Below are 72,089 nucleotides of genomic sequence, written 5' to 3' on the forward strand. Positions count from 1 at the left end.
TGCCGGAGGTGGAATTGCCCTGCCCTTGCTGGTCCGGGCTAAGTAATCTGCTCGGATTTGCTCTCGGGAGCTTTTGTTCCCTGCAAGCTTTCCGTACAGCTTTGGAGAATGAGAGTGAAAATGACGGCCTCCCAATCTCTGCCCCGGCGGAGCCGAGAACTCGGGGCCCCGCTCCTCAGTGTGCCCCCCGAGAAAAGCAGTCAGTCACTCCCGTCTCCCCAGTCTCCGGCCGCACTCTGTGCTCACCTGGCCTGTGACCGAGCATTTCTACCTCTGGCTCCCGACTTGGTATGGAGTCTCCAAACCCAGCAGATCCCTGCGGTGCGCTCCCATGCTGCTCCTCCTGGGGGAGGAAGGGGAGTCTCCCCGGATCTGCCCCTTGTTGGGTCCCTGCTGGAGGAGCAGTGGCCCGACTGTGCTGCGGATCACAGTTTATGGCAACCCCGAGCTGAGAGCCTGCTCCTCAGCTCCGTCTCTGCAGCTGGCTTCCCTGCTCTGATACCTGGGAGCTCTGCCGCACTCAGGCACCCCCGGTCTTTCTGTGACCCCCAGGGTCCTGAGACCACACTGCCCCAGAGAGGGTTCCACCCCCCGCTTAGCCACTGGAGCAACGTCCCTCAGCGGAGCCGACTTCTAAAATTTCCAATTTTGTGCTCAATGGCTCTATCACTTGCTGGTAGTGGCCTACGGAGGCCCCCTCCCCCACCATCTATCTTCCCGAATATCGCCTTGGATTCACTTTTCTGCCATCCTACCTTCCAGAAAGTGGTCGCTTTTCTGTTCAGAGAGTTGCTGCTATTCTTTTCTTCTATCTCCTGTTGAGTTCGTAGGTGTTCAGAATGGTTTGGTCCCTATCCAGCTGAATTCCTGGGACCAGAGGAAATTTAGGTCTCCTACTCCTCCACCATCTTGCTCCTCCTCTTGTGCAGTTTTTTTTTTTTTTAAATGACAAGCAAAGGTGAAGATATGATTACAAAAAATAGGAGATAACCCATGTGAAGTTTTCAATTTTTGTACTACAATTATCTAAGCTCTTCGATGTTGTTAGTACCCTAAATTTTACTTGGACTGATATGTAATGTGAACACAGGGTTTACAAGAGAAATTTATTATAACCTAAATGTACTAGTTTTTAGCAAAATGTTAGACAATTGCAGAAAAGGCTTAGGGAAATATACAGCAAAAATTACAGGAATCCATAGAAATGATCTCACATGAACTTTTGTGGTAAAGCTCATCTTTACAGCTATATCAATGAAATGTCTTAATATAAGAGTAAAACTTTGTGTTCATAAAGGACTCTAGTTACCAGAATTTTAACTAATACTACAATTATTGGAAGTATAAGTTTCAAACTTAGTTTTTTTCTAAGCCTTATGTACAATTTACAAATTTTATTCTATTTATAGATCTATGGGATGGGAGCAGTCACCCATTTGTTATGTTCATTAACTCATAAATTTAATAGATTAAATTGTATGAATAATACCATCTATAATATAATATTTCAAAAAGTTAATTATCTGATTTTCTCAACACTATAAAGATCAGACTTACATATCTAACAAGCGGAATATTATTAGATATTTCAATATAATTTCAAATAAATTTTGCCTAAATTTATAAATAAATCAGATTATATTTAATATTAAAACTACTATCTACAAATTAATTGCCTTTTATGCCTTTCAAAGTAAAATCACATCTATAATATCAATTTTAAAAATTTAGGTAAAACTACATGTCTAATAAATCAATAGAGGGTCCACATAGCATAGTGGATAATAGTATGAACTCTGGAACTTTACTATCTTAGGCTCAAACCCCAGATTTGCCACTTACTACCTATATAACCTTGAGTGAATTACTTCTCTGCTTCTATTTTCTCATTTATATAATGCATTATTTTAGGGTTGTTATGAGTAGTAAATAGTGTAATATTTCTAAAAATTCTAAAGAGTACCTGTTACATATAATTATATATGGTTTATTAAAATAAATACATAAAATTTCTCTAAAATATCATATTATTTTAATCATTTAAAAACTTAATAATTGATGATTGCAGAACTTATTTCTAAACTTAACCCCAAATTGATAATAAAATAGATTTTATTTACCAATTTCTACCCTTATTTTCACATCTTCTTGTGGTTTCAAACTCACTTGTCTACATAGGAGAGACATGCACTGTCTCATACAAATGTAAGTTACTTATTGGATATTGGTGACTATGATGCAAACATGTATTTGAGTTATTAGCCAAGATTTGAGGAACAGGAACTAGGATCTGTCCTGCCTTTGTACCTTCCAAAAGAATTTTTTTTTTTTTCTAAAATGTGGTATCAATAAGCTGGTCTCGTTCTTATAGCTAGGGCTCTGCTTGCTTTATCAATAGAGAGTGGAATGCATGCCTATAATTACAGCTGAGATTCATTTTATCAATCTGGTGAATTTGGCTCTAACCCAATTTTCAACTTTGATCTCTTTTTTGATCTTGACTCCAAATTTTAATTCCCTGAATGGAAAGGATTGGATTTTTTATCCCCTACACACACTTTAATTTATTCACTATTTGGATTAAATGAATCTCATTATTGCCTGATGTAATGTTTCATGCTTTTTCATTTTTTCTTTTGGTACTGTGTAAAGTTCTATCATTTTCTTGACAGCTTTCTTAATTCTTCTCCCTCTTTATTTATTCTTGACTAAGGCATGAAGGAAACAAATTATACTTTTTAACCTCTGCCCATTGGCAACCTTGCATTATTGGACCTCTCTTAAAGCCTTCTAACTGTCCCGCTTGCTTCCTTCAGCTGGAATACCTTGGGCCATGTGCTTCCCTCTCTTGCAACACTTTATCAAAATCTGAAAGAAGTAGCTAACCTCTTCCATCATCCTGACATCTCCTATCCAGCCCCCTGAAATTCCTATCTTTAGTCATATTATGTGATTCTCAAAACACAACAGATGGTTGCTTAATAATACAGCTTTTCTATTTAGAGTAGCAAGACTTGAAATTTTCCTAGCCCCCAGTGTAAGAAATCCTCACTGTTTCTCATTTGGTCTCCACTCCTTTTCAGAATTTAGCATATGACACTTGTGATGCTCGCTTCCAAGGACCAATTTCATCATTAGTTAGGACTCTTGGTTGCAAGCAACAGAGGATTACTCTGGTTAACATAAGTTTAAAAGAGGAGACTGGGGTTATTGGAGAAGAGCTGTGATAACCAAGACTCAAAGGAAGAGTGGAACACTTTCATTGTGGGGAAGAGTAGAAACAGCTGGACTTTGTAGCTCTCTGTAGTGTTCTGACATTTTGATGACACAGCTTGAAAAAATTTTCATTAATTATCTAAACCCAAATCTACTTGCAAAGTACTCTTTAGAACTCTAACAATCTTTTTCAAAACTCAGTGATTGTCCCTGGTCTGAAAAACTCTTTCATTTTACAGATAAGAAAACTGATCCAGAGGGTTTAAATAATTTGATTATAGTAAATATAATAAAGTTCCTTTGGCACTTAGGACTATTCATAGGGATTTATTTACTTAAGAGTCAATTAACTTCCTAAAGCATTCCTAAGAGTAAATATGATTAAAGTGACATTTTACTAGGGTGCATTGTTAGTTCCTTTGTTGTATCATTGAATATGACACCGTGGTCTTTATATTTAGTCATTCTTTATACTTTTCTCAGCTCTTCTCCTTTATCTACAACAATACCAAGATTATGTATGGATTAGTTGCCTAAAACCAAATCAGTAACACCGAGAACATATTTGAGAATGACTGCCTGGATGTGACAATGTAAAAAATATGATTTTTTTTTCCAAAGGTATTCTAATTCATTTTGTCTAGTGGCTTGTTAAAATGAGATCCCTCTGAAAAGATTAGCTCTTTGTAATTGTATTTATCCCACAAAGATTTACTGACCACATACCTTGTGTAAGGCACATAACAACTTGGGGTGCATTAATAAACAAAACATAAAAGCAAAGATAAAACATCTGTGGCTTTATGGAATTTACATTGTAGCTGGATAATAGATGATAAACACACAATGTAATAAATTATATAGTATAATAGCTGATACTAAGCATAGGAAATGAAGTGGGATAAGGGAATCAGAAATTGGAAAGAAGGGTTCAAGTAGAGTAGTTAGGAAAGTCCTCATTGAAAAGATGACATTTGAACAAAGACTCAGAGGAGGTGAGGGACTCTTTTATGTGGCTATTTAGTGAAAGAACATTAGACTGTATTGGGATTTATTTTGGATTTTTAAATTGAACTTTATTGAGGTATAACTTACATATAATAAAATGCACCCATTGTAATTTTAGAGTTTGATGAGTTTTGATAAATGTGTATTTCATGTTACCACTTTCAAAAACAAAATATAGAACATTTCTGTCACCTCCAAAAGTTTCTTTATGCTCCATTCCAGTCAACCCCCACCTGTCACCACTAGTCCCAGACAATCACTGATCTTTTTTTACCTGTAATTTAGATTTATCTTCCTAGAGTTTTATAAAAATGAAATTAAACAATAATATATGTTGGCCTCCATTTGCTCAGCATACATTTTTTGTGGTTCAGCTTTGTTGCTGTATATCTTAGCAGTTCATTTTTTTTCATCCCCATGTAACGTCCCACTGCATGAATAGTTTGCAGTTTGTATTTCTGTTTACTTGTTGGTGGACATTTGGGTTGTTTCTGTTTTTCCACTATTGCATATAAGGCTGCTATGGATGTTCAAGACAAGACTTTGTGTGGACATAGATTTTCATTTCTCTTAGATATACAAGTGTGTGTTTATTAAAAAAAAAAAAAAGTCAAGTTGTTTCCAAAGTGTTGGCCCCATTTTCTACTCCTGCCATTAATGTATAAGATTTCCAAAAGCTCCATATCCTTGTTAACATTAGGCAATGTCCATCTTTAAAAATTTTAGTCACTTGAATGTGTGTGTAGTGGTATCTCATTGTAGTTTTCATTTGTATTTTCTTGATGACTAATGATGTTAGTCACTTGTGAACATTTCCTGTGATGTGTTTGTTCAAATATTTTTTCTATTTTTAAAATCAATAGTCTGTCTCGATATTACTGAGTTGTAGGAAGTTTTCCTATATTCTGGATATAAATCCTTTGGTATTTGTGTGTACTGTCACTATTTTCTCCCAGGCTGTGGCTTGCCTTTCATTTTTTTTTTTTAATAGATAGTATACTGTAGATGATGAGGGCTCCCAGATTTCAAGGGGACATGAAATAATTTGGATAAAGCAGGAAATGTTTAAGGTAGATATGAAATGAGTGAATTTTGTATGCCAATCATAATTTTGTATAGTCCAAGGCTATTTCTTAAAGTAAATCCCTTTCTTTTGTTTATTATCTAGCACTTGGTTATATTTTTTCACATAATTTTGCCTTGGCTTTCCATATGTGTACATCTTTTCTTAGCCAGATGTTTCTTTCTTTAGCTAGATTATAAGTCATCTTTTTTTTAGTATAAGTTTCTTGTTTTTCTTCTGTGTCTACCATAGCAACTTTGGGCTCACTAGATTTTTAAGAATATATTTATTCATTTGATTAGAAAAGTCTAAGTTTTATAAGTATTTGGTGGATTTGTGATTATTTTGGTGGTTTTCCTCATGTGTATTAGGGTTCTCCGGAGAAACAGAACCAACAGGATGCATATATATAGAGAAAGAGATTTATTATAAGAAATTGGCTCACAAGGTTATGGAAGCTGAGAAGTCCCAAGATCTGCAATTGGCAAACTAGAGACCCAGGAGAGCCAGTGGTATAGCTCCAGTCTGGGTGTGAAGGCCTGAGAACCAGGATAGCTAATAGTATAAGTTTCAGCTGGAAAGCCCACAAACTCAAGGCCCAGAAGAGTTGATGTTTCAGTTTGAGTTAGAAGGCAGGAGAAACCAGATGTCCTTGTTTAACGCATTCAGGTGGGAGGAGTTCCCTCTTACAATAGGAAGTATCAACCTTCAACTGATTGTATGAGGCCCACCCACACTGAGGAGAGCAATTTGCTTTACTGAGTCTACCAATTCAAATGTTAGTCTCACCCCAAAACATCTTCACAGACAGAGAATGTTTGACCAAATATCGAGGCACCCTGTGGCCCAGCCAAATTGACACATAAAACTAACCAGCAACCATGGTAGAGGGAAACTAAAATGGAAAAGAAAATTCTTCTCAATTTACAATAGGGTATGGAAAAACTAGGCAAATTTCAATCATGTGAAGGGAAGATGAGCTATCTAAACATTTATACTTGGTACCTACTTAAATAAGTATATACTGAATTACTAGATATTTGAAATGAATAAATGCCCACTTGTACTATCAACAACTGTTCGCCGATGCTTTTACAACTTTTTATAAAATGTGTTTTAGAACTATATTGTTGAATAAGTTTTCTAGAAAGCTTGAAATATACAGATGCTGGTTCATAACCACCCAAATCTAGGGAAAGTATATTCCTCATGCAGTCACTGGTTTCCTAATATTTCCTAAGTTTCATAGGACATAAAAGAGTACATATTAGAGAAAGAAGGAAGTCAGGTATTTCTAGTTTCCATGAGGTACCATGCTGCTGTCAGACTAAATCATTGGCAAAAACATTGGCTGAGGATACATAAAAATCCCATCTCCTTCTTAAACAACCAGAGCCTAGGCATGACTCCAGTTGTATCAAAACACTCCTTGATTTGGCATTTCAGGGACTCAGAATGATGGGCTAGGGCAAGCTCTGGGGTGGGAAGATTGCCCAAGTAAGACATGCCCCCCTAAACCTACCATACTCATCAGAGACATTGGTTCATGCTAACAGAGGGAAGCAGGATAGCCTAATGGAATGGAAACACGGGGAAGGAACAAAAGCTAGTAAATTTGTAGGTAGCATTTGTAAATAACATTGCCTACATTCTTGTTGATAGAATTGTATGTCTTTTGGAATAGCTTCAGATGGCCAAACAATGAGAACTGGAAGTCCAGGCAGGATATGGTTTCACTCTGTAACATTTCCAGTTCTTTGGCACTGACTTCACTGCTGTGGGGAGGAGTCCACACAGTCCTTCACGTCACAGCTTTCTTTTAGCTTGACAGAGCTTCTATTGTACCAGGCACGTAAAACCCCAGAGGGATTCATTTGGATTTAGGCTTTGGGTGGGAACTGGGTTAAATTGTGTTCCCAGCTCATGTTTTACAAATCATGTTTTTTTTTTTTAAAGATTTTATTTATTTATTTGAGAGAGAGAGAATGAGATAGAGAGAGCATGAGAGGGAGGAGGGTCAGAGGGAGAAGCAGACTTCCTGCTGAGCAGGGAGCCCGATGCGGGACTCGATCCCGGGACTCCAGGATCATGACCTGAGCCGAAGGCAGTCGCTTAACCAACTGAGCCACCCAGGCGCCCACAAATAATGTTTTTAAGCCAAATGAAAAATACCCATCCCTTGAAGGCTGACATACAACTGGGTTTTACTTTACCTGGTGAGATTGGATTTTCAAGCAAGGAGCCTACTGGCCAGTTATGGCTAAACTTAACACTCACTTCAAGTTGTAGGAGAAATCTCAACAGCATAAGAACATTCAGTGAGACCATCAGCACTCTTACCAGAATGCAGTTCCTGTTTGACTTTTTTGAAGGATGGGTACTTGTTTCTTAAGATTTCTCCTTGGAGAGGGTAAAATTGAATGGTTTTCTTCCCTTAATAAAATACTTTTGGGGCACCTGGGTGGCTCAGTTGGTTAAGGATCCTGGGATCAAGGCCCACGTTGGGCTCCCTGTTCAGCAGGGAGTCTGCTTCTCCCTCTCCCTCTGCTGATCCCCCTTTCTCTCTTTCTGTCAAATAAATTAATTAATTAATTAAAAAAATACTTTCAATAAGAGGATTTTTATTCCTTAAGCCAGGGGGATTCCAGTGATATTTACCTACCCCTCATTGGCATCACATGTTTACATTAATTCAATTTACTTACAGCTCTAGCCATTTGCTAAAAGAAAGGAATTTCTTTTGAGATTTTCACATAGAATCTTCCCAGTTAAGCATATAACTTTTTATATCATTCTAAATTTGGATATAAAAATTGATATCCTTATTTTTTATTCATATTTATCACTTCATTATAATTAGTATTTTTGTGGACAAATTTAGGATGAACTCTCTTTTTTGAAGAATTTCAGATCACTGAGTTCCACATCACTAAAGTAGAAATTCATTTTTTGGCCTCATTCAGTATAATATTCAAAACAATGCTGTGTGTTCATTTGATAATATCTTATGTAATGCTTTTAACAAGATAATATCATGTAATAATATCTTATAATGTAACATCCATTATGCTGCCATTCTCCTATTCATACATTTTTACTGTCCAGAAAGTATGGAAACTGTAGTAGACATTTTTTCATTTAAAATGCACATCTAGGACTGACTACTGGTGGTACTTCAGGCATTTTCATAGCGTGTTTTCTTCCTGGGAATTATGAAGTTAGCTTCGGGATCTGGACAAGTTACCAAGAATTCTGAGAATCTGGATTCTAAAAGTAGTTGTTTCCGTTCAGAGGTCAGGTGGCCTGGCCAGTGAAAGGGCAGTGTTGGGGCAAGTGATCATTCATCATGTTGTCTGTCCGAGAACGGCTGCTTCCTTCTATAATCTGCAGGGTGGAGAATACTTCTTCCCAACCGCCTCACCCCATTCTGCCTCCTCAGTAAACATCTGCTGTCGGGGCCTATCGCCCCTGTTGGGGGCAAAAACTTCTTGAAGATAGGTAAGATTGGTTGCTACTCTTCTCTTGGCTGCTGGCAAGACTAGCTATGTTTGGAAATTGACTGTGATTAACTTTTTTTCTGAGAGATGATGGTGCTTCATCAAAGGCTAGTCTTGTTCTCAGGCATTCTTGAGTCGTGTTTATGGTAATCATATTATTCAAACTGGGCCACTTTTGAGAGCAAAAGTGGTGCTCTTAATAATTATCCTGGTGCCTGTGAAAAATAGGACTGTCCCAGGCCAAGGAGGATGAACGTCCACTCTAGCTGTAACAGTATAGAGGTGATTTCACAGGGGCACTTATAGTGAGAAGGACTGACAAGGAGGGAGATGAGCTCTGTCATAAGGTGAACTGGGTGATGGATTAATGCTGTGCACATGCAACAACCTTATTAATCACAGGCCACCAGCAGCAATGCAGGAGGGAGACACAAGATCGCTGCTTGCCACTCACCCCAGCTTGGTTTAAGTAAGCCAGGATTTGTTCAGTTTTGTGTCACAGATCTTTTTTGAAATCTGATGAAAGCTAACAAAATGCTCTCCAGAAGAATACATATACAGGTCAAATTTTGCATGCAGTTCCAGGGAAGCCTCACTTTCCAGGAAGCCACCTATGAAAATATGGACCCTAGGTTTATCAGCCTTATAAGGAAAGTATAAACTGCACAATAGACCTTTATTACTTTTTTCAACGGTGTTATAATTTAGGAGCATATAACTTGTGGAATCTATTGTAATAGACATGATCAAAAACCACTGTGAAACCTTAAGTTCAGTTTTCTGAATATGCATCACTGACTGATTTTGAACCAACTGGGGGACCGTAAAGAAATTCATATGATCAGAATTTAGCATGCTCTGATCCCAAGAAAATTATTTCTCCAGAAGTGTTAATTTTTGACAGTGATGATATCTTGGTGATATTTTATAGTTGATGTGGGATTTTATAAGGAATGTTAGAGCATCTAGGGTCTTTCCATAGTTTGGCTATTGTGGACATTACTGCTATAGAGCCTAGATGTCCATCAACAGATGAATGGATAAAGAAGATATGGTGTGTATATATATATACAATAGAATATTATGCAGCCATCAAAAAAAATGAAATCTTGCCATTTGCAATGATGTGGATGGAACTAGAGGGTATTATGCTAAGCGAAATAAGTCAGAGAAAGACAAGTATCATATGATCTCACTGATATGAGGAATTTGAGAAAACAAGACAGAGGATCATAGGGGAAGGGAGGGAAAAATGAAATAAGACAAAACCAGAGAGGGAGACAAACCATGAGAGACTCTTAATCTCAGGAAACAAACTGAGGGTTTCTGGAGTGGAGGGGGGTGGGAGGGATGGGATGGCTGGGTGATGGACACTGGGGAGGGTATGTGCTATGGTGAGTGCTGTGAATTGTGTAAGACTGATGAATCACAGACCTGTACCCCTGAAACAAATAATACATTATATGTTAATTAAAAAAAAGAATTTAAAAGAAATGTTAGAGCAATAGTAAAAAAAAAAAAAATATTAGTATTGGCTGAGTATTTTGTACCAGCTATGCATCCAAAGACTTTACATGCATATGTCAATTGTCCTACATATAACCCTTGAAGAAGTGTATTTTAAATTATATTTCCATTTTACAGATGAGGAAATCAAAACTTGGAGAGACAAAATAACTTCCTCACACAGTATCTCATTAGCCCAGGCTGTCTGACTCTAAAACTTAGGCTCTCATCTTTTATAAAATGTAGGCCATGATTCATAAGTGTCCTGCTTTCTTCTGCCAATGTTATAGGATTATAATCCTCTATACAAGCAGAAGAAAACATAGCAACATAGGCTAAGGAAAAATGATCTATGGCAGGACACAATTTACCTCACACTTCATGTTGGAAGTGCCTCAGGAGAAAAGTGGCGAGGATTTTTGAGAGTCCAAGGGTAGCTGTGATAAAGAGAAAATGAAATTGAAGATGTGACAGAGATACATATGTAAAAACTGGTCTTCTGGCTGGCCTTCAGGAAACATGGATTCCAGTTAGCTTTCATCTTGATTCCTTATATTTCTTTTTTCACTCTTGATTTCCTCTTTCCTTCCAAAGTGCCATATTCAATGGCTTTCCATCCCATTCAGAACTTATATCCCTTTCCCTGTATATTTAAAGAAATTACAAATTGTTTGGGGCATCTCAAAGCCTCCAACCGTTGCCTTCAGAAAAATGGAATCACCCTCAATACAAGGAATCAACAGGAAAATGGATAAACTATAGCATACACATACAATTGAAATCTATACATTAGAAAAGATAAATGAATTAGAATTAGTTATTAATGTGAATGCCACTTATAAAGAGTTGAGCAAATATAGCAAGAATATATGGAGTGTGATGTAATTTAGTATTGTGTATCATTAGGGATACATACATATGTAGTAAAAAGGTAAAGAAATGCATAACAATGCAAAACACCTAATCCAAATTAGTGGTTATTTTTGGAGCAAGGAATAGAGAGAAGTGTCCATGAAGTGGTATATAGGGGGCTTTAATTCTCATGTCTTCAGCCAAAGGATGTGAGGGAAAGTCCAGGATGGAGGAGTCATCCGAGAACTATCAGTTGTCAATGCTTTTAGCAGCTGGGAGAATGGGTGTTTCTATCCTATAGCTGAGATCTGGGTGGGCACCACAGCATCCACTAAATCATTGCTTCTTAAACTTGCCGGCACATTAGAATCATTTGGGGAGATTTGGAAACTCCCAGAACTCAGTCTGCATTCCAGACCAGTTAAATCATATTTTCTGAAAGTGGAGTCCAGGTGTTAGCACTCTAAAAAACTCATGTAATTCCAATGTATAGCCACAGCCTAATTGAAGAAACACTGCATTTTAGTACATCCCTCCACTTACCCAGGTATTTTTAAATTCTTGCAGGAAGGTCTTATACTATTATCTATACAGCTCTTTTCTTAAATTTATTCTCTCATCTTCTTTTGATTATTTGAAATGTTACTTTTAAATTTTCATTTTCTAGTGTTGCTAGTGGATAGAAATAAGATTAATCTTTTTTAAAATTTACCTTAGGTTCATCAACCTTGATATATTTTTTAAATTCTCACACATTGCCTATGTTCTCTTTTGCAGGTGTCTATGTAAATAATTATGTAGTATGTGGATAATAATTGTTCAGTTTCTTTCTTTTCAACCTTTATCCCTTTAAACCATTTTCTGTCTTACTGTGATTGCTTAGAAACCAAAGGCCATGTGGATTAAAAGTGATGATGGCAGGAGATTATTCATTCTTGGATTTAAAGGGAAGGTTTTTAAAGGTTCATTATTAAGTATGATATTTATTGTAGGTTTTATGTATATCCTCTTCATTGGGTAATGAAGTTCTCATTTATTCTTGATTTTTATAAAAGTTTTATAATTGGTATAGAATTGACTGAGTTCTCTTCCTACCCATGTGATTATCTAAATGTTCTTTAATCTGTTAATGTGATGAATAACATTTTCTATTGTTAAATTTTTCTTGTATTCATGGAACAAATCCAACATGTATTACCCCTTTCTGTTTCAATTCTTTTCATAAGTGAATTTAGTGTAAAGCTTCCTTTTCATATTATGATATTGGCATTAAGGCTATACTATCCTCAAAATAAATGTTACTGGCATGTTTCTTCTTTCTCTGGTAGAGTTTGTGAAATCTGTAACAATCTTTTCCTTTATTATTTAGTAGAATTCATCTGTAATACAGTCTGAGATGCTTTGGACTACCTGGGTAGATTTTTGACTACTAACACAATTTCTTTAATGAGTTAAGGACTATTTATGTTTTCTACTTCTTCTTGAGGCAGTTATACTAAGTATATTTGCAGGAAATTATCCATTTTATTTCAATCATTAAGCTACTGACATAATATTAATAATGATTATTATATCCCATTCTGAATTTAGGGCTCCGTAGTTACCCTTAATATAATTTATTTGTCCCTTTTCTGTTTTTTTCTTGATCTTTTCTAGGGAAAATGTATTAATTGGCTTCTTCTCATGTTAAGGACTATACATATATTTGTATTCAAATACTTGATCCAAAGAAAACATTTAGATTTGACTAGTGCTCCTCTGTAAACAAGTAAGGTCAATTCTAATAGGGGACATAGTAGGCATATTTTGAAAAAGAGGTACATTAAACTCAAGACTTGTTAGAAGTTGTCCATTCTGCTTGTAAATAGGACTGCTTTGTGGTCATATACTGCCTAAGGTTTTTTGTTCTTGTTAACAATTTAAAATTTTAAAAACATGGAAAACGCATAAATTGAAAGTATACAAACAAACTGATTAGTTCATTCATTTATGCAACAAGTATTTATTAGACACATACTGTGTATCAGGCATGATCTTAGGCATACCACATTACTAAGCATGGCAATTCTCCTGGCCTAGAATGCATAGTGCCCTTGTATTTTAAGATGTGCTATTTCTAGAGATCTTACCAAAAAAAGAAAAAAAAAAGTGTTCATAAGGGCCAAAATCAGCAATAGGATGAAAACACTGTATCAAATAGTTGATGGAAACTAAAACATTGGGCTTCCTCTCTGCCTCTCTTCAACCAAAGTCCTTGTGACAGGAGTATATTTAGGTATGTTACTCTCCTGGTGCTATTGTTTATGTCGGATTGATGTCACCCAGTGAGGGGATCATTTGCTTCATACCATTTAAATTGCTGGTGGAATTTGAGTAGCATACATATTTCTTTAACTGAGTTTTTTTTTTATTTCATCACTGTCATTTCTAATATTTTCTGAGACAGATTTGGTTGCATAATTCTGTCCACTCACATAAGGCAAAACATTTTGGTTTTCAGAATACATAGTCCACAGTGGTATTGCCAAGATCTAAGAGTCAATGACCAGTTAGATGAGAACCATTTTACAATTTTCAGTTTTAACCCGTTGTAAATTTCTTTCCTAGGGGACAAAATTTGGCTCTTTTACTGTACTTTGATGGAATATAGATATTAATTATCATTCTCCATTATCAATTTAAATAAATTTTCTGAACGTGCTTTGAAGACCATTCCTATTTCAGTACCCACTTAAATTTGCCTTTAATACTATTTATGGGCTCTCATAAGGGGACTTCAGGCATATTAGAATTGAGTGGTTTCAATCTAATGTTCATCCCAATACAACTGAGTAATTCAAATACTTTCATTAGTAAATGAGATGCCTCATCAGTGATTCATTTGAAAGAGGGGACAATTTAAAATTTATAAAAATTCCCAAGGAAATTTATTCAGGGTGACTATTATAAATATTGTGTTAAACACAATCCTAGCTACTTAAGATACAGCATTGAACAGTATAGTTTTTGCCCTCTTGGGATTATATCATATTGGTAGACTTTTTTTTAAAATTTTATTTTATTATGTTAATCACCATACATTACATCATTAGTTTTTGATGTAGTGTTCCATGATTCATTGTTTGTATATAATACCCAGTGCTCCATTCAATACCTGCCCTCTTTAATACCCATCACCAGGCTAACCCATACCCCAACCCCTCCCCTCTAGAACCCTCAGTTTGTTTCTCAGAATCCATTTATCAGGAAATTTCACTGCAAAGGGGTAAGATTTATGATAGGTTTAATACAGATGCTCAAAGAGCATGGAAGAGATACACAAAACGCAGACATAGAGACTAAGAGAAAGCTTCCTGAAATAAATTACCTCTATGCTGAAACATGACTAACGACACTCAGTAAAGATCTGTCAAGGTTGTAGGCCAGGGTTTGGGAGGTCTAAGCAGCAGCAACAATAAACAAAATGTGGAATGGGATGGGGTTATATGAAGCAGGGCAAGTTAAAGGATTCTGCTTTAGCTCATTCGTTAGCTGGATTATAGTGTGTACTATATACATTGAAGCAGTTTTTGGACATGATCGGTCTCTCTTTGTCTTGTATCATTTTCTTATATATTGTAATGCTTTCAGTACGTGCATAGAATTTGATTACCGCCCTTTACAGCTCTATCCTATTTAGGACCAAATATTACATGCATAAAAATGGCAAAAGGAGGTATTTGGAGAACTGTGATGGCTATTAGTGGTCTGTCTAGTAAAAACAGGCACCAAATTTAGTATAAGAAAACCCCATTTAAGCCTCTTTCAGTTCCAAGTTATAGAAATCCTACAAACTAGCTTCAGTTAAAACAGAATATATTATAAAAGTACTGGTGTACTCCATAAAAACCAAGGACAAAAGTATGAAGAACTTTTGAACAGGGACTCTCTCACCCTCTTTCCTCTTCACTTTTATTTTTGTATTCTTTTTTTTGGCTCAGAATAACATTCCCCATTCTGTTTAAGTCATAGATGCCTAAGCTCTGGAGCTAAACATATTGAAGCCTTGTCATTAGAGAGTAACTTTCTTGGCTTAGGTCCAAAGAATGCTGAGAGAGAACCCTTTGGTTCTAGGACCAGTCACTTATGGTCACTGACAATGTGGGCTGTTATTAATGGCTCCACTTAAATCTTGTTCCCACTATTGGACCAATCAACTGTAGCCAAGAGCATGGATTTATGTAAGTCTTGGAAATTCTCGAGGAACCATGTGCATGAAGTGGAGGGAAGGACATTTTTTTTTATAATTTATTATTTGTGAGAGAGAGTGTGAACACATGCAAGAGAGAGCACATATATGAGTGGGGCGAGGGGCAGAGGGAGAGAATCTCCAGCGGACTCTGCACTGAGCTCAAAGCCCAACATGGTGCTGAATCTTAGGACCCTGAGATCATTACCTGAGCAGACGGAAATCAAGAGTAGGGCACTTAACCCATTGAGCCACCCAGGCACCCCTGGAGGGCAGGACATTTTTCAAGACAAAAATCCTAGTCAACCAAAGTACATCTACTACTTTCATAATTATTAAAAATCACTTAATTTCTCTGAATCTCAAATTTCTCCTCTCTAAAAGGGCATGGATTAAACTATTGCTATGGATTCATATTGAAAGAAATATTTATAAAGTGTTTTTAAATGATAAAGTTCTATGCAATTATAAAATGTTGCTCAGGTTATTACAACGATTTTGCTAAGGTGGGTACTAGAATATAGCTCTTAAGAGCTTCAATTTGTGAAAAGTAGAATAATTTCCCCCTATTTCTTATGGTTATGGACCAATAAAACAAAACTTCTTTATTATGCAACAAGAACTAAGGTAGGAGCTTTACACCTATTGATCTTCACCAGTCATGTAAAGTACTTTTTTTTTTTTTAAAGATTTTATTTATTTCTTTGAAAGGGAGCACACAGGCAGAGGGGGAGGGGAGACGGAGAGGGAGAAGCAGACTCCCCGTTGAGTAGGGAGCCCAACACGGGACTCCATCCCGGGACCCCGTTATTATGACCTAAGCCAAAGACAGATGCTTAACTGACTGAGCCACCCAGGTGCCCCTAAAGTATATATTCTTAACAAGTGCACTGTAAATTGAAGTAGCTTAAGTTTCTATAACAAATAAGTATCAGATTTAAACTGAGATCTGAGTGATTCCAAAGATAAGGAATGGATGGTAGGGATTTTATGGAGTCCTCTAACTCATTGTGTGAATATATTTTAATAATTTATTGTTCATCTTTACAGTTATGGCAGTTGGGTTATTTCTTAATTAGTTATTCTTAAAAAACCTTAAATATTATTTTTTTGTTTCTGTTTGGTGATTGTATTAAAAATCCTATCTTTTATGAAGACATAGAGATTTCATACTGTAGACTTGCTAAGAGCTGCTCTACTGCTTGTTTGAGAAATTAACATTTTAATTGTGAATCAAAAACTAGATGTTTACAAGGAACTGCAAGAAGAGAGGGATAAATAATCATAATTTTCCAGAAACAGTATGATAGTCTTAAGGATGGTTTCTGGAAAATTCTCAACAGCAGGTAAACATTTCTGGATTTAATAATGGAAAGTACAAGTAATGAAAAATTATAAGAACTTTTGTATTCTGACCCCGCTGAAGAGAATACATCTTCTTTTCTTTTAAAATTTGTATCAAAAAAGAGGTACCTGGCCCATCTGAGCACGTGTGATTGATTTGGTGGAATTGTGTTCTAAACATGAATATTAGAGTCTTCTAATCTTTACAAGGCAAAGCTTTTTTTTTTTTTTTTTTAAGATTTTATTTATTTGACAGAGAGAGACACAGCGAGAGAGGGAACACAAGCAGGGGGAGTGAGAGAGGGAGAAGCAGGCTTCCCACGGAGCAGGGAGCCCGATGCAGGGCTTGATCCCAGGACCCTGGGATCATGACCGGAGCGGAAGGCAGACGCTTAACGACTGAGCCACCCAGGTGCCCCAAGGCAAAGCTTTTCAATCAGATAGTAAATACCTAAAAAATATGGTCTTCTACTTTTATGCTCTTAATACAATGAAGTGTTATAAATCCCAAATTCCGTGCAGAGAGATCAATCAGCCAGCTGTATTTTGATAGTTGTCATCACTGGGATATTTTATGACCCTTTCAGCTATTTTTGAAAACACATGGAAGACAGAGTCTTTTCTTCATGTAGGTGTGGCATCCTCTTCAGGGTCTCAGTATGGTTACTGTTCACCTCTTGACTTCCTGGATGTTTCTGCACAATGCTTTCCTCTTTGGGCTTGGCTATAGGTCTCTCCTCTGTTAGGCTTAGGCATATACCTAATGGTTCCCTTTCAAGGAGTATATTTCCTTAAGGTTTAAGCTCCTTGGGCAATTAATCCAAACTTGTGGCTTTACATAGAAGTCTAGGAATCATTAAATTATTTATGTATCTGGGAGAACAACTCTATAACACATTATCACATCATTTACTCAGAAAATATTTAGATTTCTTTGGACATCTTTATTTAGTGAAGTATAATTGGCATACAACATCCTATTAGTTTCAGGTGTTTATCATAGCGATTTGATGTTTTTATACATTACAAAGTGATGCTCCTGATATGTCTAGTTACCACCTGTCACCATGAAGAGTTATTACAGTATTATTGACTACATTCCCTATGCTGTACATTACATCCCCATGAGTTACTTATTTTATAACTGGAATTTTATACCTCTTACTCCCCTTCATCTATTTTGCCCGTCCCCACCCCTCCGCCCCTGGTAACCAACAGTTTATTTCCTGTATCTATAATGGATATAACTTCTTGAGAGTGAGCTATCCCTTTCATGTACCAAAAAGGTCTCAGATGTATGTAATTTTCTTATTTGTAAATACTTGCAAAGAAGGTATCTTGTGAAGTTGAAAAGAGATGTTTAATTATTTCTATTTTGCAGAGGTTAGAACTAAAGTTTTAAGGACTGAAACGGTCTAGTATACGATGTCACGTGGCCAATTGGGAAGTAACACTCAGGTCTCTTGCCTCCTAGTCCAGTGCTTTCGTGATCCCTTTACACATCACTCTTATCTCTACAATATCATTTGGTTCTTAAAATAATAAGGCATGTAGGCAGAAACAGATTTGGTCTTCCACTAGTTGACAGATGAGAATATTGAGCCTTAAAAGATTTTTGCCCAAGGCTACACAATGAGAAACTGTTTGCTTTCAAGTTAATTTCCACTGCAATTTGCTGACTTGCCAATTTTAATAAATCCTAAATGGCCTATTAACAATTCTACAACCTTTTGGTTTTTAGAAAAATTTCCCTTTATTTCATAATTAAAAAGCATATTAAACTAATAAATCAATACTTTATATAGAATTCAGCCTGAATTCTCTAGGGAATCCAACCTGCTGTTCATGAAGTACTAAAAACTGTAGCAAATAGCCTTTTTTTTTTTTTGCAAACAGCCTTTTTAATTGAGACCTATATCTGTTCTGTTGCCAATAAAATAAACATTTCTTAAGTGATACATATGATATAAAACTTTTTAAAAAGTGGAAATTCTTTTCATTCCTCTAAGCCAAAACTAAAAAGCTCTTATGATTCCTTTCCTTAAAAACTAAATTGATATTAATATAATACCACCATTATCTGTATCTTTCAAAACATCTGTTTGCTAAATGTCCATTACTAAGTAGTTCAATATTTATTACCAGGAAGATGATTATATATTCTGATTCCACCAAGAGTAAATAAATAGAAAATGGAATAAAAAATGTTATGTTATTTCTAAAAGTTGCAGGACTTTGAGAAAGTCACTTCTCTATTCACTGAGGTCCTACAATAGTTTTCTATTACTGCTCTTACACATTACCACAAATGTAGTGTTTGGAACACACAGATTCATTATGTTGTATCTCTGTAGGTCATAAGTCTGACCCACGTCTTGTGCTAAAATCATTGTGTCAACAAGGCCATGTTCCTTTATGCAGGCTCTAGGCAAGAATCTTTCCTTGCTCATTCAGCTTGTTGGCAGAATTCGTTTCTTTCTGGTTGCAGGACTAAGATCCATTTTTTGTTTCTTTTGTTTGTTTTTTTGTTTTGTTTTGTTTGCTGGCTGTTAGCTGGTTCTCAGCTTGGAAAGGCCACCTGCATTCTTTGATTTGTAGGCCCTTTTGTCTTCAAAGCCAGAATGGTCATGACTGTCCTTTCTTTCTTGCCTTTTATCTGTCATCACATCTCTCTGACCATAGTTGGAAAGGAACTCCACTATTAAGAGTTACATCATTCGATTAGGCATAATCCAACAAAATCTCCCCATCTCAAAATCCGTACTTTTAATCATGTCTGAAAAGCCCCTTTTGCTATCTATAAAGTAACATTCACAGGTTCTGGGAATTAGAGCATAGACATTTTGCGGGTCTACTACACTGCCTACTACAGGTCCCTTATGAGATTCTGTGACTCTTTGATTCACATTTATAGCTGCAGAATAACTGTTTTTGACTTCAGAGAAGTAAGAAATATTGGAAACATTGTGGCTCCTGTTTTCCTGGAACTCAAGGTCTTTCAGTTTAATTGCATTAAAAATAACATTTTGGAGGGGCGCCTGTGGCTCACTTGGTTAAGCATCTGACTCTTGATTTTGGCCCAGGTCATGCTCTCAGGGTCGTGAGGATTCTTTCTCTCTTTCTCCCTCTGTTCCTCCCCCAACTTGTTCACTCTCTCTCTCTGTCTCTCTCTCTGAAATAAATAAATAAAATCTTAAAAAAAAAAAAACTTTCTGGAAAAACAGACTCTGTTCCAATTTATGCTAAATATACAAAATAAAAGGTTGACTTTTGTTAATTCAGTCACTCAATGCAATGAAAACAATTATAGTCTTGGTTGTTTAGTGTCAAAATGATTGAAGGTCCCACCTTGAAGATGTGAAGCAATGTTATGCAAATGTAATCATAATAAATGTAAATGGCTATTGTTCATTAAAGGACAATATTCAATTTAAAAGAAATGTAATATAATAAAAAATAAATATTTGGTCTTTGCCTCTGGTTCCTGGCAAACAATTCCTAAAACCCTTGAACTTCCAGAGTGATTAAGAATGTCTTTTGTATGCTAATGAGATGTCTGTTGGCTGGGAGCCTCTATATTGAGCCAGGATGGGGGCTAGTAGCCAGAAGACCAATGTACAATTAGAGTTTGAACTTTTAGCCCCACACCCTGACTCTTGTTTCCTTTAACCTATTATGTTTTGTCAAATCTATTGACATTCAATGAGCTTTTAAATTTCAACATATATAATTTCAATTATAATTTTTTATTTCTGTACATTATAACCTTTTTGTTTCTATCTGCTTATTTCTCATAGTTTTACTATAGACTTTATAATCCCATTTTTCTTTTACAAATTTTACACATAGCTATTTTCTATTATGTCAAACAGTTTCAATATCTGCAATTCTTTCTGTTTAGATTTTTGTTTTTATGGGCTGACTCTCCTACATAGTGGCTTGTTTTCCTGTGTGTGGTGATTTTTATTTTGAGGTCATTCTTTTTTTTTTTTTTTTTTTTTTAAGATTTTATTTATTTATTTGAGAGAGAGAATGAGAGAGAGCATGAGAGGGGAGAGGTCAGAGGGAGAAGCAGACTCCCCGCTAAGCAGGGAGCCCGATGTGGGACTCGATCCCGGGACTCCAGGATCACGACCTGAGCCGAAGGCAGTTGCTTAACCAACTGAGCCACCCAGGTGCCCCTATTTTGAGGTCATTCTTGCTTTCAATCTGTAGGAGACTCGTGGACCTATACCTTAGGGAAGCTTTCAACTAAGGACAGTTTGCCTCCACTGTTGGGTGGGTGGTTGAACTATCCCAGACACTGCAGATCCTTTCATCTCAGTTACAGCTCAAAGGAGGAATCTCAGACTCAGCTTTGTCTCCTGGTGCTAGTCCTACATCATTGTTGCTTTGGGATTCTTGCCTCTCAATGGTGTCTGTTGATTTAGTCTATTTCCCTGCCCCCCACCCCCGCCCGGCTGCCCACAACTCTAATTCTCTATGAATTTAGCCTCGACTCCTTTCTTTTGTGGGCCTGGCTCATTTTTATCAAATTCTTTCTTTTACACATTTTTATTAAATTCTTCAGAGATTCCTGCTTTGTCTTGTGCCTGACCCAGTCCCTGTCCCCTGGAAGCTCTGGGGTGAGCTCTACTTTGTTGGTTTGTCTATTTTCTTTTCTTGGAGGGAATGTGACTCTAGGAACTGTCTCCCACCTTTTGTGACACCAGTATCTCCAAGAACGTACAGTGTATGGTTCTAGTTGTGAATAATATGGTTGCTCATACCACTAAGGTACTAGTGCTCCTGGAAATAAAACAAGCAACTGGTTTCTTGGCACAAGGATGTACAAGCAAGAACCCCAGAAGACAGCTCCATGTTTGTGTACTGAGGGGGTGAAGGAGCTATATTTAGGGAGTTAGATTTTAAGAAGCAAATGTGGCAAGGACTATCTCGCTTGTATTTGTGACTAACTACTAAGAAGAAGCCAGAAATTGGACATGATGGCAAAGGTAAAAAATAGTCAAATCTGTGTTTGCTTTGTGGAAAGAAAGGCATGACAGTTCCCACACTGTTAGGAATATTCTAATTTTTAAGTTATGAAATAGCTTTAAATAGGAGCTTGTCATGAGTACACTACAAATAAAAGAACTTATCATGAGCACCCTATGCAGGCACACACACCGCTGGTGTCTTTATTCAGTATTTCATGTCCGCTTCAATCATAAAGCAAGGTTAACATGATTGTAGAGTAGGCTCAAGATTCAAACTCAGTGACATTTCAGTATGTATTTAAATTGGCTTCATACATGTCACACAGAGCAAAGCATAATACAGTCACACAACAAACAAGATACCGAAAGGGGTAAGAAGTGAAGGAACTGAACACAAAGTCAGTTCATGAGCGTGCAGTTGAGGTTAGGCCGCGGTCTAGCCCAGTTCAGCTCTCAGGGCCTACTGCTTATTCAAGCCATGGGGAAGCTCTATCATGTTCAGAGATCAAACAGGCAGAGGCTCTCATGGCAGTTGCCTTTCTGAGGTGGAAGAATCTGGAGAATCTGACAGGTTGCTGCAAAAGTCTTCCCTTTGTAAAGGAGTTTAATCGGTCTTGGGCCTCCTCTGGTTCTGGTGACTATCAGCTCTTGGCTCTTCCAGGCTCTCTTGGTTTTGCTGGTTATCAGTTCTAGGTGACGTCCACCTGTACTGGTTTTCATGATATCCGGTCTTAGGTGCGATGCCTTTGCCCGCTTATGTTCACTGCTTGACATGAGGGACTCCATCTTGCCCTCTACAGAACTATTTTGTTTTCTCTTGAAAGCATACAAATCTGGGTAATACATGAATGATCCAGATGAGGAGAATTCATCTTCTGTCCAATTCTGTATGTAGATGTATAACTGTGGAGGAGTTAATGTCACATTGTCAAACATCTATAGATAACATGTGAAAAGCTCCTGAGAATTATGGAGTTTTATAATTATAAAGGAGAATCTCCATTTAGCCCTTGCAGGAAACTAAGTTCATAAAGGGGACAAGCTTTGTTGAAAGAACCAGTGAATGATACCATCAGTTTAGGACAAGTTTTTGATTTCCAGACCCGTTCTCTTTTCACTGTAACCTGCTGTCAGGCTAGGGATATATGAGCAGAGTCTTCAGGGACAAGCTGGATGGAGGACAAGGGTCTTTAAATTAAAAAAAAATCTAAAACTGTAGTTGGCTTTATTCGGGCCTTTAACAAAAAGTACTAATTTGTGAAGAGTCCTTAGCAATAACAAATCTTTCTTGAATTATCACTGATTAAAATGTCATGTTGTCTATTGATTAAAACAGTGTGTGTGAGGAAAGGAAAACTTGTAGCCTCATTTCTTCCTAATGAAGTAGAATTTGGCATTCATCTGAAAAATTAAAAATGTGTTTTAAGGGGCGCCTGGGTGGCTCAGTTGGTTAAGGCACTGCCTTCGGCTCAGGTCATGATCCTGGAGTCCCTGGATCGAGTCCCACATCGGGCTCCCTGCTCAGCGGGGAGCCTGCTTCTCCCTCTGACCCTCCCCCCTCTCATGCTCTCTCTCTCTATCTCATTCTCTCTCTCAAATAAATAAATAAAATCTTTAAAAAAATAAAAAATAAAAAATAAAAATAAAAATAAAAATGTGTTTTAATTTTCATGGGGCCCATGTCTATCATTTCAGGCTATTGAATAGTGGATAAGGAAAAAATATAGAGAGTGATAAGAATAAAACTTTTGTATCAGGCACTTTGTAATGCTCACACTGTTGCCAAGCATGACTCTAAGTGGTTTATGAATTTTAACACACATATTCCTCACAACAACCCTACGAAGTAGGCCTATCTATATTTTAAAGATGGGGAAACAGAGGCACAAGAAGATTAACCAACTTACTCTGGGTCAAACAAACAAGAATATTGAATTCCCACAGTGAAATAATTTCTGAGTCCTTATATATTTAGGGGCACCTGGGTGGCTCAGTCAGTTAAGCGTCTGCCTTCAGCTCAGGTCATGATCTCTGGGTGTTGGGATTGAGCCCCACATGGGGCTTCCTGCTCAGCAGGCACTCTGCTTCTCCTTCTCCCCCTGCCTCTTCCCCCTGCTCCCTCTCTCTCTCAAATAAATAAATATAAACTATTTTTAAAAACCTGATATATTTAGAAGTGAATAACAGAACGACATGACCTTACAAAACTAAATGAAGATTTTTTTCATATCTGTCCATTCTATGGCTTCTGAAGACATTTGCCCAAGTTTGAGTCCAAGATTTCAGAGACATACTGAAATCCATTCATTATTTCACTGATCTTCTCCACCCCCCATCTTCTGGACTGCTTTTGTTGATGTTCTTCAACAAGGCACTGTTTTACCATGAGAATCATTGACATTCATGTAGTAAGACAAGCAAGGCCAGAAAAACTCTATAGACAGCAAGGCGCTCTGAAGACAAGTGCCAACAGCAATAATATTGTATAGTTTTTATGTGAACACCTAAGACATCTGTAATGAGTTATACTCATTGGATAGTTTTGTGTGATTGCCACCTTAAGTGAGGTGCCTAGCCAGTGAAGTCAGTAATAGAAAGAAGAATGGCTTGAATTGAAATTGAAATGAAAAATAACTATTAATTGGAGATGACAATAGAAAAAAATGTTGATGGCAAGGGATGTAGAGATTGTTGGATTGAATAGAAGAGTATGATCTTGAGTTGAATTAAATAAAAGAATTTGATCTTGCTTATTCAAAATTCTTTTGCAAATAAACCAGAATGTTTTTCCAACATCTAGGCCTAAATAAATTGTAGCACACACACTACAGAGTATCTACAACCATGATCAGTGTTTCAATACTTATTTTTGTATTTAGTTCAGAAATGCCACATGGCACATTATACGTAAGGATGACTTAAACATGACTTAGACAGCTTTGTAAGCTTACTGCGAATAAATTACCTGAACGGATATATCATCTTGGATATTTTCTCAAGTCATAGGATGGAAATAAAGTCTTAATAGAATGCAGAGTAGGAAATCTGTATTTTGCTGTTGTGTTTGTAGGGCTATTGATAAGGACACTGCTAAGGATGCTATCTCACATTTTCTGTGTTGGCCCACAGAGGAGAAGCTGGACAGATTCCCATGACGTAAGAAGTTGTGCTTCTCTTGAGTGATTGCTTATTACAATTATTGAGACATTACGTATCTGGTAAGTGATTGTTTCTCTCTTTGCTTTGGGCACTAGGAATCTCAAAGTGGAATTAACAGAGCATTTTCTAACTATGTAAGCTCCTGCTGCATTCAAGTTTTATGTATTGAATCCCTCTAACAGGCCTGCCTTTATTCTCCTTTGCACCCATTTCTCAATTTGTCCTTGGCCCTGTGGTGGTATCTATAAGCAACTCCAAATCACTTTGAAAGCATTTTAGGGTATAATTACCTGAACAGATGTTTTTCCTTGTCAAAACTTATAAGTATGATAAACAGGGATAAGAAATGAATTATTAAATATGGTCAAAGGACCTACCAGAAAATCACATACCATTATTTTCTGAGTATGATACTTCAACGTCTGAAGAAGATCAGAAATAGAGAAATAATAATGTTCTATAATTCCAGTAATGGAAAGAAAAAAGCAGATACACAACTCAAATACAGAATAAACACTAGATAAGTGTTATTGAAAGGAATTATGGCACCGAAGTCACTTAGAACTTGAAATTTACAACATGGTTATGTATTGGAAACACTTCTACAAAAGCCTTTGAGATGTATGAGCTTTGTAACCTATTTTGGTTCATGTAAACCAATTGTAAATTATCCATCCTACTTGTTTGTCCATTTAGCCAGTGGGAGTATGCAAGGGACAAAATTTGATTTGTTATACATTTGCTCAGCTTATTTAAGGGTCAGATTTTTGGAACTAAATTTCAATAACATAAATAACAGTGCTGGAATTGTGATTTGAGGCCAGGCAGTTTGTTGACTTCATCCTCTAATCACTGTGTTGGATTGTTTGTATCTGTAGGGATAGACAAAGTTAATGTGTGGTAACAAATGACCTACCAAACTTAGGGGCTTTACACCATAAAAAGTTGATTTTTCTCATTCTCATTTATATGTTCACCATGGGCTGTCTGGGGTTTTGCCATCTGTTGTCTTCAATCTTGGACCTAGGCTGATGGAGAAGTTCCTGTCAGGGCACTGCTGGGCTCATAATAAAGGGAACATGGAAACACAGCGATTCATGTGCTGGATCTGAACGCCTCTGAAAAGTGACATGTTTCACCTTCTGTTCACATTTCATTGTCCAAAGCAAGTCTGGTGGCTAAACCTGTTGTCAACAGAAAGGGGAGATAAAAAACAATTCTCCCACAGAGGAGCAGTGAATATTTTGAATAATGATACAGTATATAACACTGTTGCAAAAAGTCTTACCCCCTGGTGTTTTTTGTTATGTTAGATTGAACCTGGTACAGTGTTTAGTTCCTGAACTTTGACTCTCTAGTATGTAGACTGTCACCATCAGGTTCTGATCCTGGCACAAATAAATGGCACTTCCCTCTGCCTATCATGTCAGGGATGCCAATTCTTTGAAACAATAAAGCCTGAAACAAAAGCCTCCCAGCATGGCCTACTTTCATACATTCTTTTCTAAACTGCTTTATAAAGGATAAGTAGAAAGGATGTGTGTGACTTTGGAAAAGGTGTGAGGTCGGATATATGTTCACTTCATGCAGTTGTTTTGAGGATTAAATGAGATGTTTGGGGGGGTCATCAGCAGGGTGTTTGGCATGTGATAAGTGCTCAATACATTTTTTTTTTTAAGATTTTATTTATTTATTTGACAGAGAGAGACACAGCAAGAGAGGGAACACAAGCAGGGGCAGAGGGAGAGGGAGAAGCAGGCTTCCCATGGAGTAGGGAGCCCGATGTGGGGCTCAATCCCAGGATCCCGGGATCATGACCTGAGCCGAAGGCAGACGCTTAACGACTGAGCCACCCAGTAGTAGTATTCTAGCACAAGGTCTTCTGCTGACTTCATGGCTCACCTAATACTTGAATAGTTATCTAAGGAAATGACTTACTTTTTAAAAAACTTGAAAAAACTCCCTATTCAAGAAATTGTGTTTTATTAATACAGTGGTGTGTATGCACACACATGCATGGACATGCACATAACTAGAAAAGATAGATGTGAGAAACTGTATTTCATCTACTAAAAAAGGCAAGTAGGTGTGCCAAATGATTTGGACGCTTTATAAAAAATAAATCTGCACCCTCCGGGCTGTTCCGCTCCTCCAGAGTTTCACAGCTGACTTGTTGGTGTCTACAGACCACTGCGCCCACTCCTTCACTAGTGCCCTCATTCCAACACTGGCCTCTCATTGACTGCCAGTCCTCTCACTCAACATTATTCTGTAGGTTTGGCAGACCTTTTTGGTCAACATCAAGAAGCTTACCTAAATCTTAATGATTTCAAATGAAATCAAACTCTCTTGAATTTAAATTTTCATTAAAGGACACATGGTTTTAAAATTGAAGGGCCAAAATATTCCATAAAATATGTTTTGAATTTAATGAACCCAAGACTGTTAGCAATAATTTGAATCCCGATGAAATCAGCATGTGTGGCAAAGATTTGTCTACTCTGGTAACCAGCAGTGCATTTGTGCCCCAATTTTGACTTGACATTTTATAGAACTGTAGCAAAGGGGAATGCGGTTGCTTACTTCAGCTCAACTCTTTAAGGCATTTTCTGAATAAAATGGAGAAAACATTTCAGAAAAGCAAACAAATGACCCCATTCACTAACATACATACAATTGAGTTTTCTTTTCTCTAAAGCAATTATATATTATCATGTTAGTACTGTGCTTTGCATTTTCTTTGTCTCTTCCTCTCAAGAAATATTTTTCTTACAGTGGAAATTCAATGATTTCTTTCCTTATAATTGACATTTTTTGTTTGCATGAGGATGAGCATGAAACAGAGCAAATATAAGTGGATGAGGCTGAGGAAGAAATATTTGGTGGGGAGCGGGGAGAAGAGTTGTAGGAGAACTCTTTCCTTGGATGTAGGGGGCACAACACAGATGCATGTATTGGGGTAGCTTTATATCACTGGAAACAAGCCTTATCACTGAAGCACTGGGTGAATTAATGTTTTAGAAAACAGGGTAATTTCTTTCCATTGATTTATAACTATAAAGATACTTGTTTTTTATTTCTGACTGATTTAACTATGTGACCTCACTTCCAATTTTGAAATTATAATCTAGATGTAGATAAGAATTCAAGGTAAAAGGATACTATATACTTTAGAGAATTTTGAGATGAGTGCTTTTATAAAGTAAAATATATTATTTTAATGGTAGTAATAACCCTCTGTTGATCTCTTTTCTATGTTGGTTTTTTTAGTATTTTGTCACATGCTTTGTTTCTTGAAAGTGAACATACAACGAATAATCTCTTTGCATTGTGAATGATTACCCTGTAATTTCTCCTTTGGAAGTAAGAACCAATTATGTGTTAGGTTTCAGGGGATGCAGGATGGGCCAACACAGCTCCTGGATTGGGAATGAGAAGATTCTGAGGAATTTTGCCAAAATGACATGGCCCCTGATGGTGTTGCATAAGGTTCCACAAAGCCCCACCTGTCTTATGGAAGGGAGGGCTTTCACCTTCTCATGCCCTGGTTCCCATAGTAATTTGGTATATTATTTGTCTTTGGCATTAATAGTGGCATGGTGGCAAATCATGTTAAATTAGAGCCTGGGCCTTGGCCTCAAATGCTTTTGCTTCCTGATTTATGAAAGACAGAATGATTGAGAGAAAAGAATTTGTAAGTAGCAATTAGAGGAGCGAGGTAAAGAATTGCACTGAGATTTATTTTTTCAGTGAAGTGCAGTTAATGGAGCATATAAATGGAAAGGACTTTCCATTCTTTGGCTGGCTGGTACATTCCCTGATTTAATCAAATAAGACTGAAGTGTGCCTTTTACTTTCTACACAGTCTGACAGAGGTAATTTAGAAAGGAGCTTTTTTTTATTTTATTTTTTTTTAAAGATTTTATTTATTTATATGACAGAGAGAGACAGAGAGAGGGAACACAAGCAGGGGGAGTGGGAGAGGGAGAAACAGGCTTCCCGTGGAGCAGGGAGCCCGATGTGGGGCTCGATCCCAGGATCCTGGGATCATGACCGGAGCCGAAGGCAGACGCTTAATGACTGAGCCACCCAGGCGCCCCTAGAAAGGAGCTTTTAGATGAGTGTCGTCGGCAGCTGTCCGACTTATGTCTTTATGAAGGAAATACAATTGCAAATGTCTTCTCAAGCTGATTGATAGGCAATAAGAAAGTGAAACAAGAGCTCAATCTCTAAGAAACGAGAAAAAGTTGTGTTTGTTAAATGGGGCAGAAAGATATCTGCCATCCTCCTGAGATTTTTGTCTCTAATTTAGTGCCTATGCAAATCTGTACTGTAGCACGTGAAACCAGAGCCACATTACTAATGTAACATGCCTCATTTCGGTCCCAGCGTTTTCATTGAACTGCATATCCCTTATTGCTCCAGAGCCAGCCTAACAAATTTGGCTGATTAGAATGATCTGCATTTGTAAATTATTGTTGTTGGATCCAGAGAGAAAAGAGAATTTGCTGAGTTTGGGGCTCTAGTACATAACTGTAATTAATAGAAGGATTTAGATGCAGATCCTTATTTTCATCCTCAGATTATTCCCTTTTGTTCATATAAAATCTGTCCACTGAAAATTGAAGACAATGCTCTAAGATCACAATACTGCATTATTACGGCAGCATATTCCTCCTCCTTCCCTTCTTCCGTTCTTTGGAACATACTGCATCTTTGCATACCTAACAAGGACATGGCCATTTGCTATGGAGGTGGACATAAAACTAATTATGATGTAGTGTGTCTGGACAACAGTAGATAATCTCAATACTAGAGGATTAAGTCTGTGTAAGGTGTTGGGAAAGAGAGTCAGTAACTCTGCCAGACTAACATCTGTCTGGGGTGAATCAGGGAACACTTCATGCAGGAGCCCAAGGAGAAAAGAAAATTCCAGCCAGGAGAGCATCGATACGAAGATACAAAAGAGTAAAGTATGTTCGATTACTTAGCTCTGGTCAAAACTTCAAGGAAAGCTTAAGAACAAAAGGTAAGGACGTTAATCTTTCCATACTACTGAGCTGGCTTACCACGTTGACTTGATAGTTGTAAGAGCAGATAGAGCTTTGGGACGAAAGAGGTAGTCAGGAGCAAAGGTTAAACAAATTTCTCCTTGATGAAGGGCACCTGGGTAGCTCAGTTGGTTAAGCGTCTGCCTTTGACTCAGGTCATGATCCCAGGGTCCTGGGATTGAGTCCCCAAGTTGGCGTTGGGCTCCCTGCTCAGTGGGTAACCTGCTTCTCCCTCTGCCTCTCCCCGTGCTTGTGCTCGCTCTTTCACTCTCTCTCTCTCTCTCAAATAAATAAATAAATAAATCTTTAAAAAAAATTTCTCCTCCATGAAACTCTCAGGTGCCTAAATGACTATAATATGCAGCTACGCAAGGGGCACCTTAATAAAGGAGATCCAAATATTTGGTGCAGATAGCAAATGCCTCCTCAATTTTGGAGAGAATATTAAGCAAAAGAGATGATGACCAAAGGTTTTTGTGAGGATTCTATCTTGGATTGCTGGTCATGTCTATGCAGATATTGGATGAGTTATATTTGAAGTACTGACAAGCCAAGATAGCTGGAAATACAAAGTTAGATTCCAAGAAAGAAGCTGAGATTGCAATACAGATTTGAGAGTGCCCATCATACTGTTGGTAGTTAAAATCATGAAATAGCAGATTAAAATACCCAGAATTGCTGTACGTTGAAATTGTAGGCAGCCACAAAATTTAATTCATGGTCTAGGAGGAAACTGATTAGCATTTGTGCATGATCAACCCAGCAATAATTCCCCTACCTCCTCCTTCCAAACAGTACCCAGATTTTTGGGGGGCATCCACACATCTTTCCATTATGTCACTGACGTGTTTCCTAAGAAGCTGACTTAAACCCAGCTCTAGGGATGAGTCCTGGTTTATATAGCCATTCAGAGTAATCCTATACCATTGCCATAATGATGGGGTCAAAGAACCCAAATCTGAGACAATCAGAACACAGCATTTCCAGGGTGAGAGGGATTCATTGAGGAAGGGGTAAAGACCCAATTAAATTTAATTGGACATGATAGGAAATTTGCTAGAGATTTTTTTGGGGGGAAAAACTCCTGAGAGACCATCTTATTCTGAGAGGTGTGGCCTGTTAATGTGAAACATGAAACTGTTACAGCACAGGATGAAACTTACACCAGAGAAGCAGAATAGTAGGAAAGAAACCAGGTTCTTGATGAACTGCCTAATCAAATTGGCTCTGAAACCTATCTTAACTGAAAATTTCAGTTATATTTGTTTACAGATTGTTACTGTTTAAAGCCAGTTTGGTTGAGTTTTCCTTTATTTGCAGTGGAAGTCATCTTCACTGATACAGTTGCATTATCACAATCAAGAAGACGTTGAACAAAGTGACAAATGCCCCAGATTGCTGAAGTAGGCGTGGGTTTAGCAATTACAGTTTGTTCCCTATCTTTGCTAGAGCAATTCTGGCCTAGTGGACGGGTGGAAGTAGATTTCAGTGGGTAGAAGATGGGAGATGAAAAAATAGCAAGTTCAATAAGGGCAAGCATTTTGGTCTTTAAAAAAGATATTATTGTACCCCCAGCACTTAGAAGAGTTCCTGACACACAATGTGCACTCAACACATTCTGGAGAGTGAGCAAATGTGCAAACATTCGTTGCATATTTCTCATTTACAAAGCATGAGGAGAAGAGAATAGAGCATGGTAACATGCTTAAAGAGGGTGGGTTAAGTAACAATAATTTAAAATTGGAAAATTTTTAGCTTGGCAACTTTTTAACTGAGGAATCAGAAGAAATTCAGGAAAATGTAAAAGATGATAGAAAAGGCTGGAAAATGTGAAGGATAGGCCTAGAAAATTTTTGAGAAGGTAGAGGATGGAAAGAGAAAATCTTGCAAGATTTCAGGCTGAAGAGAAAAATAGACTACTTACAAAGGAAGAAAAATGATACTGGAACTCTGGGAGCCAGAAGATGTTGAACTCACTGCCGTAGACCACCGGGGGGGAATCGGGTGCAAGCCGAGAATGTTGATGTAACTCATCTGCTAAGGGAAGAGAAAGATTTGTGGATTTGCAAAGATTCAGGGAGAATGTCAAGCACACACCCCAAATGGAAAAGGTACTTGAAAATCTTACAGCAGAAGAAACCTCAGTTTAAATGGAGATAAAAAGAAGAAAGAATGGCAAGCAATAAACTTTAAAATGTACATAAGTAGGTATAAAAATACACAAATGTATATTAAATGCATGTAAATGGATAGTGATAATGGAACAAGGAATGCATCATTTAAGTGCTAAATTCACAGTGTTAGAACAGAGGGGATGTAGAAGAAGGGAAGGGTGTAGTTACTAAATGTTTGCCCTAGAAACGTAGAATTTAGGTGTGGGTAAAGTGGGCTGGAGTAAAGAGCTCATTCTACAGTACTCATCATCGAGAGCGAGAGTGGATAAAGTCAAGTCTTTTAGTGTGGACTTGCTGGGGAGGGTGGGGGGAAGAACACATAGTGGAGACATAGCTTATCTAAGTTGGGAGAAAGAGTTATTTTGGTTTCATATAAAAAGAGATAAATAAGTGTTTGCTTATGAGCGTTGGAATGGTAGAATGGGAAAATACAGAATTTCAAGTTAAATGCAGAGGAAAGAGGGAATAACTGGCAAAACAGCCAAAGCAAGAGAAAAGAATGAGGAAACCATAAGAAAATGAAAATAAGTAAACCAAGTAAGAGGCAAAGAATAAAATAAAGTATATAAATTGTTGCATATGACTTAGTCAAATACTCTTATTGAAAGATAGAAACTGAGAGGTTGGGTTTTAAAATAAAAGAAAGCAGATAACATTCTTAAAAGTGATAAAATTTGAAAACGGGAGGATGGACAAGAGAGACCAAAGGCAAACAAAAAGAGGAGAGTGGCAATATTATTAGATGAGATAGAATGTAAGATTAAAGTTTCAAATCGTGTGTAATCAAAGAAGGCATTAGATCTGCCAGCTTTCTTGGTGAGATTTCCATGTGTAAGTGTGAAATGGTACCTGTAGAGACTATTAATATGAAAATCATTTGTATATAAAAATAATCCCCCAAATCAAGTTACGTGTGTGTATGTGTGTAATTCTATGATCATGGGGAAAGGCGTGGAAGGACACACACTAGTGTTTAATAATGGCTACCTAGAAAGGGTTGAGCAAGTTGTACAGGATCAAGTCAAGGTGACAGTTTATTGGACACTATAATCTTACATTCGTCCTCATCTAATAATAATGCCACTCTCTTTTTGTTTGCCTTTGGTCTCTCCTGTCCATCTTTCTGTTTTCAAACTTTATCACTCTAAGTGTAGTTTCATGAAACTGAATGTGTCTGCTTTCTTTTATTTTAAACCCAATCTCAAGTTGGAGGATGACAAAGAAGGATTTGATAACATCTGACTTTGAGCAAAAGCATTGGTAAAAACACCACCACCAAATCCCTTCTAAGAACTGAGCAGTACAGGGTTTGGATGGAGAACGGGACTTTGGAGGATAGGACCAACAAGCACAGAGGGGTTCTAGAGAAAAGGTTCTAGAACTGACCTGTAACTACTTGCTTAGGCATACTCCTTAGGAAGAGAATCAATTCTCTTTTTATTTGCTTGTACATAAGTATACAAAGAAACCTACATAATTTGCATTAAAAAATAAAAGCATAAAAATAGATGCTTAAGTCTAATAAAATGTGTTTGCATTGTCTGTTGGGGCTAAACGCCCTAGGCAAATACACCATTAATGTTTTCCTACAGTATTGTCCTAGATGCATACATATTAAGGAGTGTTACTAAGTCAATTTTCCAGAGTCTTGGTATCACAGGGCTAATGTCTGCCACAAAGTTTAGGCATAAAGAGAACAGAGTATATCCTGAATACTGTGGATCTGTGCTTTATCCTTTAGCTGACATTTCTTACAGACAGATTAGTTTCAAAGAGACAGACGTACACATCAATATTTTATTGTTATTCCCCTGACCCCAGGTAATTGCTTTACATATCCTACAAAGGTCTGGAGTCACCTTTATTTGGGTGATTTTAAATAAAAGACCATTTAGTGTAAAAAAATCTTAATAATTCGGAATTTTTCTGTATGTTTCAAAGTTTAAGAAGTCTAACCATAATTTATATAAGTATAAAAAACAGGCAAGTTCTCCAGAGCATAAAGAATTATCTTGCATGAAAAAGCAAAGTAACTTTGTGATATGTTCAGATAAATTTGTCAGAGGTGAAACTAATTTTTCTTTCTATAGCTATAGGACACTAGCCGGAATGCTCTCTGCTTAAAAGAAAACACACATGATGAATTCATGTACACAAAAAGGATGAATTCATTTACAGAGGGCTGGATTGATTATAAGGTTGATGTTGGTGAGCGCATTTATAACTTCAGTGTGTAAATTTAACTTCAGATAACATTTTTTTAATTTAAGTGAGTATGGTTTCCTACAGCAAATGTCTTACCATGTTTGTGGTCATCAAAAGCTTTACTGTGAAGAGTTACATTCCTTTGTGATTAAACCAAAAGGTTAGTTAAGCAGTTGAATATTAAAGAGAGGCACTTTAATCATGCTAATAAGAAACAGAGCTTGCATAGATTTAAGCCCAAGTAAGGCAATTGCTCCTTCATGCTATTCTCTGCATCACAGGCTACCCTTGCTCTGTCTCCCAGACAGGTTCTACTAGGGAAAGGCCGAGGCAGGGTATTGGACTTTGGGAGGAGAATGGGTTGGGGTATTTATTTCCCTTGCTCCCTCCCTGTCCTCTTGCTATAGGTTGGCTGCATGTGTCTCTGGATGTCAAGGCTGTCCTTTATGCACAGTTCTCTCTGGGTTCCAGTACCTGCCCTCTCTCCCTGCCTCTTCTGGCCTGGGTGTCCTCCTGGCCTCCACTATTTCCCCAGGTTACTGTACTCCACTCAGAGCAGTGTAGAGGACCCATTACCGAACACTCCTCAATACCTAGTATGATTGTGCCACATGTTTGCTCTGAGGCCCTATCCCAGTATCGTGTACTCTGCCCCTCTCTTCTGCCTCTTATTCAGAAGTGCAGTTTCAACACAGGATGTTTTTACTTATGGCAACAAGATCTCAAAATAATTTTAATCAAATACAAGCTTACCTTATATTGGCACAATTAAGACCAGCCAAAAAAAATTGTTTACTAATCCTGATTTTCATACTTACATCCTGTTTAGTAAGTTGCTAATCAGGGGCCATCCAGTTACGATGTGGCTATTATGATCTTTGCATTTCATTACTGTATATGTTTGCAGGTTTATGTGTATATCTCTTTAGACTGTGGAATTAACATGTTGATATTTTCTGGCAGTGCTCTGTCTTTAAGAGAATCCTGAGCAGGTCTCAGTGACCATGATGTCTCCTTTTGTGTTCATTGTTGAGACTGACTGGCTCAGCATGGCCCCTCAGGGTGCGTAAGAGGATGTGTGTACATCTAAATCTCTGTAGAAGAGGTGTCTGTTCATCATTCATTCATCCAGTTAAGAATTCATGTGGAAATTGGAATCCCTAGATAGTAAACTAGAGACTTTCTCCTGCTCCAGACCCTTTAACCTAGCTGAAGACAGTGAGGTGTTTCTCAAACTGAGAAAATTCTAAAGAGCTTGATGGAAGGTGACCAACTACTAAAGGTGAGCACCCTGACAGCCCAACATGCAAATTGCTGAAGAGGTTTGGTGAGTCTTGATCCTCAAGCTTGGCTTGCATTTAGGAAAAATGGCCCATTCAATACACTGACTGAACCATGATTGGGATGCAGCCTCTTGCTGACACAAAACAGATGTTGGAGGGTTTCTGGCTAGGACTTTTGGCCACCTGATTAATGCTGTACTGCTCAGAGTCAGCACCTTTTTCCAGGGGGCCCTGACCAGAGATCCAAGAGGTAAGGAAGGGGTCAGAGGTATCCCAGCTCCAGGCCTGGCTCCATTCAGATGATGGTAAAGATGATGATACAATGAACAGGAGAAATTTGGAGCCCTAAGGCAAATTTCCTCTGGATAAAAGGAAGAGATGAGGGCCTCTTTGGAAGACAGTTTGGTGGTTTCTTATAAAACTGAACAGACTCTTACATATGATCCAACAGTGTACTCCTTAGTATTTACCCAAATGAGTTGAAAATGGATGTCCACACAAAAACCTGCCCACAGATGTTCCCAGCAGCTTCATTCATAATTTCCAAAACTTAGAAGTAACCGAGAGTCCCTTAGTTATTGAATGGATAAATAAACTGTGGTATATCTGGACAATGGAATATTACTCAGCACTAAAGAAATGAGCTGTCAAGGTTAAATGCCTATTGCTGAGAGAAGCCTATTTGGAAACTTCCATATAGCATGATTCTAACTATATACCATTCTTAAAAAGGCAAAACGATGCATATAGTAACAAGATTAGTGGTTGCCAGGGTTCAGGGTGGGGGACGAGGAGGGATGAATAGATGGAACACAAGAGGTTCTTTGGGCAGTGAAACTATTCTGTGAAGTTATAGTGGTAGATACATGTCATTATACTTCTGTCAAAACCCATAGACTGTACAACACCCAGACTGAACCATGGTGAATCCACGGTCTCTAAGTGATAATGATGTGTCAATGTAAGCTTATTAATTGTGACACATCCACCACTCTGGGCACAATGTTGATAGTGAGGAGGCTGTGCATGTGGGGGGCATGTATATAGCAAATCTCTGTACTTTCTGTTCAATTTTTCTGTGAACCTAAAAATACCTTTAAAAATCTGTTTAAGAAAAGAAATGAGGCCCAGATGTAAACGTGACTTGAGGAAGTAAAGCAGGGTGGCTCATGGAGTCTCTGGCTCCCTGGTCACAAGTAAAGAGTATTTATACAGCCTCTATTTGAGCCCTAGGATCCTTCCACACTGCTGGTCACGCTAAGAGAGCAGAGTGTCAGAACTGTAAAGGAGGAAAGGTCATTCAGTAGTCATGGGGCATAACCCTGTCTGCAACTTACTCTCCTGAAGTATTCTATGCCCATGGGAATCTACCTTTACCAGTAGTGGGAAGTTTAATAAATACCCTTAATCTATTCAGGTTTCTTTGCTGTTGGTGACATAGACCTTTTTGATTTTGAAAAACACTTCCTAAGTTACTGCTTGTGTTGTAGAAGCTCAGAGGTGTCCTATCTCTAAAGACAGATGATCCACCCTGCACAAAGTTTTCTAAGAGTAAAAGAAGAGGAGATGGGATGACTGTTCACACCAAAGGCCAAGTGCAATATTTTGTGCTATGATTGCATGTTGTTGGAACCCTGAAGTTTTGAGGCAGTGTTTTCTGAAGCCCTTCATCTTCCAGTAGCTGCCAGTTGGCCAAGAGAGAAACAGCAGGGGGCACATTTCTGTATGTTACTATCCATAACTGTTTTGGATATTTCCCCCAGAGAAATTGATGATCCTTTGGCAGACAGTAGATAATTAATCCATTATCCCTTCCTTGCAGAGGAGAAAGTATTCTGATTTCACAGATGGGGGAAATGTGATCACCAGTGGAGGAGAGACTGGCCAATGTCTGGGTCTGGGGAGAAAGTGTCAGAGACCTTGTTTCACGATCAAATTGAACAGCTTGGACTACTGGATACCCATGATACTGTGGGGTGCTGCTGAAGTTGCCAAGAAAGATTGGTTTGCTCGTGTTGACCTAGTCATTTCAGAAGTCAGTGGATATCCGGGGCCGCTTAAATTTGGGGCAGAAGTGTCCTGACATTTCTCATGCTGTGTGTTCTTTAGTCATTCTCTTGGAAATTCAGCACATGCATTTATCCCATTAGAGCTAGGAGAAAAATACTGATTATCTTCCAACACATATGATATATGTCAGTGGGTTAGAGCTGTGGTGGTAACGCATTCTTCTCTGCTTAGGCTGTACGTGTATTTAAGCATTCTTGAAATCTGAAAGTGGCAGCACTAAAAGCAGCTGAGCCCCTTTTCCTAGCTACTCAGATACGGATTTCTAATTTAAACAACTATCCCAATCCAAGCTGTGGAACTCTGAAGAAGGAGATTATGACAGATTCTATTTCCAGTTTCATTTCTTTGTGGTAGTTTGCCTTGATTTTACAACTTTTTTTTAAAGATTTTATTTATTTATTTGACACACAGAGAGAGAGAACTGGCTAGAAGAAGCGGCAGGCAGAGGGAGAGGGAGAAGCAGACTCCCCACTGAGCAGGGAGCCCGACGCGGGGCTCGATCCCAGGACCCTGGGATCATGACCTGAGCCGAAGGCAGCCGCTTAACCGACTGAGCCACCCAGGCGCCCCATGATTTTACAAATTTAAGTTGATGCTAAAAAAGGAAAGACTTGGAGCGCCTGGGTAGCTCAGTCAGCTTAGTGTCCGACTCTTGATTTCAGTTCAAGTTATAATCTCAGGTTGGCGAGATTGAGCCCTGCTTTGGGCTCCATGCTCACCAGGGAGTCTGCTCGAGATTCTCTCTCTCCCTCTGCCCCTACCCCCATTGCTCCTCTCTCTCTAAATAAATAAATAAAATATTTAAAAATAAATAAAAATAAAGGAAAGACACATCTTTATAACACATACACACACAGGCATAATAATATCGACAAACCTGGCTAGCTTGAGCTTCAGAATCTTCTGTTCCAGTGTTGTATGTGACTGCTATTAGGATAGTATGAGAAATGTGGAGAAATGTCAGCATCCTACTGGGAGGGGAGCACTGGAGTAATTTTTCATGTAGGGTCTGTTTCCTTACTGCAGAATGACATCAGGAAAGAGTTGGATTGGTTCTCATCTTAATGGCATTTGTCTCCTGTGTTAGGTCTAGGACAGCTATATTTGGAGAAATGGCTGAGCTGAGCTCTCTACTGAATTGTTTGACTCTAATGATGCTACAATGGTCTGAACTTTTGTCTTCTCCCCCACTCCCTGCCAAATTCATATTTTGAAATCTAATCCCCAATATGATAGCATTTAGAGGTTGAGCCTTTGGGAGGTGATTAGGTCAGGAGGGTGGAGACTTCTGATGGGATTAGTGCTCTCATAAGAGACCTCAGGGAGCTTCCCCATCCTTCCCTCTTCGGAGGACACAGTGAGAAGACAGCTATTTATGAACCAGAATGTGTGTCCTCACCAGACACAGAATCTGCCCACACCTTGACCTTAGATTTCCTAGCCTCTACAACTGTGGGAAATAGATCAGTGTTTGTTTATAAGCCCCCCAGTCTATGGTATTCTTTCAGAGCAGACAAGTCCTAAAGAGTAAGTTGTATTTATGGCAACAGTAGCAAGAGGCAGGGGCATTGAAAAGCCATATAGGGTAGGGATTGTGAATGGGTTTGGGGTTTGGGGGCCCACAACTTGAATCCCAGCTTTGACTGTTAGTTTTTGCATGGCCTTGGGCAAGGTGTAATTTTCTCATCTATAAAATGGTTTCAAGGAAAAAAAATACATGCTGATAACACTTTTAGCATGGTTGCTGGTCTAGAATGAACATTCAGTGTATTGCATAACAACACTGGAAATAGATCAACTTTGTATTTGAATCAAAATCCTGCATTCATTTCCAGCAACAGAGTTAGAGAATCTGAATAATCTGAGATTAGGGCCTAGACATGGGCTTTTCACAGATCTCCATAGAGGATAATGTAGGGACTAGGTGGAAAAATCACCCTTCTGGGGTTGGGACATTCTCTGACCTCACTCAGCTTGGTCTCTGAATATCTAACTCCAGTAAATGTAGACCCTTCTTTGTACAGGTAAACTCCTAGTCCTGACTCAGCCTTTCTCTATTTCTATATGATCCCCACCTCACTGACACAACCATTTCTCTGCCCCACCCCAGAACCTCACACTTCAATGAGCACAGAGAGGGCTCCTTGAAAGATGGTATTTGAAAGAGAACCATAGTTGGACTGAGCTAGGACAGGTCCTTTGTATAGAAGATGCAACTGGTGAAAAGATGCTAAATTTAGGAGTGGGAAGAACCATATAGTGTGTGAGGAAGTTACGTAGACAAAAATGAAAAACACATTTTTCTGATTCATCAATATTATTACTGAAATAATTTTACCCTAACTCCCTACATTCCTTGTGTCAGTTATGCAAGAGGGTAATAAAATTCTCAGCCTGGAATTTCTGTTTACTCTGTTAGTTGTTGAGGGAATGGTAGACATTCAAATATCCTGTTCACCTGTGGGTTTAGGGAACAATGGACATTTTTGTTCACCTGTGGGCAGTACCAGGGTCATAGAGGAAGCAGGATTGGGAATGATCACAGGTGAGTAAAGCATCTGTTCATAGAGCATTCAAGAAGGGAACCAAACCAAGTCTTTAGTCAGTGAACTTAGGATAGTCTCTGAGACTGGGAAGTCTGGCCACACAGTTGGAGTCCTAAGTGAGACTTCTAGAAGTACAATTTAAAATCAGAAGTCCGTTCATATGAACCTGGATAGATTTGTCTGATGTAGTGTTAGGAGCACAGGTGAAAGTGCCCCCAAATTAACCAGGTATCAAAGAATAGTGAACAGATTGTAAATTAGGAGAGATCAGCTTGAGGTTGCCACTTTTTCAAATTAGGGAATAACTTAATGTTATAAGCCACTCAGGACCAGGCTAAGTACTTCCAGTTGTTGGAAATCTTCAGTCAAGATCAGTAGGTTTAACTGTGAGGAAAGTGGGGTGGGGGGGTGGGGGGGGAAGAAGTCAAAGGCAGTGAGGAGAGGGCTAATACCATCAGAGCATTCCCAACTTTGAACTTTCCTAGATGCAATTTGCAAAGTATTATTGCAAGTGAATGTCACTACCACCTACCATTTATTAAGTACTTACTATGTGCTAAGAACTGTGCTAAGTATTTTACATGTGTCATCTATTAATTCTTCCCAGCAACCCAATAGGTAGATTTATTTAATCACTGAGAAAACTAAGTTTCACTTAGTTTTCAGAGAAGTAATATGCTAGTTTGACAGAGCTGTTAGTGGAAGAGCTAGAACCCAGATGTGTTAACTACTCTATATTTTCTGATTTTAGCTGTGATGTGTTTGTCTGTGCTAAGAGCACAGTAGTCCTTTCCAAAGTAGTTCTCTTTATTCCTTTCCACATGTAACTCCAGCTTTCCCAGAAGGAAAATGAGGACACGTGAAAAAAATGTAAGAATATACATATCTCCCTCTTTCTCCCTCCCTCTCTCTCAACCATCTCTATCATCTATTATCTATCTAATGTATATTTACATAATGCTAAGCAGCATCAATTGATAAGTCATACAAATACTGAGCTCCTATTCTGTCTTAAACATTTAGGAATATAGTGTGAGAAATTCAAGCATGTAGGAAACATTCTTCCTGAGCTCAAGGAAATCCAGTTGGGGCCGTAAGATAAATGCTGTAATAATGTAAGGAAGGTCGTATGTATACATGCTATGCAAACAAATGCCATAGGAGTCCAAAAGAGGGAAAGGCCTCTTTGATAACTGGGGATGACTTTATGGATATGGGGGCGGTTTGGTTAGGACTTCATAGTCTTCTGTAAAAATCAGCTGACTCAAGTTTGGGGCTTCATGTCTGCATCAGGAATATCTAGCCCAGTGCATAAGACATAGTAGGAGTCAATGTTTTCAATTAAAAGAACGAGGCAATGAATGATATCTGTTGACCATTTAGCTCCTCTACTTTTTGCAACAGATTCATAGCTGCACACAAATTATTCCCTTTGTACAACTGTTGTGCATTATTTAAAGGCTAATTACATTTACCATCAAGTCTTTGAATCCAATCATCTTCTAATATCTGTGGTTATTGTAAGGGGCTCAAAAGGAAAAAACAAAACAAAACCTGGAAATGGAAAAAAAATCACTTTGACCTGGGAAAGAAACTCAAAGTGTTTTCAATTAGACTCATTAAATTGTGCATATCTGTATTTTTCCATAAGTAGAAGCTTGCAAAATCTTGTAGACATGCAGTTCTTGTCCCGTTGAAAAATACTCAAATATTTATTTTGTCTTTAGGCAACCAATAGCAATGTTTTATTATCTACCAATTACAAATAGCTTAAACTTCTAGCTTTTCTCTCCAAGGAAGTTGCATTAGCTTTCTATTTCTGTATAACAAATTACCCTAAAACTTATCAGCTTAAAACAGCAAACCCTGGGTATCTCGGTTTCTGCAGGTCAGGAATTTGACAGCAGCTCAGCTGGGTGGTTCTAGGTCCACGTTTCTCGTGACACTGCTGTCAGGGTGCCAGTCTGGGCCTCGGTCGTCTGAAAGCTTGTCTGTAGCTGAGGATTTACTTCCAACCTGTATCATGTGAATAGGAAGCCTCAGTTTATCACTAGCTATTGGGAACAGACCTCAGTTCCTTGCCACATCAGCCTCTGCATGGAGCAGCTCCCAACATGCCGGCTGGCTTCCTTCAGAGTAAGTAATCCAAGGAAAAGAGAGAGAACAAGAGAAAAGCCCGTCCTTTTATGACCTAGTGTCTGAAATCTCATACCTTCATTTTCACTGTATTCTGCTTATTAGAAATGAATATTAAGTCCTGCTCCTTTCAAGAAGAAGGGGATCAAAGAAGGGGTGGAGAAGTAAAGAATTAGTGGAGATTTGTTTGAAACCACCTTGTTCACTTATTATGTTTGTCTCTATACATAGTCTTTCTGCCTTAGAATAAGAGGATTTTTTCTTTTGAAAGGAATGATGGGCATTTTTATATATATCACTTTCTATATTACAAATACATTGGCAAAATGGCACTGGATTATTTTGAAAAGTATTTAAGAAACAGACCTTTGTGAAACTCCTCATTCTGTTGACTGTATGAATGTTTAGCCTGCTAAATAAAGAATAGTTTTGCTCCATCTGAACAAAACGTTTTTACTTTTTTGGCCCTAAGAACCTCTTTAAATGATCAGCTTTCCTCCTATTGCTATCGGCAAGATTTGAAGTAAAATTTCTGGCCCAACTTCAGTGAAATTAAAAATCTTTTGTATATATTTTGAGAACTAATTTCATACCTGACTTCCTCTTATTTTCTTATTATAACTGGCCCTTATCCCAATTTTTTAACTTTCTCTTTTTTGTTTTTGTAAATTTTTGAAAATTTTTTCAAAATGTATTTTGAAAATGTCCTCTCATCATTTTTGGAAAAAAGAGGCTATAAATAAGTGTGGGGCTTATATGTATGAGTGTGTGTGGGGGGGGTATATATTTTATCATTCTAAAATAATGACTATCATTTATTGAATGTTATATATAAATCACTTTACAGATATTATTTAATTTAATGTTCACAAAGATCCTTTGATATAAAGAACATTATCCCCATTTATAGATGATGCAACAAGGTTAAAAATTGCTTGTAATTGGCAGAACCAGAATGCAAACCCAAGTCTGTTTAACTCCAAAGCCTCTCCCACAACTCAGAGCATAAGTAAATGGCTGAGATGCCTGCACCCTCAGCCTCAGACTCTCCCAGTGCAGCTCTCTTGACCATCACTACTGATGAGTCCTGCTTGCTCAGGAGAAGACATTACATTGCTGCCTCTGGATCACATGCTTGAACAGAAACATTGTTTGTGGTACAAGGGGTTTACTTCCCAACTATTTTCTGTCCCATACATTCCTCTCCTCCACCCACCCCAAACAATATAAAACAAAACATAAGGCAGCAGTAGTGGAATATGAACTAAGATTTATATTTTGGGAAGGCACAAACAGCTTTGTGGACTTAGCATACTTGAAAAGTATCTCTAAGGGCTCAATTTGACTCCATAAAATTTCCCTTCACATTTATGTGTTTGGACTTTGGGATTGAGATAAATACTTCACTTGATATCAGCCCTACTGCCAAAATTAAACTATAGCCATCTTCCTGTTTTGAAAACAAATCTGCACAAATAACTGAACCATGCAGCGTTTCTACCTGCGTTAATAAACTGATGACCTAAAATCAGGGAGAAGGGAGGCATGGTGTATACTTCATTTGATCTGTTGGCTGATGAAGGCAGAGAATCAACTTTATGAGATTCAAATTCACATTTTGCTTTCAATCATCTTTAAGTCTAGAGAAATACTCTTTTCACTGTCAAATTTTCCACATGAGTAGATTTTGGAGTAGTGTATTCAATCCATTCTATGACAGTTTGGCAGGGATGGAAGCCCTTGATTTGATAGGCACAAGCCCTATGAGCTGCATGTGGTCTGTAATGTTCATCTGTTGACTTGGCCGAGGGGGAACTCAATTTATTCAGCATCAGGGTATGAGTATTGGTTGACTGTAGCTCTTGCTTCATTTGCTTCATATAAATGGCATTCTACTTTAGACTCAGGAAATAAGTCCAGATTTGACTTATAATACAAACAGTTTAGCAATTTTTAAAAAAATGTGTGTAAGGATTGGATTCCTTTAGTAGATTTAGCAGAATGTTAAAGTATCCTAGAAGTTGAATAGAGCAGTAGAAAAAGCAGTAGAAAGTAGACTTTCTCTAATTAAAAAAAAATAGAGCAATCACTCTATCCTCAGATCTCTGAAAATGCAAAAGAAATTGTCTTCTCAGAACACAGTTGGAAACTAAACAATTCTTAGGGAAGATTTAGAAAAGGCATTGGCTGGGGTGCTGATTTTTCTATGTTTTCTGTCTCTAATCCTTTCTTTAAATTTGTAATTTCTGAAGAAATGGGCCCCCCAAAAATTGATCTGATATGGTCAAATTTTTCCTGTTACTTAAACTAACTTGAAAAACCATCACTCACAACTATGGATTGGAGATGGTAGAGTTTCTGGGGTACAACAAATATACAACATCAAAGATTTTGGACATTCATTCATTTATTCATTTAACAATTTTTTGACTACCTACACTACCACCAGGCAATGTTCAAGGTACTTGGGGATTCAGCACTGGGAAAAAAAAGTGAAGGCAGCAAAGACAAAAATTTGTTCTCTTGGAGCTTGTGTACTAATTAGGGAATACGACAATATACGACATAAGCAAAACATAGTTTGTTAGATAGTAGTAAATGCCAAAGAGAAAAAACAAGGAGGGGTTGGAAGTGTTGGGGGTAGGAGAGTTTGAAAGTTGACAGCTTGTGGACAGAGAAGTCTTCATTGAAAAGATGGCATTTGAGCAGAGACGTGCTAGGAGGAAAGGAGTAAACCATGTTGGGATGCATGGAAAGGGTTTCCAGTCAAAGAAATAGCAGTGCAAAGATCCTGGGGTGATAGCCTTTCTGACTGATTATAGAACAGAAGGTAAGGCCAGTGTGCCTGGAGTAAAGTAAGGGAGGGGAGAATTAGAAGAATAAGAATAATAATTATTGGGGACAAGAGGCAAATCCCCTAGAGGTTTGCATGTCTTAGCAAGGCCTGTTACTCCGTTTCCCAATGCATTGTTACATGTCTAGTAGTATCTCTGGCCTCTGTCCATTAGATTACAGTAGCCTCCCCCCAGAATGAAAATTAAAAATGTCTCCAGACATTGCCAGATATTTACTGGGGGCAAAAATCACTGTGGAGAATCACTGCTTTAAGTGATATGAGAAGCCACTGGAAGGTGTAGAAGAGTGGGGTGCATGGTCTGACTTAAAATTTAATAAAATCACAGACTGCTATTTTGAGTATAAACTGAAGGGAGCATGAGAAATCATACAATATTTCTGTAATTCAATAGATTCTGAATTTTAAAACTGGATATTGACAATGAGAATTCTGTTGCTATATTCAGAAGCCACTTCTCCTTGTATGATATCTGATTAGCTCAGTAATTAAAGGAAATTTGTAGATATCATAGGAAATCCCAAAATGGCATCCCTCCTCTCCATTACAATTAAAAACTTTAAGTTTTCTTAACTTGTTAGAGGGAAAAAAATCTCAGATTATCAAGTAAACTAATATTAGAAGACTGAATTTTGTAGCCATCTGTTATTCCATATACTTTTTAAATGGAATTCTTTACAAAGTGGCAACATCTCATCCTAATATTAATATGTGTTTAAACTTAATATATGATTAATATAGTAATATATGTTAATAGTAACATATTTAAACATATATATGGCAAACTATCATATTAAGGACCAAAATTGCTGGATAACTTTCTATTTTCATTATCAAAATCCTAATATTACATCTACCGTGAAATTAAAATTAATGTCCATTAAAAGAAAGACTGAATTTCATACAAAAATTTTAAAGCTTTGGGCACATAGCTGGTTCAGTCGATGGTGCATATGACTCTTGATCTTGGGATTGTGAGTTCGAGCCCTGCATTGGGTGTAGACATTCCTTAAAAATAAAAAAGCTAAAAACAATTTCTTAAAGGTTTTCTATTACAAGCAGTGCCATATAGTAAAATAAGGCAATTGCAAATGTTATTTTTGGACAAATGCTATTTTGTATATGTATGTGACATATTTTTTAAATTGTTTATATTTTACATCTACAAATTCATATATATTTGAATATATTAGATTGCATATATAAAGGATTAATATTAATACACAAATCTCTTTGGAATTAATAAGGAAAAGAGAAAGACTAATAGCAAGAAGGACACCTGGTATCAATAAGAAGTACACAATAGGAAAAAAAATAGATGAATAATATAGAAAAATAATTTTTAAAACTTCTTTAACACCTCTAAGAATCAAATAAATTCAAATTAAATGATGTGGTACTATTTTTCATCTATCAGATTGGCAAAGATAAAAGAGCATCTTATTTAATATTTGCAAGTAACAGATAATTTACATCACTGGGTAAAGAGTAAAAAGCAGAAACCATGAGTATTCTGCTTATAAGAATTTTTCCTGTGGCAATAATTAGATAAATACCCAACCACGTATGTATATGTTTTGTGGTCGTCATGCAAGGGTGGGATCAATGCCTCACCCAGAATAGGTTCAGATATTGATACTGATGAAACCACACATGCACCAAGAAGCTGTAAAAAAAAGTTTATAATTCTTATAATAGGACTTACTGGGAAGAGCAGAGCAGACACCCAAACTGATTTGGAAGGGCTTGATTGGAGGGAGAGATGAGTGGCTTTGGTTTTGATTGTGGTTAGGAAATGGGGCAGAGGTGAGTGTTTTTGTGCAGGGTCAGCCATTTGCATGGTCTGAATTTTCTGGGGCACCAAAAGAAGGGAGGACCCAGGTCTTCTTACCCGCCCAGGTGGGGCTTGAAAGCTGTCTGTGGTCAAACATCAAAAATAGAGTCAGACACTTTATTGTAATTCACTCTTGATTTTGGATTGATAATGGAAATATGCCATATTTTATTAACTGATTTTGAACTCATTTAAGCCGTTATGACATTCTGTGAGGCCTGAACCCTAACTCGTAAGGAAAGTGAAAAGTTCCATTAGATGCCTTGTTCAAGAGCCCAGGATTGTGTATTCTGAGAAGTAAGATGAGTGCCTTGATACTGTATCAGTAATGGCTGGAACTCTGAACGAGTTAATAAGGAGTGTCTTGGTGAGACCTTGTTCAATGGCTTTAGTATGTGTAGAGACATGTGTGACCCTGATTTATATTTTGAGTACCAGTAAAGCAAGAAATTCTTATCAGAAGAAACCTTGGTTAAAGAACTACTATTGCTGTTGACTGCAACAGATAGCCGGACCATTGTCAGTGACCCAAGAGTCTGTAAAAATGTGCAGAAAGGGCTGATAATTGTCCAGCTCTTTTTCCAGTGCTAAGACAATTGCCTGAAGTTGGTCCGTGATGCTGACCCTTGGATGCTGTTTGATCAGGGATGTACCAGTTAGAGGATGGACAAAACAACTCTCTGGGGACCTCCCTCACATGTGCCATCTGTGAAGTATATAAACTCCCTTTCTGATCATCCAGTTGATTCCTGTGGGCTTCCCAAGTGGCCAGTGGGTCTGAAGAGGCATGACCTCCTCTGGTGCCATTGTCCCTGGTGAGGGAATGAGGACGGGTGAAGCCACTTTCTGTTATAGGTAGAATGTACCAAAGGGTCCAGGTTTGGCTCTATCTGTAAGCACTGTTTCCATTTTAGTAAGGAGATCCCTGTGGTCATCCTGAGCCTTCAGACTTCTGTTCCCATAACCCAAGGCAGAACAAAAAGAGGGACGAGAAAGTGGCTTTGCTTTTTGTTGGGGTTGGGGCTGGGATGAGGATCCCTGTAGGGTTTGTGGGGTTTGCCCCAGATATGGGGGCAAGCAGAAGAGGAGGAGGGGTAGGGTTTGAAAACAGGGGTCAAAAAAATGAAGGCAGTCTATCAGTGTGTGTTTATCACAATTACGCTTATATTGAAAGAATTAGAAATAACCCAAATACCCAAGGAGAGGATTGGGTAAATAATTTTGTAGATCCATGCCATGGAATATTGTGAGGCCAGAAATATTGCTAGGTGAGGAAATTAGGTTATACAGTATAACTTTATTTTTGTCTATATCTACACATGCATCAAACATACTTACACACATACATACATATATACAAATGTAATTAAAGGGACATACACCAAAACGTTAACAGGATTTACTTATATGGTAGGATTACAATGGTTTTCGTTCTGATTTTGTTTATTTGCATTTTCCTTTAATGTATATTATGTGTAATGTTTTTTAAAAAATAAGTATTTTTGTGGAAAGAGTGTTTTCTTGAAACCTCTGATTTAATGTCATGTCCAGACATGGGGCCACACATAGAGTTGAGGTGACAGCTGGCTTTGCTGCACGTGGCTCTGGTCCTTCTGCCTGTGTGTTTCATCATTATGTCAGTCTAGTTTAACAATGATCCAGATGGCCAAAAATGCTGTGTTGTGTAAATAGCTTTACGGCATGGTCTGCTTAACTCTGATTTACCATGGTTCAAAACATCTTGAATTACTTTTGTATTTATTTTGTAATTTCATAAAACCCCCACATTTCAGAGATAGATAAGATTATTCAGAGTTACTATGGTAAATTACCTTCCCCTCCACTTTTTCAGTTCCTTGCCTAGAAAATGATACCATCTTTATAATAAAATTATTGAATTCCAGTGATTGAATACAGAGAAAATCTGGTCCATGATAATGATTACTTCATTAGTAAAGCAAGTAATTTGTGGAGGACATGAACATTTCATAGCAAAAATGAAGGTTAATAAATGAGACAATTAAAGACTACTTTGCATGTTTGAGAAAGCATTGCTTTCTAATGAAAATGAAATGCTATTTTTTTTTAAAGATTTTGTTTATTTATTTGACAGAGAGAGACAGAGTGAGAGAGGGAACACAAGCAAGGGGAGGGGAGAGGGAGAAGCAGGCTTCCCGCTGAGCAGGGAGCCCGATGCGGGGCTCGATCCCAGGACCCTGGGACCATGACCTGAGCCGAAGGCAGATGCTTAACGACTGAGCCACCCAGGCGCCCCGAAATGCTATTTTTTTAAAAAAACTATTAAACATTTATGTTAATGCCTTGTAGAATGTTAATACTAAATTCTTAATCATAATTACTGAAAAAGTATGTTTAAAAGTTACTTTAGCAGGTGATCTAAAATTAAAAGTCTTTATTATGTGGTATTTACTTTCATTTTCAGAATATTAACTAAGGATATAACACTCAATGTCCAAGGGGTAATACTGTAGAGGCTTCTAACTCGGAAAAAAAAGGGGGGTTAATTGAATTAAAAAATCTTTAACAATAACTACATATATTATATTTTAATTACTTTTAAATTGATAATTTGTAGAATGTATATTTACCATTTAACATGCTATTCTATAAATCAGAAAACTTATTCTCCAATTGTTAAATATAAATGGTTTGTATAACATAGTTTCCAGAGAAGTGAGCATGATAAACTGGGAGAAGAAAATACATTCATTACTTGAGTATTATGTGCCACACAGCATGAATCTTTACCTATATGGTTCATCTGTTCCTTGCTTTTAAAAAAAAAAAAAAGATTTTATTTATTTATTAGAGAATGGGAGAAAGAGAGAGAACACGAACAAGGGGAGGAGCAGACGGACAAGCAGATTCCCTGCTGAGCAGGGAGCCTGATATGGGGCTCCATCCCAGGACCCCAAGATCATGACCTGAGCCGAAGGCAGACACCTAACCAACTGAGCCACCCTGGTGCCCCTGTTCTTTGCTTTTTAAAACTTTATTACTCAAACAGCTCTTACTGAGCAACTGTTGTGTACCAGCCTTGACTTAGGGGTTATGGTCTTTTCCTTGATGGACTGTGTACAATTTCAGCCTTGTTACAAGTCTTCAAAAGAAGTATTTGTAGCTGAGCAATGGGTAAAAGTTATCTTCCACTGCATTTTCTCAGCCTCCCTCATAACTAAGATGTGGGCATACTGACCCCAGACTTTGAATGGAAAAGAGTGTGTTCCAGATAAATCAGAAGCCATAAAAAAACAAAAAACAAAAACAAACAAACAAACAAAAAACTATGCTTATGACTGATGGAAGAGTGGAGAGAGCAAGAGAAGGTGCCCATGGCGTCTGAGAGGCAAGCCGACCCTGTATGCTCAATGCTATTGACTTACATTAGTTTTTTTAGTTCTTACAATTCTATAAGATAAAATACTATTTATCCCCCACCTTACAGATGAGTAAAGTCATATAGTTTTGCAGACATTTTTCTTATTGCCTATTTGATATTTGCAGAGAAAGCCAGCTCTCCTTTTATGATATATTAACTAACAACAAAAAAAATTAAGTCAGGTTCCAATTTGGTACATGGGTTAATGCCAGAAGAGCCCTTACAGAAAGGGGAGAACCACGGGCCCAGTGTTGCAAGAGGAGCCCCTGCAGGAACCCCTCACAGCCTCCATCTGAAAGGTGGTCAATGGATTCACAGTGTCCTCTCCAGCTGCTCTTTTCCCACCTAGCCCCTCAGAAACTGGGGTGACTGGGAAAGCCATAGAAGCCCACTGCAGAGAAAAGTATTATTCTGAATGTTGAATTAAGGTATGTCAAGGCCTGGATCTCGCCTCTGAGTTTGGTTCTCTGCCCTTCCCTGAGACCCGGTGAACCACACTTTGTCTTTCTTCCTCTCCCCACTGCTTGAGCACTTTCTCTCTCTCCCTCTCTCTCTGACAAATAAATAACATCTGAAAGAAAGAAAGAAAGAAAAGAAAAAAAAGAAAGAAAGAAAGATAGAAAGAAAGAAAAGAAAAGCTCCCTCTGGGTCCAGTTTTACAACCTGCTGCAAAAATCACTCTTGGTTCATTTTGGTCTGTATGCTCTTCTGCAGTCGTACCCCTAATGAGGGCAGAACAGGCTTTATCATCTTAACTGAGGTTATGTCTATGTGCTGCGGCAATCTTTCATTCATTCATTGTAATGAGAAAAACTGTATTAAAAAATGGCTGTACAAATAAAGCTCAGCATGGTGGAAGTGGCTAGTTGACTTATTGCATATTTTTATTTTCAAGTCATTGTTTTGCCATCAAATATAAAATAACAGGTGTTTTTTTAAAGATTTTATTTACTTATTTGACAGAGAGAGACACAGCGAGAGAGGGAACACAAGCAGAGGGAGTGGGAGAGGGAGAAGCAGGCTTCCCACTGAGCAGGGAGCCTGATGCGGGGCTCGATCCCAGGACTCTGGGATCATGACCTGAGCCGAAGGCAGACACTTAACGACTGAGCCACCCAGGCGCCCCTAAAATAACAGTTTTAAAGTAACACCTGGTCACCTTCTATTAGTGAGAGCAAGGCTGTTTGAAATGTTAGAGTTGGCAGTGGGGTTGTGGAAAATGGCTCATTCCACATACTCCTGCTGTTATATAGAAAATGCTCTTAAGATTTATGTTTGTTTTGAAGTTAATTAGCCCAATGTAAACCTTATGTGTTTTTGATTAATTGGTTTCACACTGGTGGACTCTGATATGCATACATGATCTAATGCCGACACAGAAATGAGACAACGGGCTGGTCGTAGGGGGGAGGGATGCTGGGTCCCATGAGGCAGTGGGTAGGAGGTCTTTCCATAAGATGGCACTCCATCCTGTTTATTCTCAATTATATCTGACAAAAACCTGAGTACATTTTACAGTCTCAGAGGAAAAATTTGTTTTACAACTCATATTGTGATTTCATGATCTATCATATTTCATATTTGAACTCAGTTGTAACTGTTATAATTTGTAGGGTTTTTTTTTTTTTTTTAACCTTCTAAAGCTGTATTCTTTGAAGTTCTGGTGGTTGTTTGTAAGGTCTTTTTTGTGTACCAGACCCCTTCTTGAGTAATTGCTGAATTTTTCAGATTTCATCCTTAGCCATTTTTCTTCCCAAATTGACTACTTGCCTTTGGGGCAATCTGAGGTGTGTTTGTGGTGGCTGGGGGGTAATAGAGGAGGTTTCATATCTGCATAAAAATCTCAGAGTTGTTTTCTGGGTCCTTGTTGGGCTTCACTTCTCCTGTCTTGCCCTCCCAGTCCTGCTTCCCAGAAGAAGCCAGTCAAGGCCTGTCTTCCCTCCAGCGGGCCCATAAAAACTTTTAGTGCCCCTTGCATCAATCATATCACATAAGGGCAGATGGCAGAAATTCTAGAAAAATAAACACAGGCCCTGCTTCTCCTCCATTGTACCGTTTGTTTACAGTGTGGTCCTCCCACAGGACCAGATGGGAAACCAGACCAAAACCCTCTCACTTTTAGTTTTTCCCGAACCTGTCAAATATGCCTCCTGCCCTAACCTGAGATTTTAGCTGAAAGTGGGAAGGAGGTCTTGACTGGTCCTCACCACTAAATCTCTTACTCTTCTAGGCTTGGAGGAGACTTCTTTTTCCTTCCCAAGATGACATCTGTCTTGCCATCTTCTCCGGACCATAAGCATTGGTCAAATTGCAATCAAAGAAAGTGATGTATTAAGAGAAGTGCCACAAATTTTATGCTGTGTGTATACATGCATTTAGTTCTATTGAAATTGGATGCGTAATAATAATTTTCTGCACCTTAAATTAGAATGTAATAACATATCTTGCATACACTTCTTTTGGGGTTGTATGTATACCTAAATACTTTAAAGAATTGAAAAAAAAAAAAAGACAAGAGTTCATAAGTAAAGCAACAGTTCCTGCCTTTCTCTTTCCCACTCTGTCTCATGTTCCTCAGAGGGGACCATTTTTATCCTTTTATACAATTTCTGTTTACATTTTTGGATAATTATATCACTAGTTTATACAGTATCATTGTGAGGAGGGAAGCTGTCCCCCCTGCAGGGAACTCCTTTACTTCACCTGGAGGTGAACTTAGAGGGGAGTCCAGGGGCTATGGAGTGATGCATCAGTTGCATCTGCTATTGTCTCTATGCTGACTTACAACCATTTATTTCTTATTGAGAGCTCATTATATACTAAATGTATGGGTATGATTAAATTTACTATAGCATTTAAATTAAGCATGCCCAATTATTTGCAGATGTCTTAAAATGTGAAAACCACAACATTTATAATGAAGATTACATATATATAGTAGGTATGTGTAACTGATAAATTGAATACATGATTCATGGGATGTGATCAAATCCTTGTCTCCCAATGCCCCTTTCAACTTTATTCAGTGAGAGGAGGACTTTCCTTAGCTACTCAGTGGGGTTATTAAAGTAATAGACGGTATTGATGTCAGTTTCTGTCACCAAACAGTCACGATTCAAAAATTAAAAGCATTTAGTTCAAGCTCTTAATTAACACTTTAGTCTTTATTCAAAGATATGTCTCTCACCTTCTCCTAGCTAAGGCCTGGGATGTAGTGATCACTTACACTCTTAATTTCTAATTCTGTTTCTCCAGTGGATGTTCTCTACCCCGTCAGTGATAAGGCATGGGGAGAGAAGAAAGGTGATGAAATACAAATGTTGGCTGGATGGTTTTGTGCTCTCTGGGTTTGGCATGGTTAAAGCCCACTCTTTCTTGTGGTCCCTTCCATTGGCTCCTTTGAGAGCTCTAAATGGGGGATTTCTTACTTGCTGTTCCCTTGATTCAAGAGATTGCATGTCTAGTCTGACTAGTGACTGGAGCCTCCTACAGCCTCTAGGGATTGCTTCCATCTCTAGCTTCTTGCTTCAGGACTTCTGCTCTTCTAGAACAGGACACAAGGTGACTCCTTGCTAGCCCTCTCTCGCTTACAGCACATAGGAAACACTCATGCATTCCTTGTTCCAACAAACTCTGGGGACACACACAACCTCAGTGATGAGGCAGCTATCCTGGCTCTGCCACCAAAGCACTAAGTCAACTGGTCTTACATCTTCCAGCTTCCTCTCCACATACAGCACTCCAGCCCATTTCCAAACACTCCTCCATCTCTTTTCTCCACAAGCACCCTAGTTCACTATGCCCCTACCTTCACAGGTCACAGAATAATCTCTCTTCAGAGTCTGATTGGAATCTCTCCCCACCAGAGTTTGAGGTGAGGGGCTAAGTTCCCCAGTCTTCCCTCGTAGGGAATAGGTCTTCCAGCATTATGTGGCACTCTTCACAAAACGGTCTCTTCCAGGTCATATCTCCCTTCCACTCTGACCTCCTTTTATGTTCTTCATCTGGCTATGTTGCCCAAAGAATCATAGAATAGGTTTTGGCTGCTATTTTGGAAGTTTCACCTAGCATTTTACATTTGTAAATTTATTTTTTATCTTTTTAAATTTTTAAATAAGTTACATATAATACCTTGCCACATACTTTTTCATCCAGGTCATGAATCCTTTCTTTACACAATGAGTTGATGAGAATTCATTAGCTTGTAGCGTTTAGATACAAGCCTTAATTCATTCTTATTTTCCTTTGCATTATTTAGGACTCTTTGCATTCTAACCAAAGAAACCACCCACACTTGGCTTATGCAACTGTTCATGATGACAGTTCTTTTATGGAAGTGAAAGGCAAGAATGCAGCCTGACCATAGAAGGGATTTGAGCCAGGAACTAGAAGGTGATAGGAAGCCTAGGGAATAGTCTCACTCTATTTATTTATATCCATGTTGTATGTGTGTGTTTAAATCCTGAGTTGCAATGATTGATTGGAGCTAACTAGTGACTGGACAATTAATGGAACATGTCGTCTCTACTCATTATAGTCCCCACTATTTCCTGTTGTCCCTTCAACATAACACTGAGTATCAATTGCCATATATCATCACACATACTCTGAGATTGTTCTCATAGTCTACAAATACGAAAATCAATAATTTTAGCTATAATTAGAATAAAACTCATTTTCTGTGATTGCTTCTGTGGTATTTCCATAAGGCATAAAGTGATTGGCAATGAATTAATTGAATATTGGGATAGAATGATCAGCTAGAGTTAAGCCTTACTGTATGTACTTTAAAAGAGCTATGAGATAGTCATTTATAAAACACAGTAAAGCAGTGATTTTAGTTCTAAGTTGCCACAGTGAAAACCATCTATTATTGCTGTAATGTCCTTTGCTTTTTTTCTTTGGTGGAACAGTGACTAAGGGCATGTGAGAAATACCTAAAACCCTATTTCCCAGACACATACAGGACTCATTTCTTCATCTCCTTCAGCTCTGCTCAACTATCATCTTATCAGTGAAGTCTTCTTTGACCACCTTATTTAAAAATTACGCTACTTACCCCTTGGCAGTCTTTTTTTCCCTTCTCTGCTTTATTTTTCTTCAAAGCACATATCACCTTTTAAAACACCATATTTTTAAAATATTTGTTTTGGGGGCACCTTGGTGGCTCAGTCAGTTGGGCGTCTGCCTTCAGCTGAGGTCATGATCCCCAGATCCTGGGATTGAGCCCCACATTGGGCTCCCTGTTCAGTGGGGAGTCTGCTTCTCCCTCTCCCTCTGCTGCTCCCCCTGCTTGTGCTTTTTCTTGCTCTCTCTCCTGCTCTCTGTCAAATAAATAAAATCTTTTTAAAAAATAAAACATTTGTTTTTTAGGTATTTAGTCTAAAAATATTTGCCCTTACTGCTACCTTAACTACAAGGTAGTTTCAATGAGGGCAGAAATTTACATTTGTTTGGCTCATTCCTAATAGCTAGAACAGTGCCTCAGAATATTTTAAATGGATAGTTCTTGAATGAAGAATCAATATTTGTAGAATGGGTACTGAATGTTTGCTTTTACCTATTTATTTATTGAAGTATAGTCGACATATAATATCATATCAGGTTTAGGTATACAATATAGTGATTTGACAATTCCATACATTACACAATTCTCACCATGATAAGTATAGTTATCATCTGTCACCATACAAAATTATTACAATAGTGTTGACTATACTAACTATGCTTCCATCCCTGTGACTTATTTCTTTTGTAACTGGAAGTTTGTATTTCTTAATTCCCTTCACATATTTTGCCCATCTTCCCACTCACCTTCCCTCTGGCAACCACCAGTTTGTTCTCTGTATTTACAAGTCTATTTCTGTTTGTTTGTTCTTTTGTTTTGCTTTTTAGATTCTACATATAAGTAAAACCATATATTTGTCTTTCTCTGACATTACATTTAGCATAATACTCTCGGGGTCATCCATGTTGTTGCAAATAGCAAGATCTCATTCTTTTTCATGGCTAAGTAATATTTCATTCTCTATATCTACCTTATCTTCTTTATCCCTTCATCTATTGATGGACACATGGGTTGCTTCCATAATTTGGCCATTGTAAATAATGCTACAATAAATATAGGGGTGCATATATTTTTTTGAATTAATATTTTCAATTTCTTTGGGTAAATACCCAGCAGTGGAATTATTGGATCAGTAGTATTTCTATTTTTAAATTTTTGAGGGGGGGAATTCCATATTGCTTTCCACAGTGGCTGCACAAATTTACATTCCCACCACCAACGGTTCCCTTTTCTCCACATCCTTGCCAACACTTGGTATTTCTTTTCTTTTTTATAATAGCCATTCTGACAGTGTGAAATGATCTCTCATTATGGTTTTGATTTGCATTTCCCTGATGATTAGTGGTACTGAGCATATTTTCATGTGTTTGTTGGCTGGTTATATATCTTCTTTGGAAAAATGTCTATTCAGGGCCTCTGCCCATATTTAGTAGGATTAATTAGGGGTTTTTGGTGTTGAGCTAGGAGTTCTTTACATATTTTGGCTATTAACCTCTTATTGGATAAATGATTTGCAAATATCTTCTTCCATTTAGTAGGCTGCCTTTTTGTTTTGTTGATGGTTCTTTTTGCTGTGCAAAAGATGTGGTCCCAATAGTTCATTTTTGCTTTGTTTCCCTTCCCTGAGGAGACATATCCAGAAAATTTACTAAGGCTGATGGCCAAGAGATTACTGCCTATGTTTTCTTGTAAGAATATTACGGCTTCAGTTCTCACATTTAGGTCTTTAATCCATTTTGAGTTTATTTTTGTGTATGGTGTAGGAGAGTGGTCTACTTACAGTCTTTTGCATGTAGCTGTCTACTTTTCCGAGCACCATTTACTGACAAGACTGTCTTCTCCCCATTGTATATTCTTGCCATGTGTGTCTCCATTTTAATTGATAATCTAAACAAACATAAAATAGATTTCTCTAAAATTTGGGAGTTATAAATTATTTGAAAACAAATTCAATCAGTTATTTGCTTACTTTACATTGTTAAATGGTGGTTATGGCAAGGGGAATTATGGAAGATATTACAGTTCTTGTTATACTTTTTAAAACGTAGAATTTTGGGGCACCTGGGTGGCTCAGTCGTTAAGCGTCTGCCTTCGGCTCGGGTCATGGTCCTGGGGTCTTGGGATCGAGCCCCATGTTGGGGTCCCTGCTCGGCAGGAAGCCTGCTTCTCCCTCTCCCACTCCCTCTGCTTGTGTTTCCTCTCTTGCTGTCTCTCTCTGTCAAATAAAATCTTTTTTTAAAAATGTAGAATTTTTTCAGAAGAGCATGAATATTCATTTTTGATCATAAAATAAATTCCATAAATATGCATTTTAATGATTATTTTCAATGTTTGTAACAAATGGGGTATCAATTGTTACTAATTTAGAGTCATCAAGAATCTCAATTATTTCTCATTAATATTTCTTTGCTGTGTATTTACCAGGGCATGGAGCAAAATTGCTAAATTCAGAAAGCATGTGCACCCTAGGAAAATTCTGTATACACTAAAAGATTATTATAAGCAAAAGTAAGCTAGTTGGAATGAAAAGGAAATGGCACATTTGGACTTTTTTTTTTTAAGATTATTTATTTATTTATTTATTTATTTATTTATTTATTTATTTATTTATTTGATAGAGCAAGAGAGCACAAGCAGGGAGAGTAGAGGGAGAGGGAGAGGCAGGCTTCCTGCTGAGCAGAGAGCCTGATGACATGGAGCTCAATCCCAGGACCCTGGGATCATGACCCGAGCAGAGGGCAGATGCTTAACCAACTGAGCCACCCAGGTGCCCAGAACTTTTATTTCTTTTTACTTAATTCAGAACTTTTGTTGTTTTTCTATCTAAATTGATTTTTGGCATTTTGGTTTTATCTGTGCTTGATATTACTGAGAACAATGCTTAAGTTTTGCTCTGATTTTTATGATTTACTACATTTTATTAAAACAAGAGAATGTTTAAGATAACCTAATTACTATGAAGCCTCCTTAGAAGGGATACTGAGGTGATTTATAAAAACTGTGTTAACAGTTTAATAAGATAGACATGGAAAAAATAGTTCATTTGTTTTAGTTGATGCATTAAAGTTGAACTTTCTCCATTTACTATATGGTGTATTTTAGCTCTTCAATATATTATTTTCCATGATCCACATTCCATTTAATTAGCTGGAGGAATTTATAGAATGTGGTATTTTAGTCATAGAATCTTCACAAATAGATGGCAGGAAGCAGAAAAGAAAAGAGCTGGATTTCTAAGTTACATGGATATGTTTAGGTCTGTGCAGTAGTAAAAGCTTAAGGAAGATTCTCTTGTATTTATGGCTTTTGTATTATGGACCTAGAACAATGAACAACTCATTCTAAAGCCATAAAAGCCTGCATTAGAATAGTCAATCACAATTTCATGTTATTATAATTGTGGGCTTAATTTCTCTAAGCCTTAGTTTTCTCATCTGTAAAATGGGTGCTATTTTACACACATATATATGTACATTGGGGTATAAGTTATGTATTTTTCCCAAACCATATGATGTGATGGGCACTAACTCTGACTTTGTGGTATTGACCAAAGAGGTTTAGAGAAGACCTCATAACTAGTAAGTGGCAGAGACTGGTTAAGCCTGACACATCTTATAATACTATAGTCTTCATATTATGCCCCACAGAAATCAGCATCTGCTTTATAGGACCTGTGGCATTCAAGAGATAGAGAAATAAAGAGTTGGAAATCATGAGAGACCAAGAGAAAATGACAGTAAGAAGGAGAGCAAATGAAAGTGAGAGGTCAGGGTCTAAAGTTAAATATTTATATTTTTTTCATTGAGATATAACTGACCTATAATATTAGGTTCAGGTGTACAACACAATGATTCAGTATTTTTACATACTATGAAATGATCATCACAATAAGTCTAGTTAACATCCAGAACCACACAAAATGTTTTCTTGTGATGAGAACTTTTAAGATCTACTCTCTTAGCAACTTTCAAATATACAACACAGTATTATCAACTATAGTTACCACGCTGTACGTTATATCCCCAGGATTTATTTATTTTATTATGTGGAAGTTTGTACCTTTGACCCACTTCACCTGTTTTGCTCACCTCATCCCTTCCTTCCCCTCTGGCAACCAACAATCTGTTCTCTGTATCTTTGAGGTCTGTGCTACTATTTTTATTTGTTTTAGATTCCACATATAAAAGAAATCATATGCTTTTCCTCTCTCCGTCTTGCTTCACTTAGCATAATGCCTCCAGGATCCATCTATGTTATTGCAAATGAGAGGATGTCCTTTTTTATGGCTGAATAATACTCCATCGTGTGTGTATATTTTATATATATTATAATATATAATATATATATCATGTCTTAGCTACTGTAAATAATGCTGCAGTGAACATAGGAGAGCAGATATCTTTTTGAGATAGTGTTTTTGTTTCCTTTGGATAAATATTCAGAAGTAGAATTGCTAGATCATATGGTTGTTCTGTTTCTGATTTTTTGAGAAATCCCCATACTCTTTTTCCATAGTGGCTATACCAATTTTCATTTCTACCAATAGTGCACAAGCGTTCTTTTTTCTCCACATTATTATTATTATTATTTCTTTTTTTTTTTTTTTGATACTGGCCATTCTGACTGGCATGAGGTGGTATCCCATTGTGTTTTTCATTTGCATTTCACTGATGATTAGTAATGTTGAGGACTTTGTCACATACCTGTTAGCCATCTGTATGTCGTTAGAGAACTGTCTATTCAGATCCTCTGTTCATTTTTCAAATTGGGTTGTTTTCCTGCTATTGAATTGTATGACTTCTATATATTTTGGATATTAACCCCTTGTCAGATATATTATTTGCAATTTTTTTTTCCCATTCAGTACACTGTCTTTTCATTTTGCTGGTTTCTTTTGCTATGCAGAAGCTTTTTAGTTTGATGCAATTCCATTCATTTATTTTTTCTTTTGTTGCCATTGCTTTTGGTGTCTAAATATTTCACTCATTTGCATAAAAATGGAGTGAATCCTAATCATGAAAGTGGAGCTGTCATATTTACATTTATCCAAACGACTACATGTGTTCAGTATACAAAAAATATCATTTATCTATTACAGTATGGACATTATATATTAGCTAATTACTTTATCTTTATTTGGTGCACACCAAAACAAAAACAAAACAATTCAAATCCATGCTGGAGATAGAGAGTGTACAAAATCACATAGTGTAGTATATGGTGATTTAATGGGTTATTGAGGGTAATGTTGACAACATGGAGTTCTCTCCTTATGCAATTATTTGAAAGCATAACCCATGTTAGAGATGATTTTATTGTGATGTTAATGTAAATAGTTTTCTATGAGTTAGGTTAATTTTTGCATAATCTATGGTAATTCATAGATTTGTGCCAACATGCTACATTCTGCCAAAAGCTTTAACTACTATAGAACTGAATGTTTTTTATGGTGATTTTCTGTATTTCTGTATTTCCTAGCTTGTTCATATTTATGTGGTTTGCAACTTATTCATATATTACATTCAGGTGCATATACAGACGTTGTTATAAATGGTAGTTACTTCTCCCCCAACCCCAGGAACTACAATGTACCTGAAATATTTATACATTTATAATGAAAACAACACAATACCGACTTGAAAGTGAATTGCCTTAGATGAGTCATAAAGGAGATAAATATACCCATAGTAATGCTTTGAAAGCCTTGAAAGAAATGTGCCATCAAAATGTCAATATGTTTTCACTTAAAAAGAAAAAAGTTCCCTCTGGAAACTGGTTTACATAGGATTTGGAGTTAACATTCCGGTTTTTCAACTGATTGAAACCATTGGCTATTTTATTTACCAATGTTCTTTGGACTTATTACCATCTGCTGTTTATTGTTAGGGCATGCAAAATTCCTTAGATTGTATATCCTCCAGCAGATTTCTTTGTTATGGTCCATTTTTGTAGGCTGTTAGTTCAATTTTTCTTGGTAGCTCCAGTATTTCTCTACTAAAATATGTGTTTTGGTGTAGTTCTTCCATGACCTGAATGACAAATTCCTATTTTCCAAAAGAAATAACAAAGCAAATGTAAATTATAATAGCTTAACTTATTCTGACCCTGTTAACATTTAGCTTTTTTTTTTTTGCTTTCAATAACTAGATATGTTTTCCTTCTTATTTTCATTTGTTCCCTGAACTAAAATCACTTAACTTATGTTGTTACCTCAGGTATGGTTAAGCAGTACTTCAGTCCACTAGCCCATTAAATAAAGCTCTCTCTGATCTACTGTTTACTGTAATGGTTGATTGTGTCCCCCTTCTCCCAATTTCTCCACAAGAAAAAAAAGTATTGGAGTCTCTCAACCCTCAGTATCTCAGAACATTACCTTTGGAGCTAGGGTCCCATTAGAGGTAATCAAGTTAAAATGAGATCATTAGAATGAGTGCTAATGCAATATGACTAGTGTCCTTATAAAGAGGGGAAATTGGGAAACAGACACACACACAGGAGAATACCATGTGAAGATTGGAGTTATGTTGATAGAAGCCAAGGTACTACCAGAAACTAAAAGAAAGTCCTGCACAGATTTTTCTTTAGCACCCCCAGAGGGAGCATGACTGCTGATACCTTGGTTCCAGATTCATAGCCTCCAGAACAGTGAGACAATACATTTCCTTTAAGTCACTCAGTATGTGGTAATTTGCTACAGCAGCCCTAGCAGACTAATACATTTACTCACTAATCTTGTTGATCATTCTATTTCTTCATGTTCCCTCCTATGTTCCCAAAGTTTCCCTATTCCTTGGCTTTTTTTCATTGCTATTCCTTTATAATGGGCTGCCCTTCTCTCACACTCATATATTCAAAATTTACCTTTCATTTAAGGTCCCATTGCGCAAATGCCAGATTGTTTATGAAAATTACATGAACAATTAACCTCTCTTATAATTAAAGGTATTTCCTCCCCAGTGTCCCATTTTGAGATCTTTAGTTAAATTCCAAAGGGCTAGCAGATTGTCTTTCCATCACCATAGTAGACGTCTAGGGCCACGTATTCTGGGAAGGCTTGTTAAATGAGTTATCGGAGGGAGACTTGAGATATGCACATGAAAACTGCTAGAAACAGGTGCGGTGCTCTGGGGCGGGGGCTAAGAAGTCCACATTTATGGGGAACATGAGTAGTACATGGGAAAATTCTCCCTATCTAACCCAAGCTCTGTTAGTTTCTGCACATTCCTCCAATGGCCCTAAGAAAATTTTTTCTTCATTACACTTATCCTGGTTCTTCCCAGGCAGCAAAACTGCTGCAAAAATATTCTCCTGTATTTTATTCTGGTTCATTTTTATTTAATATGTAGCCTTTAATATAAAATTGATTTGGGGTGCAGAGTGACCTAATTTTCTTCTACAAGTCAATTTTTTCTTTTACCACATAGTAAAATTTTACATATGCCAGAAGCATATTCTTCTATTGATTAATTTTGGGGACTAATTTTATATTATTTTAATTATTCTAACTTCATAATAAATTTGAATATTATGCAAGGCACATCCCTTTGATTACCTTTTTATTTATAAAACACATATTAACAAGATGTTTACTACTCCAGATAAATTGAAATACATCTTTTTTTTTTTTAAAGATTTTATTTATTTTTTTGAGACAGAGAGAATGAGATACAGACAGCATGAGAGGGCGGAGGGTCAGAGGGAGAAGCAGACTCCCTGCCAAGCAGGGAGCCTGATGCGGGACTTGATCCCGGGACTCCAGGATCATGACCTGAGCCGAAGGCAGTCGCTTAACCAACTGAGCCACCCAGGCGCCCTGAAATACATCTTTATCTTTGAGTTTAACATAAAATTTTGTTATAGAAAAATGATACCTCTACAGTATTTGGCATTATCATTATTTAATGTGAATTTTCATTCTTTAGCAAAATTTCATAATTTTATTCACTCTTAAAATATTTCTTTTTGAGGTTACTTATAATTCTCTTTATTATTTTTCCTCCATTAAGTTAGGATTATAAATGATTATTCACTTGGGAATAGTCCATTTTATTCAGATTCTTTACTGAGGTAAAGTTTCAATTCTAGTAGGCTTTTGGTCCATTTTTTTTTTTAAATTTTAAGTACAGAATTGTTGAAATAAGAATAACTCTTCTTTTTTCATATTTTGTTACATCAGTGTTTTCTGATTTGTTTCTTATTGTAATTGGTTAGAACTTCTAAAAACAAGAAATAATAATGATCAGAGTCTGCATCCTTGCTGGTTTCTGTTTGAATGGGAATTTCTTTTACCTATCACATCAAGCATGAATGGGTGTGAGATTTTTCATCCATTGTCTTTTCAGTGTCTTCTGAGATGATTATAGTTTTTCTTATGCAATTTATTGTTTTGATGTCTTATAAGAGTTAATAAACTTTAAATCCTTCTTGCATTTCAGATAAAATCTAACAGCATTTTATAAAATTCACAAATAAAATATTCAAGAAAATGTCTCCCCTGAAGCTTTGAAGGAATTAACTGATAAGAATATATTTTATCAAAGCCTTTATGTGAAGCAATTTTTTAATATTCAAAAAGTTTTCCTTTTTAGTGTTTTGGGCTTTGACATTTGGGTCAATCTTGATAACTTATATTAGCAAATATGCCTTTCTATTCTCACTATAATTTCTAATTTTAATCTTGTTTTATCACTTTTCTGAATTGAATAGAAATTTGTTACTAAATATGTTTACATATCTAAATTTGTACAAATAAATATATGTATTTGCTGCTTCTGTTAATATTGATTTTTATTTTTATTCCTATTCTTTTTTCCTTCTGAATTCTTTTGCATTTTACTATTATTATTTTAATTTTTTCATTGAGATATAGTTGACATAAAACAACATATTAGTTTTAGGTGTGCAATATAATGATTCAATATTTGCACATATTGCAAAAAGATCACCACAATAGGTTTAGTTAACATCCATCACCACACATTGTTATAAAAATTTTTTCTTATGATGAGAACTTTTATGATTCTCTTAGCAACTTTCAAATATACAACAGAGTATTATTAATTGTAGTAACCATGCTGTACATTACATCCCCAGGACTTATATATTTTTTAGCTAGAAGTTTCTACCTTTTCACCCCCTTTTTCCATTTCATCCACCCCCATGTCCTGCCTCTGGCAACCACCAATATCTTTTCTGTATCTATAAGCTTGCTTGCTTTCTCTCTTTATATTCTACTTATTCTTTCTTTATATTCCACATATAAGTGAGATCATATGGTATTTGTCTTTTTCCATCTGACTTATCTCAGTTAGCATAATATCCTGAAGGTCCATCCATATTGTTACAAATGGCAAGATTTCCTTCCTTTTATAACTGAGTAATATTCCATCATGTATATATACAAAAATTTTTCATCCATTCATCTGTGGATGAACATTTAGGCTGTTTCCATGTTTTGGTTATTGTAAATAACACTGCAGTGAACATGGGGTTGCAGATATCTTTTCAAGTGAGTGTGTTCATTTCCTTTGGATGAATACCCAAAAGTGGAATTGCTGGATCATATGGTGTTTCTATTTTTAACTTCTTTTCTATACGGCTGCACCAATTTACATTTCCATTTGCAGTGGACAAGGATACCCTATTCTCCATATCCTTGCCAACACTTGTTAGTTCTTGTCTTTTTGATAATAGCCATTCTAATAGCTATGAGGTGATATCTCATTGTGATTTTGATTTTTGTTTCTCTGATGATTAGTGATGGTGACACCTTTTCATGTACCTGTTGGCCATCTATATGTCTAGTTTGGAAAAAAGTTTGTTCTGGTCTTCTGCCTATATTTTAATCAGATTTTTTTTTTTTTTTTACTATTGAGTTGAATGAGTTTTTATATAATTTGGATATTAACCCTTTATCAGATACAGGATTTGCAAATATTTTCTCCCACTTGGTAGGTTGCCTTTTCTTTTGTTGATCATTTCCTTTGCACTGCAGAAGCTTTTTAATTTTATATAGCCCCAATTCTGAATTCTGCTTTTGTTGCCCTTGCTTTTGGTGTCAAATACAAAAAAATATATATATTGCCAATATCGATTGCGAGGAGCTTACTGCCTGTGTTTTCTTCTGGGAGTTTTATTGTTTCAGGTCTTATGTTCAAGTCTTTAACTCATTTTGAGTTAATTTTTGTGTATGGTATAAGATAGTGGTCAAGTTTCATTCTTTAGCAGATGACTATTCGGTTTTCCCAACACCATTTATTAAAGAGACTGCCCATTCCCCATTGTATATTTTTGGCTTCCTTTGTCCTAAATTAATTGACCACACATTCATGGGTTTATTTCTGGGCTCTGTATTCGTTCCATTGATCTGTGTATCTGTTTTTATGCCAGATCAAACTGTTTTAATTATTATGGCTTTGTAATATATTTGATATCAGGAAGTGCAGTGCCTCTAGATTTGTTGTTCTTTTTCTAGGTGATTTTCACTATTTGGAGTTAGGCTTTTGTGGTTCCATACAAATTTTAGGATTGTTTTATTTCTGTGAAACATACCATTGGAATTTTGATTGCATTGAATCTGTAAATTGGTTTGGGTGGTATGGAAGTTTTAACCATATTAATTCTTCCAGGCCATGAGCACAAAATAGCTTTCCATTTATTTGTGTCTTCTTTAGTTTTTTTCATGAAGGTCTTAGAGATTTCTTTGTATGGGTTTTTCACCATCCTGGCTCAATTTCTTCCTAGGTATTTTCTTCTTTTTGATGCAATTATAAAGAGATTGTGTTCTTAATTTCTCTTTATCATAGTTTGTGATCAGTGTACAGAAATGCAATACATTTTTGTATATTGATTTTGTATCCTGAAACTTTACTGAATATATTTATTTATTAGTCCTAACAGTGTTTTTGGTGGAGTTTTGGGTTTTCTATATATAATGTCATGTCATCTGCAAATAGTGACAATTTTAATTCTTCCTTCCCAACTTGGATGCCTTTACTTTTCTTGCCTAATTGCCCCAGCTAGGACTTCTAATACTATGTTGAATAAAAGTGGCAGGAATCAGCATCCTTGTCTTGTTACTGATCTTAGAGGAAAATTTTCATCATTGAGTGTAATATTAGCTGAGGGCTTCTCATATATGGCCTTTATTATGTTGAGTTATAGTCCCCCCTCCCCCATTCCCACTTTGTTGAGAGTTTTTGTCATGAATAGATGTTGAATTTTGTCAAATGCTTTTTCTACACATGTTAAAATGATTGTATGATTTTTATCCTTCATTTTGTTAATGTGGTGTATCACATTGATGGATTTATGGATGTTGAGCCATCCTAGACTCCCTGGAATAAATCCACTTGATCATAGTATATGAAGATCTTAACATATTGTTGAATTTGGTTTGCTAATAATTTTGTAGAGGATTTTTGCATTTATATTCATCAAGGATATTGTCTGTAATTTTCTTGTGGCATTCTTGTCTGGTTTTGGTATCAGAGTAATTCTGGCCTTGTAAAAATAGTTTGGAAGTGTTCCTCCTTTTTTTTTTTTTTGAAAGAGTTTGAGAAGGATTTGTATTAAGTCTTCTTTAGACATTTGGTAGAATTCACCAGTGAAGCTGTCCAGTCTGGAAGTTTGGTCCTGAACTTTTGTTTGTTGGGAGGTTTTTACTACTCATTCAATCTTCTTACTACTAATTGGTGTGTTCAGATTTTCTATTTCTACATGAGTCAATCTCTGTTGGTTTTATCTTTTTAGGGATTTAGCCATTTCTTCTAGGTTGTCTGACTTGTTGGTGTATAATTGTTCTTAGAAGTCTATTATGGTTCTGTGTGTTTCTGTAGTATTAATTATAATGTCTCCTCCATTTCTGATTTTATTTCAGTCCTCTCTTTTTTTCTTGGCAAATCTATCTAAAGGTTTGTCAATTTTATTTATCTTTCTGAAAAAATAGCTCTTAGTATCCTTGATCTTTTCTATTTTTGGGGCTTTATTTCATTTATTTCCCTTGATCTTTGTTATTTCCTTTCTTTACTAGCTTTGGCCTTCATTTGTTCTTCTTTTTTTTAATTCCTTGAAGTGTAAAGTTGGGTTGTTTGGGATTTTTTGTTTGTTTCTTTTTTGTTTGTTTCTTGATGTAGGCTTTTATTATGATGAAATTCTTAGAACTTTTGCTGCATCCTGTAAGTTTTGGTATGTTGTATTTCCATTTTCATTGTCTCAAGACATTTTTTAATATCTCTTTTGATCTTCTCTTTGACCCATGGGTTGTCCAGTAGTATGTTGTTTAATCTTCATATATTTGTGAAAATATTTTACTTTTTTTTTTTTTGAAGATTTTATTTATTTGATAGAGACACAGCGAGAGAGGGAACACAAGCAGGGGGAGTGGGAGAGGGAGAAGCAGGCCTCCTGCAGAGCAGGGAGCCTGATGCAGGGCTCAATCCCATGACCCTGAGATCATGACCTGAGCTGAAGAGAGATGCTTAACGACTGAGCCAGCCAGGTGCCCTGAAAATGTTTTACTTTTATTATTGTAATTGATTTCTAATTTCATACCACTGTGGTCAGAAAGGTGCTTAATAGGATTTCAGTCTTTTTAAATTAATACTTATTTTGCAGCCCAACATAAGCTTGATATATGCTTGAGAAGAATGTGCATTCCATTGTTTCAGGATACAATGTTCTGTATTTTTCTTAAGTCCATCTGAAACAACATGTCATTTGAGGCCAATGTTACTTTATTGATGTTCTGTCTGGATGATCTATCCATTGGTGAAAGTGAGGTATTAAAGTTCCCTACTATTACTGTATTGCTGCCTATTTCTTTCTGTAGGTCTGTTAATATTTGCTTTCTCTATTGCGGTGTTCCTATCTCGGGTACATAAATACTTTAAAATGTTACATCCTCTTGTTGGATTGACCTCTTGATCATTATGTAATGACCTTCTTTGTGTCTTATTAGAGTCTATCTTAAAGTCTATTTCATCTGATATAAGTATAGCTGCCCCTGCTTTCTTTTGGTTTTCCTTTTACATGGAATATCATTTCCCATCCCTTCAGTTTCAGTCTGTAGGTATCCTGTATCTGAAGTGTGTCTCTGAGGCAGCATGTAGATGGGTCTTGTTTTTATCCATTCAGCCATTCTAAGTCCTTTCGATATGGGAAACAAGGGCAAAAGAGAATATTAAATTTCTTTACGGCCTACAGCCCATTGACAAGTCTTGAAACAGGCAGAGTGACATTCCTCTAGGAACTCAGCTGCCTGGACATTAATACTTTGCTAAGGGCAAAAGGCAATCTTGGTTTAACTTTATCCCAACCACCCAGGATCCTGTAAGTCTACTTTAACATATAAAAATTCCTTTGGAAACTTCCTTTTATCTCTATCCCCCAAGATATATGTTGGCAATTATCCCCCAAGAATATGGCCCATTGATATACATCTGAAGGGTCTCATGACTAAGGTTTTATTAGACAGCAATAAATGACCTTTTCCTAAAAACAGTTAGCCCCCTCAAGGTCCTGGAAACCTTGTTTCCAAAATACCTTGGAGGTTTGTGCTGTCCCTAACACCCTCACAACTTGAAAGTATATAATCCCAACTCCTCACAACCCCAGTGCAGCTTTTTCTGTCCAAAGGTCCTGTTCACATGCTTTAATAAAACCACCATTTTGCACTGAAGACATCCCAAGAATTCTTACTTGGCCATCTGGCTCTGAACCCCAACATTTCCTACATCACTTTGATTGCAAAATTTAGCTCATTTACATTTAGTAATTATTGATAGGTATGTACTTACTCCCATTTTGTTAATGGATTTCTGGCTGTTTTGTAGTTCCTGTTTCTTCTCTTGGTCTTTTCATTATGATTTGATGATATCCTATAGAGGTATGCTTAGATGCTTCCCTCTTTGTCTTTTGTGTATCTGTAGTAAATTTTTGCCTTGTGGTTATCATGAGGCTTACATAAAACACCTTATATTTATAACAGTCAATTTTAAGATGTTAGCAGCTTAAGTTTGAATGCATTCTAAGCTGCTCTACATAATTACCCCCTCCACATATTATGTTTTTGATGTCACAATTTACAAGTTTTTATTTGGTGTATCCATTAACAAATTATTGTAGTTATAGTTGTTTTTACTACTTTTTTCTTTTAACCCTCATACTAGATTTATAAATGATTAACTGACCACCTTTTACAACTGTCATGTATTCTGAATTTTACTATATATTTTATCTTTATCATTGAGATTTATACTTTCTTAAGTTTTCCAGTTACTAATCAGTGCTCTTTAACTTCAGCTTAAAGAGATCCCTTTAACATTTTTTTTGTAAGCCTGGCTAATGATGATAAACTCTTTTAGCTTTTGCTTTTCTGGAAAAGTATCTCTCCTTCAATTCTTAATGACAAATCTTAACCTTTCTTTTTATAAATACTTAGATGTAAGTCTTTTTTAGTTCCATTTCTTTTAAATAGTTAATAAAATTTAGGATAGAAAATTACCTATTACTATATGTCAGTCTATATGTTTTGATATATAGTATTTTTATTACTCTATAAATTATCCACAGCTGTTTTAGATGTTCTCTTTGTATATATTATGTGTAGATAATTGATTTTTAGTTTCTGTGGTTAGGATATGTTTTGTTTTAGATTGTGTGTTTTAAAATTTAAACTTTTTACATTATGGAGAATTATAGATTTTAAGTTTATTGTTTAAAGTTAAGGAGGTGGCATCCTCTAATATGTAACTACAGGATTTCTCACAAGGGTTGCAGTCTGCATTTCCACCAGCAAGGCATGAAGATTCCTATCCCTCTTATCCAGCCAGAACTTGGCATTATTCAACTTTCTAATTGTTGACAGTCTGAAAGCTATAAAATTATACCTTATTTAAATTTGCATTTCTGATTATTAGTTTGAGCATGTATTCAAACACTGAGACCTTTTAAATTTCATTTTGCTTGCTTTTAGTCTTTGCCTATTCAGTATTGCTTTTCTTCCATTGTCTTGTTTGTTTGAAAAGGTTCCTTTACAGTCTGGACCAGAGGTCAGCAAAATTTGGTATGCAGGCCAAATCTGATATGCTGCCTGTTCTCATATAGCCAAAAGGCTAAAAATGGTGTTTATTTTTTAAATGATTGGGGGAAACTGAAGAGAAGAATAATATTCAGTGACACATGAATATGATATGAAATCTAATTTTACTGTCCATAAATAAAGTTGTATTGAACATAGCCTCATTTATTTACATATTGCATATTGCTGGCTTTATGCTGCAATGGCAGAGTTGAGTAGTTCAAACAATATATGACACCCAAAGCCTAAAATATTTACTAGCTGTTCCTTTACAGAAAAAGTTTTCTGACCTCTAGTCTGAAAGAAAGTTTCTGATTGATTTCAGGCATTGTAAATTCCATCTCTCAATCTATACTCTATTTAGACTTTGTGTTCTCCAATCAATAGCCACTATTTTTATATATCATATTGGTTTTAAAAATGTTTTTTGTCTGCTACTCTGTGCTTTTAAGGTTATGTTTAAAAAGTTCATTTCCTCTTCTATATGCAGATATTTTCTCACATTATCTATAATTAGTTTTATTTTACTTTTACATTTTTGTGTCTTATAAAACATGATTCCATCTTTGCTAATTAATGAGATAAATTTTAATTTTTCTCCATAGTGAACCAATTTCCCCAAAACCATCTAATAAACAACCTGTTCTTTCCATTTAGTACATAAATATGTAGTGCCATCTTTCTTGTATATTAAGTTTTTATATGTTCATGGGTCTGTCTCCAAACTTTCTCTTTTGATTCATCAGGCCATTTATTTATTTATTAGTTATTGTAATAACTGAAAGAGCAAGTGTTGATCTTTGCTTTTTTAGTATATGTCACTTTAGTTATTTGCACACTTCTATTTTGTCCATGCAAATATCAAATAGGTTTTTTTATACTCCAGATGGATATATTTTTATTCAGTTGAGGTAATAGATTAAATTGGGAAAAACATATCTTTATAATTGTGGTCTCTTCTCTACATTTAGCTGTGGAGATTCTATTCTGCCAGTCTTCAATTCATTTTCTGGGTTATTTATACTGATGTGGGTGCTACCTAGTTGTATCTGTGGGATGAGATGAGGTTATGATCCTTCTACTTGGCCATCTTCCCTGGAAGTCCTAATATCTTTATAATATTAAATGGACTCATCCACAGCACAGAATATAATCCATTTATTCATATAATCATCTACATACATTAGTGAAATTTAACATTTTTAAAATTTGAGTTTTATGTATTCCTCATAAGGAGAATTCTCAGGTACCTTAAATTTTTATTGTATTGGAAGGATGCCTTTTTTTTTTTTTATTGTATTTTCTAGTTGATTTTTGCTGGTATAGAGAATGCCATTGGTTTTTGTATATTGATTTTCTCTGGCAACCTTGCTGAACTATTATTATTGATTAAGGTGATTTGTTTAGGTAAATGATAGTATTTCTAAAGAACATTTTTACATTTTCCCTTAAAAGCCTAATACCTTTACATCACCATCAGCATCACTATTATTGTTATTATACTTTATCGTATTGACCAAGAGGTCTGATACAATGTTAA

Source organism: Leptonychotes weddellii, chromosome 4 (assembly GCF_054177405.1).
Source record: "Leptonychotes weddellii isolate Sample4059 chromosome 4, ASM5417740v2, whole genome shotgun sequence".
Classification (NCBI taxonomy): Eukaryota; Metazoa; Chordata; class Mammalia; order Carnivora; family Phocidae; genus Leptonychotes; species Leptonychotes weddellii.